The following is a 72,089-nucleotide window of genomic DNA, read 5'->3' on the forward strand; positions in this document are numbered from 1 at the left end:
CGTCTCCTTCTCCTTGTTTGCTGTGATAGATGGGTCTGGTTCTGATTAGGATTAATAGCATTCAGACAGTGCTGGAACGATTTTGAATTTTGGACTCAAATGCATCTCTTCCATCAGCCATGACTAAGAGTGGAGAATCCATATTACTGAACTGATATCAAAGACCTGCTAGTAGCAAAAAAAGAATGTTGCACATATCATCTGAGTTTTCAACAAGCACTTTTTGATAGCCAGTAATATTCAATTCTGCATATTACAGACTTCACCAAATGGTTATACTTTTTTCCTGTTTGCTCACAAAGAGCTACTATGCTGTTGGCAAGGGTGTGTTTTAACCACTGGTCTGGCTACCATTGGCAATGTGCTGGGCATTTGAAGGAGCTGGCAATCAAACCATTATTTTCAGGTGTTCGTTTGACAGAAATAATATTTTTTGCAGTGAGGGCAGAATGTGTGATTTGTGCAGACCGAAATAAAAATGAAATTAAATCCCTCCTCAAGCACCAAATCTAGGGGTAGCTAACCCCCCCCCGTCTCGCCTTTGATCTCAGTGGCTGCCTGTTGTTGTGTTTCAGGATTGAAAAGGTGGGTCAGACAGCAGAATCTCTTTCCCACAGTGCTTTCGCCACTGTTTTCTCACCTGCGGGAAGGAAAGCCGTCATGTGCATGCTTGGGGTGATCTCAGCAGCGTGGCGGAAAGATCACTGAACGTGAGTCAGCAGAATGCTGGGAAATGAGCGCATGCTGGATTTTGGAACGGCGTATTTTCGGTTTAAGAACCGACCTGGGTGCCCCAGGCCTGTGGGAGGCTGCTGCTCCTGAAAACGCTGCCGTTTGCTTCGTTCAGGACACTGAAACATCAGTGGTCATTATGCTGTGTGTTAATATTCAGCATGACATCCAGATTCTCTGTTTTTTAAGTGTGATGTAATATTAGAAAAAAACAATGCAATGTGGGTTTGTCTGATAAATGGTAAAACAAACATCATATTAATATTGATGAAACTTCCGCGATGTGCATGGTGCCATCCTTCTAACCATGTTACTGACACTTACAGCTAACACATACAGTAATTACAATACTGTAATCACATAATCACAGTGAAATAAATTATATCACACTTTCAAAACCCAAATAATACATTAATGCACCGGATGAAACTGAAAATTAAACATACTGGAATGTCCACCATTGTTATGCTGTTGCATTTAAAACTAAATTTGAAAAAAAATTGTTTTGAGCAAAAGGGAAGTAATGGCAAGGGAAGTGATTCATTCCCACAGTACTCTGTTTAAATCAGCCACATGGTATTGATTATCTGAGCCCCTTGGTTTTCATTTACTGTAAATCCTTAGACAAAACACAACAATAAAAACCACATCACTGTGTTACTCCGATATGAAAAGGACAACATTGAGAATATATTTGAGAGAATACGTTTTCAGCTCAATCAATGTATTTGAAATATGTAAATTATTTCTGCTTTTGTATGTTGCAATATATGGTATTTCTTCTTTGTATTAATATATTTTAAATATCTTGGACTGAAAACTATATTGCTCAGAATATTACAATATCTTTCATTTCTGTATGGGAAGGCCCATACCTCAAGTTTATGATACAGCATGTTGCCTTGGCTGGGCCTGGCAGGTCAGGCGCTCATGTGCATGACATCCTGTATACTTTGCATAATGATATACTGCATGGCTATTTTCAACACCTCACAAAGACCATCAAAGGCCCTGAGTGCATGCCTCCTGCCAGTCTGAGAGTGTTTCCTCCTGACTGTCACAAGCGTGCAAAAATACGACATTCAAACTTCCCTCTCACCGGGAGAAAGCTGTTCACACAAACAAGAAGCTCCACCTTTCAGCAGATAATATAGTGCTTCTGCTTTTCAATATGATAGCTAGCGCTCCTGTAACAATACTGTGCAGCTACAATTCAGGCGCGACAATCAAATGTACGGTGTAAATATAAAATACCTTCGCAGCTATGGAGACGATGCCTGGTACTCATTTTAGGTGCAAGTTAGGGCATAGAGGAGAAAGCTCCCTGCACACTGCCATTTATTCTCCCAACAGTAGACAGCTAAAGCGCATCACTCGTTTGTGTCAACATATCAGTTTGAGAAGGGGTCCCGGTTTTCCATATCTCTCAGACTTCCAGTGAAACATTTATTTTCCTTGTATGTTGAGTGGTAGAACAAATGGCTGAAGAGCTTAGTTGGTAGGGAAGGACCTGTTGTTGCCAGTGGCTGCAGCTGTATGTAAGTCATGGCCCTGCTGTGCAAATGAGCCCGATGCGAAAGGATATGTTTTCAACATGATAAATTCCTGCTGGCTGAAAAAAAAAATGTGTGTGTGTGTGTTTCACCCGACTGAAAAAAGAGATCTCCCTGTAAAAACGAGTGGTGTTTGTCCAGCCCGGGATGTTTCAACATTGGGCCAGGGGTTGTGTAGTCTTGCAGTGTTTGCCTGGGGTCAACACTGTCTTCTGCTCCCGTCAAATGGACATTCCCTCTGTCATTCATTGGATTTACTGCCCCTGCTATCCGGCTGGTTTACCTCAGGTCACTCCAGGCAGGTTAAAAGGGAAGAAAAACACTGTGTAGCATAGGACACCTCCATTATTATATGTATGATTTTTTTTTTTTTTTTTGGTGGCATTGTGGTGTTTGGGGTCAGAGAAATGGTCTTGTATTGAAAGTCGCTTATATCATTATACCCTAGAGCAGCGTTTCTCAAACCTCTCCTGGAGTAGCCCCTGCTCTGCAGGTTTTAGATCTCTCCCTGCTCCAACACAGCTGATTCAAACGATCAGTTTGTTATTAAGCAGCTTCAGGAGTTCATAACGAGTGGATCATTTGAATCAGCTGTGTTGGAGCAGGAAGAGATCTAAAACATGCAGGGCAGGGGGTCCTCCAGGAGAGGGTTGAGAAACACTGCCCTAGAGCAGTGTTTCTCAGTCCTCCTCCTGGAGCCCCTTTGTTCTGAATATCTTCTATCTAACATTGCTCCAAACATGCTCTTGATTAAATCAGGTGTGCTCAGCTAATCAAAAGTGCCACAGATGAGTTCAGGAGCAGGATTGAGAATCAGTGCCCTAGAGGATAGCATTTAACCTTAATTGCTACAGTAAAAACTCAGATATATAAATCGGCAAAATATAATATAAGTAAGTTGCCATAGATAAAGGTGACTGCTAAGTGATGTGAAATGTTTTGTATGTGGAGAATTCTCATTGGTTTATCTTCCTGCTGGAGAAAGAAAGCTTAAATCTTGCTTCAAAACCAGAAAGTTATGTCTTGTTGACCACAACGTCTTATCGCAGACAGGATGTCATTGTCATATTTGGAAACAAGATAATGCAGGTATTTACAGCAATGTGTTGTTTGACCTCAGTGTGACTCCTGGGTGAGGAAATGTATTCAAGAAAGAGACCTGTAGCCATCCTGAGAACAAATGCTGACATTGTACATCTGATTGCAGGGAGAAGAACATCCAGAGATTTCAATACCAGATAAGATACAGCCAACATTCCCATATTTCATCACTGAGCATTTATCATAGTCAGTGTCTTGGTCCTGGGAAATGTAATCAGCTTGTTAGGGAATTGTAAATATATGCTTCGTCCAACACACTGAGAGGGAAGCTGCAATTACCTCATCTAATTTTTTCCTCATCTCATCACTGATTCATGTTTATGGTAGTGATGTCATTGTTAGTGTCTGTAGAATACTAACCACTCAGACCAGCTTTGCTTGTAAAACCATCGAGGTTAATGTTTCATTGTCCCGCTAGAAAAGCATTATGGGTAAATGGTCAAAAACAATGCAGCTGGACTCTTGTGGGTTGAACTCTCGTTCCAAAACACTCCTTCTTATGGAAGTCAACCTGAATTCCCGCCAACAACTGCATAAACTGATGACAAGAAGTCATAAGGACCATCTGTCCTGTGTGTGTCTGTTAATAGGAAAGAAGCTGGCACAGGTACTGGATTATTTCTTATTCAAATATTTTTTTCCATTTTGTAATACTACTTTACACAGACCATACCTCAGCATAACAGGTCTTTAGGTAGAAGGTCATGCACACGGTTGACCTAAAAATACTTCATCATTATTTAACAATATTCTGAACTTTCGAGCATTACACCGTCTTCATTCTTTTCACTGTTTTTACAATACTTTCACCAAAATTCCTGCAACAGCCAAAATACATCAGTGTTCAGTACAGAAGTACATGCCCGCATTCACATGATGCCGTGTATGCATCAACAATACTGTTTATGCATCTGTTCTACATGACTTTAGTTCTGATGATCCCATTCACATTCATACCTCTGCAATAAATGGCATATAATTGCACTCATAAATATTTCTCATCATTCTTTCCTCTTGTTAACAATCGACATAAAATGAATCCCTGACAACAGACAGTTCAGCTAATGAATGCTGGCTGTTTTGGTACACTGAAAGGATTCTCTTTTGCTTGTGCTGGTAAATGCTCTTTCTGGCCTCAAGATATCCGCATTAAGCTTATCAGAAGCCGGTAAGCAGTTTCTCGTGTCCAAGATTTACAGTGTTCCGGTTACATGATCTTAATTCAGGGAAAGGGGGCATTAAAGGACCAAATCTTTGCTTGAGAAGGTCTGAAACTATTAGTCTCTGTAGTCCACTATACATTAACTGTGCATGATTGCTTCAAGAAAAACAAGGCCTCCAATTTGACCTGAACATGCTGAATGTTACTTAAGACATATCTGTGTAGGATTAGGATTAACACAAAGACAGATTGTTAATTAATCTGTTGGCTAACAAAAACAAACTTTACTTTGCTAAAGATTAATTTAGTGTAATACCTATGCCTGTTTCATGTTACATAATAGCGTAATCTGCGTCAGATCATTTGCGTCAGACCACATCATCAGATGCCCCGGTTGCACAGTATGTAAAAAATTTATAATTACATGGAATGACTGTGTTATTGGGAGCTCAATTAGTATGCTTTGTTCATAACATTGAGAATAGGTGTTGCAATTATATTTGGAGCTATGAGTGTTTCAGTGCGTCTTGCATTTAACATTTTCTATCATATAGACACACACCTGGGTTTTTTTAAACAGGGGTAACTGGGGCATAACTGAGGCACCTTGCTCAAGGCTGATTCTATGTCATGGTCACCATTGTAGCCTCTGAATTTATTTGAGTTTATATGCAAGAGCACAAAATGATATGTTATTTTCACAGCAAAGAAACATTTGCAAAATATCATTTGGACATCAGGGTAGGTGTATGCATACAATGTGCCACAAAGCCATTGTTTAGTGGTGCATAAATTTGTAAACTTGTCATTTGCAGTCAAAGACAGTAAAACTAAAAAAAAAAACCATAATTTCTGATTTGTATGTTTAAGCAATGCATAAAAGGACATTGTCACAGATTTGCCTTCAAAATGTACAATGCCGTCATGCCTGATCTTAAGCAGGTGGAGAACAAATAAAAAGACTGAATATAGTTGTATTATCTGACACCTGTTAATGTGACTTTTGCAGATTTTCAAGACAACTGGTCAATTGAAACTGCAGAAAAGCAAATATTACTGTATTTGTCACTTGTTGCTGTTGAACAGTATAGCATGGTATCCTCAGTGAGTGCTGCACTGTTATTATTAGCTGGGGTTTGTTAGTGACTGTTTGTCTGGCACAATATCTCAGAAGGTCAATGATGTACAGGTCCACTAATCTGTATGTTATCTGGATGTGCTGGTTCATATAATAGAAAGATCAGTGGTTTTTTTTCTAGATGCCTTGGATAATATACTCACCACCGGCCCATACATTACAGCAACATGTGTTTATGGGCAAAATTTTATGTGGATAGCTTGAATTAGAGTCATATTAAGCCTCCTCAATTATGCATACTGGAGAATAAACAGTTGAATGTCTTTTATTTATATTTCCCTCTCAGCCAGTACTCTCAAGGTCTGGCTTAAAGTAAGAGAACATTTTTCAATTTTATCTCATTAGCTTTTCTTCCCAAAAAACAAAAAATTTAGATACCTCCCCTCTAAGAATGTGTCAGCTGTTTTTCACGCTTAAACTGCTTTAGGCCAAACACGGCCAGGAGTTAAATTTTTGTCGATTCAATTTAATTTTACACACCACTCAGTGGTATATGACACTTGGGAATCTTGTTGCTATGCACCATTTCCTTGTTCTTGATGTAGATTAACCAGGGTCATGACCTTGTTGTCCTCAGAAGTAGTTACGGTCATAGTCTTCCCCACAGGTACAATGTGCACGGTCCATCGGTGACTCAAACCCACAGTGCACGGTTTCAGAGCCACAGTTTCAGCCCGCTTCCCTGGTCTGCCGCCCATTTTCCTCTGTGTTAGGGGCCGTCTAGGGGTGGCAGAGCAGCATAGTGTTAAGGCACAGGGCTCATAACCGAAAAGTTGCTGCGTTCAGCGCCCTGCTGGCTGCAGGTTTATTTCCCCACTGGAGCACTGTTGCTGCACCCTTGGGCAAGGAACTTAACCCAGAATTACTTCAGCAAATACCCAGCTGTTTAAATGGATAAAAAGTATAGATTATGATGATTATCACCAATGTAAGTTTTGCGCTAAGATAAGAGTGCCTGCTAAATGACAATAATGTAATGTGTTCAGACAGCAGGAACTTGTCTTCCTTCACAGAGACAAAACGAAACAATGACTATAGCCCGTTGTTTTGCACAGATCACAGATATTTCTGACCCATCACTCTGAATCTTTAAGCAAGAAAGTCACCGACAGAGAGCTCGAATACCTGAGGTTCTTGTGCAGAGACTATAGATCTATAAAGGCTGACCTTCTTTGAAACTTGAAAATAAACTTCTGATATTTGCACACTGGGTCATAGCTTTGAGTAAAGTTTTTTATTTTTTTTTTTCCATGATACGAGTGACCGGCTGGAGAGGAAGTTCACAAGCTACCAATATAGCTTAATTGGTATTTTAAATGAAACATCAACAGCTCAAAATTATTTTAAGAAGTTAATTAAGTTGCCTGCTTCTATTTATACTCACTAACGGTCTGCACACACGAACACATGGACATGGATGTATCACTCACATTTAAAAGAAAACATTATGTGCACGCAGACACACACACACACACACACACACACACACACACACACACACACACACATACATGCTCACATGTTCCGTCATGCACACACACATACACACATCCGGGCTATATTGCAGATTTTTAAAGAAAATAAACACCTTTTTCACTCTACAGAAAAACAGGCAAAAAAAATTCCTGAGGGGTCCAGCATACCGTGTGGCTGCCCAGTGATCACAAAGAGATCCTGTGTTATGATGAATGTGGAAAGCAGGTCTAGCCTGAATTCCAGCCAACATAAGAAGGCCTCTCTCCTCTCTGGGTCTCTGAGGGTGTTTTCGTAAGCTACTTTAGAATGTTTGTGCAATCGCTTTTGACCACTTTATTAAAAATATCTTTTGATGCTCGAGCTATATCCTGCAGAGGGTCAGCTTAAACAGGTTTGAAAAGACAAACAACATTTTGGGGAATAAACATACCTGCTCTAAATATTTTCTGGGGTGAGCTGAACTGTACGTATTGGAAGGGGATTGAACCTTTTTTTTTCCCTTTTCAATGGCTAAGGTATTACGTTGCCACGTTCAGAAGTAAATAGAATAGAAAGAGAGAGGATTCTTACTGGCTTCGCGTATACTTGTCTATGTCATTGATCGTTGTATTTCACCCCTGCTCTCTTACGGAAACAAAAAAAAAAAAAAGAAAAGAAAAAAAACGGAAGTGGGTGAATCCGGCGAAAGCCTGTTAGTAATACCTGCCGAAAGTAACAGCGCACTGTGAAGAGACCAAGGGGCACACAGCACCAGGGATGTTTTGCAGGTGTCATTTTGACAGCTGCAGCTGTGAGCTTTGCTGGAGGTGGGGCAGCATGTGTATGTGCAAGGAGAGGATGCACCAACTTTCTAGCTCCTTGGTGACTTGGAATTAGAAATCGTTTGATTTATTGGAAAATATGATGACTCTAGACAAAATTAAAAAAAAAAGTCCCCCCCCCCCAAACTGTGCAGCGCTGCTTTCAGAAGTAGGCCTGCTGCATTTCCTCAACCTCTCTGTAAACCCACTTCAGTAAATCTGTACACAAACAGATTCCTTGGTTTTCTGGCACCATTTTGCGACAATGAAATGTTTATACCTTTCGGCCCTATTTAAAAAGAGAACTGTTAAATTTCTTGTTAAGTGCCTCCACCACCCCCCTTGCTGAAATTCCTCTGGTTTGATGGAAATAACATAAAAGACCACCCTCATGTGGCTGTGCCTGTTCAAAAGTGGTTGCTCTGGAATCCTGATGAAAATGTAGCTTCCAATTATACAGCGATCTGTGTTTTCCCTCCTCACTGTACTGTGTAATTTCAACAACAAACAGTGTCTGTTGTCATGGTAGCAGGCACGGGCCATCCAGCGAACTTGTAACGGTTCCCTCACTTCTTCCTTTCTCTCTTTCTCTTTTTTTGGCAATATTCATTTTAGAAACACACGAGAGAGTAAACTACAGCAGCCTGTTTAGACCTCCACTTGATCCTGTTTTTGTTATTTTCTTTCCTCTGCCGTTGGCAGTGGCGTTTGTGTGGTCTAGACCACATCCAACCTTTATGGAGGCCGTCGGAATGTTCAGGACTTCTCGGGAGCACACCTTGTCCTGAGCAGATCATTTTTTAAATTCAAAAACGTCAACCTCTGGAAAAAAAATGAATATTAACTGCAACACAACTCTTCATTTTTTAAACATGAGGGAGCTCACGTAGCGAGGGCGAAATGTTTTGAAGATGATTTTGAAGATTTTTTTGGTCTTTGCACTGACAGTTCACAGCGTCTGCGTGGAAATTCTCATGAAGGGAAGTAAACGGCGTTGACCTTGTTGCACGTTTTGACAGGACGCTACGTTACCCGCAGTTTCCGCCCGGTCCCGTGCGTCACTAACGTTGGCGGATCAAATGTTTCGGATATTTTACAGGCCGCTGTGGAATGCGGGTGACCTTGCAGTTCCTTTTTATACGATTCTCGACATGGAAAAGGCCTCGGAAATGAACGGGTATTATCTGTGTCCTGCCGTGACAGAGAGGCAGAGAATACGCTGGACTATTTTAATCCGCTCATTGCAGGAATCTTGCTGTGGCATACTGGAAAGTTCAGGAGGTAGAGTTTTAAAAATAACTAATAAAATTAGGATGGGGTGAAGGCAAAGGAGGACATGGTGGGGACTCCATTCAAAGATGGTGTCTATGGCGGAGTTGCAAGTTTGAAAAAGCTGGTCAGTCTGGCCAATGCACAGATAGTGAATGGAAAATGCTCCACATGTATGTAGGGGTCATCAGTCAGTACTTTTATCAAAAGAAAGGTATGTTTCTTCAGAAAAAGGGGGTAAGAGAATAGTGATCAGTGATCAGTTCATTGCATGTATTTAGTTCAATGTCCACACATTATATTGACATGAATTTCATCAAGTTTTCATCATAAGAAAGATCCAAAATATATGCATGGGTCTGGGGGGGAACCCACAGCCACAACAACACCAAGAGCTCTTGGAGATGCATACATTTTCTGGTAATTACTTTTATAAGAAATCATTATGCCTGAAATACAATGCTTGCAGGAGGGATGACAACACAATAAGATCAAGCCCAGAATGTAACCAATGGGTAATCAACCCCATTCCCCTACGTGTGCTTGATTTAAATGCCTTTGCCTTGGATAACAGACCCCTTGTCTAATGCCAAAAACAAAAATATGGCATTTCAGTGCAGCCCATTTTATGACTCTGATGGCAGGTGAGAAGAGACAAATTAATCAGTCTGAAACCGAGCATCTGAATAAATGCGCCATCAAGGCTGAGAACAAACAAACAACTTCAAAAGACTGGAAGAAGCACTCCTATGCAAAAAAAGAAGAATATTTAAGCTTTAGGCACTAAGCCACACATTCCTCAGAGATGTTGAAAAACATCAATATTTATTCAAAGTCTTTCTATAAATGTGGTTTTCTGTTGAGGCTGCCAGTAACGCCGGGGAGGTGAGAGGGATCTCATCTTTATTTAATACTTTTTTTTTTTTTCAAATATTTCCCTTCGCAGTGGCCACCGCTGAACGTACTTTAGTGGCGAATATGGAATCCCTTCATGCAGAGATTTGGAACACCAGGCCATCTCCAAAGTAAAGTTTGCATTCCATGGAAGGTTTTGATGCATTTTCTGGAATATGTTGTGTATGCCTTGCTTTCGTTTGGGCCACGAATATGCAGAGCTGGAGCCATTTTATTGGGCAGAACTGGAATGTACTTTTCTCGCAAAACTGCACCTTTAGTCCAAGGCTATTTCCTCTGCCTCACGGATAGATAAATATTTAGAAATTCAAAGATTTATTTCCTGTGGGCCTGTGCAGATCCTAAAAATATTGTCACAAAAAAAAAAAAAAAACAAAAAACGCTATCATAAATACTGTTGAATTATGCTATATGGCAGAGTGTATAGCAGAGTCTTGATGAAAACCTGAGTTTGAATGAACTATCACAGTTTTTGTAACCTCACAAAAGACTATGCTAATGACCGTGATTTGTTTAAAGTTGTGTCAGTCCTGTCAAGTCAAAGCATAACAGATTGTATTCCCTCACTGTGCACATAGGGAGTCTCATGGCATTTGTAATATATGTAAGGCAGTGCTTGTTCTGATGCTTGTTCCAGTGCTTGTTGGCCATTACTGGCCAAACCTAAGGAAGCACTGTCCTTTTTGTTTTCAATGGTGAAAGTAATTTAACTTTGAGGGAAAAGATTCAAGTTTCGTAAGTATAAAATGTAGGTCACTGTTCTAATTTGGACATTCATTTTATTCAGAATGATGACCAGTTTCCAGTAAATGACAAAACCATACTCCCCAAGGCTCTACTCTCTGGTTTTCTTTTGAGTACAATTCATACAAAAGTACAAAAAAGGAAAATGACATACAGTCTGAGTTTTCAAGGTCATATATGGGTGTATGGGCACCTAAGATATGATACTTTTTTGTTTTCGTCAGACGAGTTATTGAGGCAGCTTTGTCATAAGAAAGATTTTTTTGTGTTTTTGCTCAAACATTAAGGATTTTTTAAAGTAAAGGTTCCCCATGTTTATTTGCACAGTTAACTGGATGGTTCTTTATTGTGTAGCATGAAGCTATGCAGTAAGCCTATAATCTAAGTCATACTGGTTTTCTCTTCATTGCCACAGGAAATGTCATTGGCCCTCAACCTCACAACATTGTAAGCAGTTTATACAAAAAATGTGTAAGAGGAACAGGCTCTTTCCAATTAGTACCTCTGGACATAGGTTGATATATATATTTGATATATAAGACTTCTCGCAAGTCTTAAGGCCAAATTCTACAGTTCACGACAACTCTTTTATTAATATGAGTTTATTCAATCACTTCTGCACCCATATGCTTCTGTAATTCAGCTCTCTTACCTCAACTAATCTGGCATCATGGCAAGCCACTTAACCAAACTGGCTTTCTGTCTTTCATTTCACTTGGCAATAATGGCCTCCCACTCCTCCAGTCCTGGACATTCTAGACCTTTCTATGGTGCAGAGTGGGCTATCATGTCCTCCTATTTACCCCAGTGGCTATGGGCACCTAGGCCGCTGGTCTCGTTCTGTCTCTGTTTGAGAACCTGCTGCATGTTCGGCTATGATACTTTCTGTTCCGTGTGCTCTGTTTTTCCTCTGACTTTATCAGATGCACTTTCCGGCCTTACTTTGTAAGCCCGGATAAGGGTGTCTGCTAAATGACTGAATGTAAATGTTCTTCTCTTTATGTCGCTGAATTTTTTTTTTTTTTTTTAGGTAGGATAGACGACTTGCTGCAATTACTATTAGAGCAGAGGGTTATCAATGTTTGTTATTCAAGGTCAACAACATGTATTTTTTTGTCTACAAAAGATAAACATTCAGTATTTATAGGAACCCCTAAAACGTGATAAAAAATTCTCTCACTTTCCACAACACAAGATTCAATGCTGCCTACTCTTATGTTCACCATTGAACCAAAACTTTACATACCACATGGCTGTTAACATAAAAACCAAAACCAAACCAAAACTTTACATACCACATGGCTGTTAACATATAAAAACCAAAACCAAACCAAAACTTTACATACCACATGGCTGTTAACATATGAAAACCAAAACCAAACCAAAACTTTACATACCACATGGCTGTTAACATATAAAAACCAAAACCAAACCAAAACTTTACATACCATATGGTTCATACCACATTATATGGTATGACCTTTTTTGTCATTTTCAGCCTGTGTCTGTGTACCACTTTTATTGATCTGTGTTACTGCAGTTTGCTTCACTCAGTGGAAGTTCAGTGGAGCTCCCATTCAAAGGTATCATGTATTCCAACATAAACCTCATTCTGCATCATACTAGGTAGCCCTTAAAAAAGCATGCTATGGCAGCTCTGCCCGCTATGGTAATGCAGCCGCATTTGAAATATGCCCTGCTGCCGTGATGTTCGCCGTCAAAACAAAACTTTACATAACAGACCTCGAAAAACCACCAGAAACATCCATCTCTCCCATGCCTCTATCCCCCGGGAAGGGAAAGTAGGCCTTCTGGATGAAACTCACACCCACCCTGTCTTATATAAGCAGACCCCCCCTCCCCCATCGACCCCCCCCAGGCCAGGAGAGCTGGAGCACGCCGTTCACTGGGAGTGCCAATTGTTGACCGTGAGTCTGCCGCTGTAAAAAGGGCGTGTGGAATGGGAAAAAGGTCATCCTTGGGTGGTTTGGCCAGACTGGTGTTTACTCTCTCCTCACTGCAGTCTGTCTGTGAGGCCTTGAGAAATGACAGTGAAGGTCTGGGTCCCACACCGACTTCCCCCCGCCGCTCAATTATCTCTCTGTTTCAGGAAGGAGATCACACCAGCTCCCAGACATGAAAAGCAACATCCTGGGGACAGATGACTCAGTACCCATTCTCTGCCCCAATGCCATCAAGAAATCTAATCAAAATGTCTCTTGTATGCAGGCACGGGGCCAAGAGTATTATTTGTCTAAGTTCAAGACATGTAGATAACATAAAAACATTTTTGGGTGTGTGTGTGTGTGGTAGTGGCGGGCTTCTGAGATAGACAACACCAGTTTTCACCAATCATGAAATAACATTTTAAAATGTTGTAGTGGGTGTACTAAAATGTAATAAATTTCTGAAATATTCAAATTTAGCCAACAAATACACTTTAGAGAGTGCATGATGCAACTGGACCTGATTCATATGATATGAAAAAACTGCAAATCACTGCAAACCGCTGTCGCAATTATCAATTGGGACTTTTGAAAATGAATTTTACCCTGCTCTGGTTTAGCTTTATCGACAGTGACCTCTGCTGGGGAAAGAGTGAACTGAACTCACAAAAAAAAGTTTTTTTGAATTAGTAACACATTGCAACACAAGGGATTTGTCAAATCAATTGAATATGAATTATGAATGAATTATGAATGACATAACACTCATTGATTGACATTCATACTTATGACATTTACATTTATACTATATTTAAAATGCTAAGAATTACATTTTTAATATTTGCATGTATTAAGCTAGTGATACTTATACTATTGATAATCTTTTTATTATATTATACTATTGATAATCTTTTTTATTACATTGCATAAAAGACCTGAGACCACCTAGAAATAAACCTATAAGTTCTATAGAAGGTAGAAAAGAACACTATGCTGAATTAGCATCTAAGTTCAGTTCAAAATCACCAATAACTGACAGACACAATTGCTGCTGTTGATTTGTAAGTTCTGCCGGAACACACCTGTGGTGTGAAGCTTCCTTTTCCCATAACCTGCAGGTATGTCCTGTTCTGTTCTGTCGCCCTCGGACAGGGCTGCGGGCCGAAACAAAAGGAGCTCACAGCTAGCTGCTCCACAGAGACCAGCTGACCTGTTTGTTTTCTCATTTGTTTGTAATATTCTCAGCAATCTGTGATGTACCGAAGAGAAAATTTAAACGACAGCTCTCAGCAAAGAACCAGAGAGACACAGGAAAAAGGAAAATGAACAAATGAATGGAGATCGCACAAGGAGTTCTTTAAGGAATGCTCTTAGAAAGTTTTTTTTTTAATGGACTGTGTATTTAAAGTCAGGTTTCTTCTAGGTGGTTTCTTGGTACCAGGCTGCATATGTCAAATAGATCATTGACTGAAGCAGATGATGGTGAAGTCCATCTCAATTGTCTATTCACAGATGTCAAGCCAGTTTCAACCTGGAGCTTCCCTATGAGGCTGACCAAAAACCATCTGATGAGCACTAAAACTGCTTTGGCCAACACTTGATACAAGGACCTGATCATGGACTTAATACAAGCACTTGATCATCAACACTTGAACATGATTATCTATGATCTATACATTTTGCATTAGGGTGTCACTGATTCACAGAACTAGTCATTCTCCTTTTAGAGTAACTCTTGCGTTATCTTCGAAAAAAAACTTTGGAGTTCATGTTCACAGGCTCCCAGCACACTCCCTGTCAGACTACACCACTGTGGTGTTGGCCTCCTCTGCTGCATGTATAATTATAAATTGAACATAAGCTGAAGAGGAAAAAAAAGGAATTAGTCAATTAAAAAAATATTTTTGAAAGTTGCCGGCATTTGTCTAATTTTATTGCAGAACTTAAAATGGAAGAACTCTGTTTTTTAATGTCAGGGACAAAAATCTAAAATAGTAAAATAAGTCTTGTTTTCCTATGTGCAATTTAGAAAAGAAAAAATTGATGAGTGGAACGACCCCATCTACAGACCCCATGTAACTAATTTTAGAAAAAAAAAACCAAACATATTTGTGATCTGTAAGTCTTTGTGCATTAACTAAAGAATAAGGCATGGCATGGTAATGATCTCTTCAGATAATAAGTCGTACTTTTATTCTGGCCACACATTAAGTTCAATGGCACTACACAAATTGCTGCTGTTTTACTTATTTGCACAAGCAGTGTACCTGGTTATAAAAACCAGGTATCGGTCAAGGTAAGCCAGCCAGTCAGCTAGCTGCTATGACAATTTAAATTCAAGCATGCTCCCTTGCTGCTAGAAATAGTAAAGGAATAGCTAGCTGAAACTATTGGCCCATTGTGAACACAATACACCCACCTTTCTATGTTCTATAGTTCAAAGGTGCCACTAGGAGGCACTGATACAGCAGTGAGCAGAGAAACCCTGGCTGATATATGCCAATCCTGCTCCACTAGGACAAAGCAAATTACCCTCCTTACTCCGGGTCATTGCCAACTAATGACTTACCCTAACATGAATTAAGTGATATCTGGGCTATAGGCCTCAGCCTGAATCAGTCTGGAGCTTTAAGGTAATGATCATGAATATGAACGTCAAAGCAGGCAGGTAAACCCACAGGTATGTGCTTGTAAACATTACTAAAGGTTATCTGAGATTCCGTCAGTTTTACTGTCATGATAAATTTCTATCACAAATACCCCACAGTCTTTCCTTGTGTAAGCAAGGCTGTGCCACCGGCCACGTCAACTGGGAATCGAACTATTCCTTAGACTGTTATGTTTTTTATTCTGTTCTAACACATTTCCGCTAAGCATCTGAATTCACATTTTCAAGAAGTTTTTAAGTATTTAAGCATAACAACGTTACCATTCAAATATATTTTACACGAACTCTACGGCACTATAAATTTGGTTTCTTTTTCAGGGAAAGGGCGGGAAGGGGGAGGGAGCAGATCGTCATTCTTCTTTATTACTAAAGACTCTGGCAACAAAGGCACAGGGGAAAAAAAAAACCACAGACACATTGCAGCACTGTCAGACACAGAAGGAACAACTGTAGCCTAAAGGAAACATATAAAGTTTTCCATTTATGACTTCCCCCCCCTCACAATTCATTTCACTCTTTATCCATCTGGTGGCAATCTCAGAGTCAGACAGAGGGCCGGGGCATTAACGCAAAACATCCCTGCACACAGTCGCTTATAGTGCCTGCCATTCCGTGTGGCGTATTTAAATGAATCCATAACTTCGAATAACAGTGCGAGTGTACTACGCTGAGACACATTCCATACACCGACGTCTTTGATTTGCAAATCAAACACAGGCTCATGTGCGTTTTATTCGACAAACCAAATTGTTTTCATTTTAACCACATCTCAACATTATAAGACAAATAGCAAAATTACTGACACACTTCAGGGCAATAGTCCTGAGAAATAGTCCTTGTTTTCATCCTGTGATCTTGCGTAACATAACAACGCACTAATATTTTCGTCAGGTGCCACCCACTCCTGTAGGACAGTTAACTTGAATCCAAAACATGCGTGAGAGGGGAAAACTTGTCTGAGCAACTTTCACACGATTGATTAATACTGTCATCTGTCATTATTGCAAGCTGCCTTTAACATGTTCAGATGCAGAAGTGCAGGATCAAACAAATGCTTTTGAAGATGAAGGCACCTGTACCGCAAAAGTGTTCATAATAATTTTTCTGGTCACAAAAGGCCCTGATCTTACAATTATGAGCATTCTGTCTTTAATCATGGAAAGGATCTTAATCTAGGCAAGCTACACTGCTTTTCTCAGGGGCATGACAACAATATCCCAGTTGTAATTCATATTCATGATTAGCTCTGAGTTCTGTGATCAAAGCACCTGTCTGCACTCTAGGCCAGTATCAGACATTAATATCATCAGATCAGTTTCAGTGTCACTACTGGGAAGTAAAATCTGACAAAAAGAAAGACACTCACCTCCGTTTCTTAAAGATGTGTGACATCAGCCTCTGTTCTGTGAGAACATCAAGCACATATGAAGACAAAAACATATCTGAGGTAAAAAAAAAAAAAAGCAAGAGGTCTATTTTTCCCCCGGTCGCAAGCTCACTGGCACATTTCTGTTCTCAGTCGGGGTAATCACGGTAAGTCCTAATAAATGGTCCGGCGGCCTTGCGGCCTTAAGCAGAGATGTTCCTTGCGGTACCAGGGAGCCCAAGGCGGTAACAGCAGAATTACATAAAACCGGCATGAGCCTCCAGGATAATTGGGATTTTTTAAGCATCAATTTAAACTTATCCTCCTCTGATCTCAGTAACCTTTTAAAAGCTTGAATATGTTAATTTGCAGAAATTTTAGAATGACGAATTCTATAGGTTACCATGATTGGTATATTGGTTGTTTTTTCTTGTTATTTCACGAGTTCCTATATAGACCTGCATAATGGCTGTATTCTACAACTGTAACCCAGTTTGATAAATTACTTTCCTGAAGTTTTGGAAATGTGCAGCCAGGAAGAAAGGACCTAAATACAGGCCTGGGAGTTAAATTTGTGGCTAAAAATGAGTAAGTCCCTACTAGGTACCAACTGTATTACCTGGAGAATTCCTTATGATCAGACACATCAGACAAGTCACACAAGGCATAAATTTCAAGGGCACTGCCCAATCAAATATTTGAGCGATGGATGTGTTTCCTACCAATTATGGCAGTGATTGGTTGAAAGAGTATTCCATGATAGCAGTGCCCTTAATTCCAATGCTGTATGGGTGGTTCCACAAAGTGACTGACACCACGGTGAAGGGCCTGACTGAACTCGAGTGTTTCTAAAAGGATAATGAAAAAAAAAAAAATGGTTTTAATTCATGTCATCTCTGGAGTGGGATTAAAGTTAAGTTCTTAAAGGGCATGTCATTTGATATTGATTTCAACTTCGTGTTTTGCTTTTTTAGTAGTCCTGGCATGTTTCAAATTAATACTCATCTTGGATGTGGATGACTCCCAACACATTCCTTGTGTTAGTTACCATATGCTATGGCAACTCCTAGGGACGAGCAGCAACGCAGCTATTTCTGTTTTTTTTTTTTTTTTTGCGAGCGATGTTATTCTTTGAGTGACTTTCTGAAACACTTCTCATCAAATGCTGGACCAAGCAAAATACATTACTAATGATTTTTTTTTTTTTCAATCCTCTCATTTGATGTGGCACTTTGCTGTAGCTCACTTGCCAAGAGGATGGAAGCAAATATGAGGAGAGCAGTGCAAAACACAACTGCAAACGCTGGCCTACAGATCTGCCCAATCCAACATGTTTAGTCGATTATCACTAATAATGGCTGTGCTGCTCCAGCTAATTTAGGACATTTGTAGTCTAGCATGACCTGTAACACAGACACCAACAGTGGCCTGCCACTGCTCAAAGCAAACAAATTAATGTCAAACAAATTAACATCAAACAACTACAATAATAATAGTTAATAACACAACTGTCATATCATCAAGAAATAAAAACCTTTATTTACCTGTTAAGCATATAAAATACAGAAAAAATATATTGTTTCAGCATGTGATGCCACCATTCAGACAATGTGAAAAAAAAAAAACCCTGTGGAAATCTAGAATGTAAAAGATCTTCATACAACATTGTTTGGTTTTTCAATTTTACGTTTTCATTCAATGTTGAAGTGCATCTGTGAATCTCCCAATGCAAACAGCTTTATATGTGTTTATCTGTTCACCCTGACAGGTTAAATGTGTATTTTAGACATGCAATTAGTGTTTGACCTGATACATTAGTGTTCCATCCAGTATTACATCTTGTTTGAATACACAGATGAAAGAGGTCCCTGACATTCTAGAATTACAGAGCTATCTGTCAGTTATGGAACCACATGTACAGAATTACAGCTGAATGCAAACACAGATTCCATTATTTTCTGCCATATATACTGACTGGAATGCTTAACGGGCATAAGGAGTCTAGTAACTCAATCTAGAAATGGCTGTCTTTTTGTTTCTGCTCAGTGAGCACTTTTGGCAAGTGGACTATTGGGGGGGGGGGGGGGGGGGGGGTCTAGCAATTGAATTCTGATCCCTTATGCATCTGCTGTGTTCATATACCATAAAATGTTAACTTGAAGCAAGCGTTCATGAAAGGACAGAGTTGTTCGCCTCTTGCCGGAAGCTGCCTGCTTCGATATCTGCGTTGATGGCTAGCTTACTTGATGTGTCCCTGTATATACAAAGCTGTGTGCTGCACAGAGGAACAACGCCAGGGCAGGTGTCAGCAGGAGATAACGAGCCACTACCTCACACTTTACAATATCAGGCGTTTTTTAAAGTCTTACAGATCCAACATACCGTTACAGCTGAGGACCCTGATAGCCTTTCCACTATTTTAAGGTACCTCAGGAGAACTGCTGAACACTTTATTGGTTTCCTTGCTATCAAACTTGTTATTATTATTTATTTTTTTTTCAGATTGGCTGAAGGCTTGGCTGGTGGCCTCAGGATTCTGCAGAGCCTGTGGGAAATGTGGAGGGGCTAGAGGGAGAGGGGGATCCAGATCCTGACTAAGCACACGGAACAGAGGACGAGGAGGAGAATCCCTCTTCTGTGGGCTTCTGAGGCTTTGCTGCAAGGGGTAAGAGGAGGTCTAGCTTCTGATTTAATCTCTGGCGGAGACACAATCACGCCTTGGATCTGTGGAAGGGGGAAAAAGAAAAGAGAGTGAAGACTGAGGTAAAATAACTAGAATACTGGGTGGCAGTGTGGCATAGTGCATTGTGTAAGGAGCTTGGGCTTGTAACTGAAAGGTTGCAGGTTTGATTCCCCGCTGGAGCACTGTTGCTGAACCCCCTGGCAAGGTACACAGACCAGAATTGCCTCAGTAAATATCCAGCTGTAAAAATGGATAACATGTAGATCGTAACCTATGTAAGTTGCTCTGGATAAGAACGTCTGCTAAATGATAATCACACAAACATTACATTTAGTGCTGAAATCATTACAAAAAGAGAAACATAAAGTTTCCGGCAATTTAAAAAGATGATTTTTAGATCTGTGTCCAGAGTTCCTGCCTTCATGGTTGTGTAGACGTACAGGGAAATACAATTTCTTTGTATGGGAAGGATGCTCTTGTCATTTTGGTGCAAACACCAGGAAATGCTTTGCATTACACACTCAAACATCCCGTATGTTGACTGCTTCTTGTGAGCAACACAGGCCTTGGGGTGGCCTAGAGAATTTGGTTCTGTTGGGGTAATGCGTCACCAGCAGGTGGGTTACGCCACTCACCGACCACTCATCCTGACCCCGTTTGGAGCAGCGGACATTCATCGGCAGCTGCAGCACCATCTCATTGAAAGCCTTCCCCCTTTTCTTCGACCACTTGAACTTGTCCATGGCCTCTGTGAAGGTCAGATTGGTGTACTTCTTGGGGCTTTTGATTATAAATGGCCAGGTCCTTTAACAGAGAAGAAAGTCATACAAAACCCTCTAATTCTTATCAACAGATCGTGCCCAACAGACATCTGCTACTGCAAGAAAAATATCTGTAACATTTTTTTTTTCCAGAGTAGAATCTCACAGACAGTGAGTCAAAAATAAACCTGATTCTGTTAATAAAGTAATCTGAAAGTTTTAAAGAACTTTTTAAAGTACTGGTCATGGGAAACATATTCCACAATGGTGTTAATTTGCTGAGAAAATCTGCACTGGCCTGATTAGAGGTGGTACCGAGGCCTGGTGTTTTTCCTCAGCTTTTTTCTCTTGCTTTCTTTCTTTCTTTCTTTCTTTTTTTTTTTTGCAAGCACATGTTTGTGGGGGGAAAAAAGAGCTTTGTTACTTAATCTGTTTAGAGCGGCTCAGCTTGACCTGTACAAATCCCCTCATTCCTTCACATGAGCACAGGAGTTCAGCTCCGCCCGCGGGGAGAATAAACACTCTCTATTAACCCAAACCCTCAGATGTTTCTCATTTCCAGCCTCCCATTATTCTGTGCGTCTAAGCTCCCTTCTCACTGCCTTGTTCCTCTGGGGCATCCTGCTGCAAGCACTCCAATGGCAGGAATGCCACCTATGTCCTGCGACTGCTTTTATTTTGACGTCAGTTTTTGGGGTACATTTACATTTACATTTATTTATTTAGCAGACGCTTTTATCCAAAGCGACTTACAAAAGTGCATACAGTAAGTACAGCGACAGTACGGGGACAGGATGTGTACAGTTCCACAATGAGACAGTTCTCAGCTGAGAGTAAGGTCTGTTTGAGGACGCAGTACTATCAGAGGTAAGAGGTGCTAGCAAGATAAAATGAAATCTACCTCCTTTGATACCTTCGGGGATACTTTTTTAAAAATCTGTGCAATATGACGTTGGTGTGGCAGTTGTCTTTCCTGAAAACTTCCTGCCACTGTGATATTGTATATGGTAGACTTAAAGTAGAGTTTCTGCTGAAGTATAATGACAAAGACGTCCCATTTCCTCTCTTTCAAGAATAAAAGCTTGTTTGTGCTTGTAATGTTTTCTTTGAAATGAGTAGAGAAATAAGAATGGAAAATGAATTAAGTGGAATTTCCAAGGAGTACTGCAAAATAATGTGCAAATTTGCATTTCTCCAGAAAAAAAAAGGAATCAAATTCTCTGAAAGCAAGGGTGACCTCCTTGAACCTGTTCTTTATAATTGAGACAGAGCGGCCTGTTTCACTTTCTTGAAGTGAATGCAACCTCTAAGTTTCAATAGCTGACACCTTTTTCTTCTGCTAGCCAGCTCTCTCAGTCGTCTATTTACTAGCGCGAGGCAGAAAAGGAATTTAATGATGCCAAACCCAGAGGGCTATGCAATTCTTCTAAAAAGAAAAAAAAACATGTTTTTTTAATAGAATGACTTAATATATATCCTGTTGTGCAAAACCCCCTCTTTGAATGAGCGCAAGACCAGAACATAAATGGCCATAACATTAGAGCTGGTTACAAACATTCTGTTCTTTTGGACTGTTGTGGTGGTGCATCGCCAGAGAATATAAACTGAGATAAGAGTCCATTTACTGCAGCTTCCTTTACATCGAGTTAGAGACCTTGTTTGCGTAAACTTCAGGCTTATTACAAACAGAATACAAACTGGAACCGTCAATCAAGCTAAAGAGGAAAAAGGGAGAAGGGGGAGTGACGGTTATTTCTTGACTGTGAAAAAAATCCATATACATATACTTTGCACGCTGTGCCAGCACCATTAGCCACAGTTACACAATATTACATTATACAGGAGTACATTTCAGCGTATAAGACAGACTTTATCATACAGCAAAGCCTGTTAAGGACTATGAGAACTGTATATGAGTGATACCAGAAAATATGAACACTGAATAATAATGAATAGCTGCAATAATAGTGAATACTGGTAAAATGAGCTGTATTTATGAACTTTTCCGCATTACTGAAATACCTGTTAAGTTTAAAGTCAATAGTTTACCTTCACTGAGACAACTGGCAACAACGCAAATAAAAGCATAGCCACATTTAAGTAGCTAGAATGATTGGTTATGCTGAGAAATGTAGATGGCTGCACAAACAACCTTTCTAGCTAGACAATGGTAAACTACTCTATCAACCTACTTTATGCTCATATTTGCCTATGGTATCACCCAAAAGAGAAAAAAAATCAGGTTTATTACTGTGACCCGCACAGCCTTTTTTTGGCCTGGTCACATCTGAATTCCCTTATCCTGCTCAAGATCAAACCTTGACTTCCATGCCTCTCTTCACCTGACTGACTTGTTAACCTATAGCTCCCTATGACTGTTCCAGTTCCATCCCTATATCTGATCCAATATGTTAGCATGGGATCATTAGCATGGGATCATTAGCATGGCATGGTGCCAGCTAAACAGGCCTGTGGGTAGGAAACTGGCACACTCACGTGACGGGAACCTGGATTTCTTTCACTCCGATGAACTTGAGCTGCCCATTTATTTCTGGGAGGCTCTCACAGCGGGCCAGGTTAATGCGAGGATAATAGAGCAAATAGGACAGACACATCTCATCCCGAGTGCTCAAACCACCCTGTAAAGAGACAATATAACTCTTTCAGAGAAAAAAAAATGACTGAGGTAAATAAACAATCATAATTAACCAAAACAAGAGAGACACACCAAAACATACTACAAATCAATTTCTTCAAGCTATGACTGTGAGAGTTTCGGGGATAACGTGAGAACTTTTATTTATGTGTGTGAATTTGGCTGGAGAACTAATTCGCTTTAAATAATTTCAGCAACTAAACTGACAAAGACATATTTTGTGGTTTACATTTGATGTCTTTGGGCTAAACAGCTGAATATGTTAAAAAGTTTCATTTGACGGCCCCTCTTGAGAAATTGTAATACCCCCGAAGCAAAGAGGAAGTAACAAGCAATTTCACATGCTGGACAGGATGTACACAGCATGGAGCTGTTACAGCAATAAACAGCAGTATGTGGGAATCAAAATAATAACTTCATAAATCATTGTAAATCAGTAAGAGGATGGCTTTATGTCACAAGGAAAAGGCTACATATCTCATATTCTTGTTGCTGCTAATTTGTTAGTTGCTGATGTTTTGTGTTCAAGGCTGTGCTAATAACCGAAAACAGGCATACGACAAGAATCAGTTTGTGGTCCAGGGGATGTGTTTGCTGAAATACTGTTCAGCCAAGAACAGACTGCCCTCCACACATGTTTGAAAGCACCAACCAACAGATTCAGGGGAAGCACACAGATTATCCCTGCATAACTCAATCAAATACGTTTCCTATGATATGTTAATGAAAGAATATAGTCTTGCCTCATTTGCATCTTTCTCCTAGCCTATGTGTATGACAGGTATTCACACGCACTATTAATTAAAATCCTCAGAGAAACCCATGCCTGGAAATTTACATGTCATCTATTTACTTAGCTGCAGGAGTAAATTAAAAGCATATTAGCCTTTCATAAAGCTCAGTGTTTTCACACGACAGTTGTGAAATATGATTTTGAAATGACAAACATCATCATATGTTAGGATTAACAAAGTGTCAATGTTTACATTTGCAATGAAAGAGTAAAAAAAAGTAAGATCACAGAAGCTTTAACCCCCCAAAGGAATACAATGAAATACATACATATGAAAAAACGACATTCACTGTAAACCCACAAAAAAGACTTTTGCAAGAAGCCACATAACAGTTTCAAATGAAGTCTGACAGCTCAGTTCCAAAACATAATGAGACAGACACTGGAGAATGCCAATGCAAAAAAACAGAAGACATTAAAAGACATTAGAGAGGTTTTACTTGAATACTAGTGAAACAGAACGCCTGTTAAATGAGGACATAAAGAAAGAGAAAGAAAGTGACCAGAGTTATGTCATTCCAAAGGAAATCTGGATCCCTGGCACAGAGGTACAACTTTACCCCAGACAATACATTACTGCATCATCCACCATCTACTTTGGGTTAAGAAACAGTACATAGGGGAACTTTAGCCTGACTGAAAATGCACTAGAAAATAGAAAAGGCATAGAGGGCTTTCCATATCATAAAATGCAATTCGGTCAAATCAAAATACCAATAAAAATCTAACAATAAATAAGAAAGAAAAAAGAAAGTTTTTATATTATTATATATATAGTATTTATATTCATTGTAATATAATAACTTTGTTTAAAATACAGGACATATTTGGCACACACAGTATACCACTGACGATATATATACTTAAAAATTTGATATAAAAGATAATATATTAGAGGGAAACTTCACATATGATGGTAATTCACATCATGTTCCCCCAAAATTTTACATAATAAGTGCCACAAAGCATTTATCATGCTATATCCTCCTTGCATGGTCAAGGCAGGAGGTGCTCGTTCTGCCAGACATCGGCGTTTCACCTACATCGCTCCCCAGTGGAACGATGGAACGAAAGGTGGAACGAACTCCCTGTCCCGCTACGGACAGCTCCTTCACCCCATTCCTTCAGACGGGGCCTGAAGACGCACCTCTTCAGACTCTACCTGGACTGACCCAGCACACAATTGCTGCCCCCCCCCCATCAGTGCTGTCGTCAATTGCTGTGCTTTTTAAATTGTGCTTTTTAAATTGTTTCTTGTTGCCGCCTTTACCCTGACGCTCATTGCACAGTCTGAAGTTGTTGAAGTTTGCTGTTTGAAGGTGTATCGTATTAGTTGCCCTATAGGCTGTAATTGTACAAATGTAAATATCATTTGTTCAACATGTAGTCTAAATGAATATTACAAGATAATCTAATATGTGAATTAAGCTTTAAATAGCATTAGCATTTAATCCATTGGTGGCATAACAGTAGCCCACAGCACAGACTAAGCACACAAACTAGCATTCTGTCCATTACAGTTTATACTGATAAAAAGAGTGCATTCTACACTTTCAGAACCAGAGGACTGATTGCCGTGACTTCCGAGAGCCAGAAGATGTCACTGTGGCATGGAAGGTTCAAGATTCTCGAAACAGTGTGAATCCATTATGAAAAAATTGGTTCAAATAGTTCATTTCTGTGAAAATGTTAGTTTTCCCCATTCTTACTGTAGGGCCCGACAGGGAGATCTTTAGTTGGCAGAAAGCCTAAAAAATTAAAAACTCAAAAATAGAGTACAGACTGAAACTGAAAAGGGAACGCACTAGTTCCTCATAGAAACCATAATGGGGTTTCTACTGATAGAAACACAAGAAATCAGGCCATTCAGCCCAGCTAGGCTTGGCCAATCAGATTGGTTAGGCTCAAATTACACCCAGATAGGACTGGCCAATCAGATCATCTAGGCCCAAATTATACACAGATGGGCTTGGCCATTCAGATCAGATGGTCTCAAATTACACTCAGCTACGCCTGGCCATTCAGATCAGCTGGGCCCAAACTGCATCTAGCCAGGGTTGGCCATTCAGATCAGATGGGCTCAAATTCAGCCCATTACACCCAGCTAGGCCTGGCCACTCAAATGAGCAAGGCTCAAATTACACCCAGCTAGGTTTAGCCATTCAATAATCTGGGCTCAATTTATACCCGACTAGGCTTGGCCACTCAGATCAGATAGGCTCAAATTCAGCCCAGCTTGGCTCAACCATTCATTTTAGCTGGGCTACAATTCAGCCCAGCTAGGCTTGGCCATTCATTCTGGCTAGGCTTGACTGAAGAGAGACAGAGAAAAAGGGGAAAGAAAACCACTCCAGACAGTTGTGGTAGTACACTGCTCTCTGCTTTTTCTCTGCTGTTACGATGGTGGCGGAAGAAATAGTTCAGAAGCACAGTCAGGATGAAACACTGCTGTGAGTTCTTACCCAGGTCATATTACTTCTGCCTTTTGTATTATACTTGCACTCTGTGATCAGATTATCCCCCTGGAAATAGAGGAAGAGAAAGTCAGAAATTCCCACAAGGGGGTCTGCATAATAACTGACTGTGCAAAGTTGCTTCATTAAAAATAGCAGGGAGATTAAGGAAACTGAAATCAGCTAAATGACATCTGACTGCAAGCACCTCAGTGGGCACAGACATGAAACATAAACTCCAGTAGTCTTTTGGCAACAGTGAACTACAGCGGCTTCAAAGGAGGTGAAACAAGGTGTATTTGCTTCAGGTTCTTACTCAAATGGCTGAGCAAATCCAATCCTATCACAACGCATTGCACACTTCCGTTAGAAGAGTCACTATAATACTTTGCAATATTTTTAAAGTGCATCAACGAGGGCTGGTCCCCTGCTTTGACTTGCATCTGAAACAAGAGTTTTGACTTTTTCCTGACATAATGGCTTCATAAAGATTAAGAGTATTCTGTCTTATATCTTCATGGCCTCTGACCTTGAACAGCGGTGACATGATTTGATAAAATTTAAGTGGATCAGCAAAACAAAGTCAGGAGAAATATTAAGTGTGTAAGAGATTAACTATAGTTTGTTTTTCAAAAAATGAACAGTGACATAAAGCTCTTTTTTGCTCCTTCTGCAAATAATAACTGTATGATATAGGAGTGGACACAAGCAGAGTACCGACAGGTAACACCAGCCTCTCTTCTTTGAGGTACTGGAACTCCTGGAAGTTAAAGTCGAAATGGTCATCACGGGCCAGGGGCTGCAGCTCGTCCTGGTTCCGGAAGTGTCTGGTTCTTATGGCCCGGCCCGCCAAGTGAGAGTGCATCAGAACCGCAAACACTCGGACCCCACTTGGCATCTCGTGGTCCAGGGACTGTGGAGAGGACAACGCAAAGCCATCAGCGTGGCAGAGGCAGAAGAGGCTGCAGTGGCATGTAAGGTCCTCACATGTCAACTGGTTTGAATCATCACTGTGCTAGCAACACTGACCCATTACTGTCACTTGCAGCATGTCACATGATAATACACAGCCAATTACATTACATTACATACATTTAACAGACGCTCTTAACCAGAGCGACTTCCAGCTCAACAGAACATAACTGTATCCATTCAGGTTAAATGAGCAACAGTGTCGGAGAAGGCTAACAACACTCCCAGACCAGTGAGCATGAGCATGACATTATTTATGCCCTAACCTAAGTTAACTTGTGCAATCTGACTAGGCAACAGAAGCCAAGTATACATCAGTGATACATCAGTCAATAGAGCACAATACCTGAATCCAATACCTGACAGCATGGCGATGAGTTTTAAAGGGAAATTACAGGCCTTGTACCTTACCTCCCGCAGACACTCCTGGGTGCAGTGCCCCTCGGAGATGTACTCCTGAAGTCCCGGAGGGAGCATGTGGTACAGGCTGACCCACACGCCAATTTCGATCACGCCAGCGTCGTACCGCCTCAGCAGAGGGGTGTGGAAGAGCCTGAGGCCTGAGCTGTCTATCACTCCTGGAATGGGCAGCGAAATCCAGCATGTGAGCAGTACTCACTATACAAGTACCAGAGATGATTTACAATGTATAGTGGGGGTCCGGGTTTGTGCCAGGAATCCATATATGGCCTAAGGGGAGCTCATAACACCAATGTACGCGTCAGATGTAAAGGTGTCAAGCGGCACTGCCAGACGTACAAAGACAAAATGAGCCGCTGTTAATCATAAGAGTTAGTCCTGTGAAGTTGCTTATGGAATGTTGGTAACTGTTTTCTGCTCTTAGGAATGACTTATTGACTTCAGCTTTTACTACAAATTCACTTAGAACGACACATTAACACTTTTAAAATAAGATGAGGAAATACTAACCTCTAGAGTACATTTGTCTAATGTGTAAATTCTCCTCATAATCTACCTTCTTGAAGGTCTGGGTTGTCATAATGGACTTCCATCAGAACGTAGACAGGGTCTATTGGGGTACCAATGGAGAGGCCAACATGCTGCGGGTAGGTCAATCCCTACAAAATAAGACAACACATAACTACTGAACTCGCAACCCCAGAGTAAAAGTGTGGTGTAAAGGCACCAGCATCCAGTGTAGCAAGAATCAGATTTTTCAAGAGTGTATCAACAAAAGTATAATTTTAGAAGAGTTTGAGCTGACCTCCCCTCCGATTGCCCAGGCAAAGACCACAGTTTCGCAGGTCAGGAAGGAGTCTGGCATGTTGGGGTGGTAGCATTCATGTCCCAAGTCAAGCTCACTCTCATTCAGATTACTGTCACACTGATACAACAGAATGTGGTGAACCAAGTTTTCATGGCCTCTCTGAATCAAAGGCTCGATCTAAAAGAGAAAAAAAAACACAGGAAATGAATGAATGAGATGAGAACTTATCACATTTTATAGTCACTGTAGACCTTCAAATATCATAAACAGTTTATTTAGATAATTTCTGAGAAACACGGGAGGCTGGGGAATAAAATTATCCTGGTGCAGATGGTTTGGACTGGAAATTGAGAAGTGAAAAACTTCTTTGATGTATCCCTCTGGTTTGAATTGAATTTGAACTAAAACAGTTTGTTGCCTACTGGGTGAATGGTGACATCATACTGTGAGGCCTCTTTTAAGATCAGCAGGAAGCAAGACCAAAGCATGGCCTATGACCATCAGATAAATATTTAAACATTCTTCCTTTTCAGTTTTTCTGCAGATTTATTTACATAGGCCATTTTCCATGGTCACCACACAAATGAAAATGGCAATGAGTTGTGCATCACTGATGCCTGTGGACAGGAACTTTGCTGAAAGGCAAATTTTAACACACAGAAAACAAAAGCGCAGCCAATGGTACTTCTGAATTGATTATTTTTCACATTGAACATGAAAATGAACTTTTTGTACAAATGAGATTCTGTAATTACCGGTAGCCATCAGGCACTAGCTGCTGTAAATAAAGATTAATAATAATAAAAATAATATTATGTTGCTAACTAGATAAATACAAACGCTAGCCAGAAAATACAGCAGGTACTTTCGCACTTACCATCACAAGTAAGATAAGATAAGATAAGATAAGACAAGATAATCCTTTACTTGTCCCACAGCGGGGAAATTTGCAGTGTTAACAGCAGCATAGGGGATAGTGCAACAGTAAAAAAAGAACAAGAAATAATAACAATAAATAATCAAACAGGAATAAATGGTAAATAGTAAATAAATAAAACAGACAGTACACAAGTAGAAGTACACAGGTAGTAGTTAACCATTTAGCTCTCTAGGGGGATTCCTTTGAGAGTGAAAACTAAGTATCCTATATATCTGCCTGCTGTTCGGTCTAGAGCTGCAGACCTCTCATCTCATGAATGGAGAATGGAACAATCACAAAAGGGAAAAGATAAGGGTTAAAGGTAAGGTTTAAAGTCTTAATTATAGTGTGTGCTTTACGCGCTTGATTGCTAGTTTTGAAGAGAAAGCACACAAAGTACTGCTGCACTCACACGTCAAATTCATCCAAGGCTAGATTACAATAATCACATCGCTGTAATTTACAGCGTGCCTTCAGTGTGTCTGTGAACTGTTCTCTTTTGGTATTTAAGCATATGCTGAAAGCCATACGAAGAACAATGTTCGGTCCCATAACCATCTATAAATCTCACATGTGGGTTTAACATGTCTATGTTTAAATATCCATTTTTGGATTTACAGTTGAATTTGATGAACAGCTGCTCATATAGTGATTTTTTTTGTTTTGTGTTACACACAACAATGTCCCACCCACACTCACATAAGATCTGATAAGATCAGAAAATATACATGCATTTCATGACTTCAGTGTCACATGTATTCTGGCAAATATACTTTTGAAATCTAGCCACCGCATTAGTTTTTTTCTTAACACCATTTTCACAACATGAAAAGCACCATGCCATGGGATACTACAATCTAAAACCACTGTGTTGCAGTCAGCGTATAATCCAGTGAACCATTAAAGGCATTACCAATCAGGACTAACAATATATCGATGTGCAGATTTTGCATTTAAAAAAAAACACTAAATTCAAAAGCAAATTTTCCTGTATTATGAAGTGGGTGCACCTGGCATAGCTGTTCGGCCACACACAAAATAAGCAAAATTATGCAGGAGTGTGTCTGTCAGCTAAAAATAGGGAGTTTGTGTCCTACTGGTGTTATCTAATTAGCATCATCTGACATTAGAGCAGCTCCATAGAACTCCCCTTACGATGCGGAGGCTTGGTGGGCCCCAGTGGAAGATGCAGTGGAATTACACTGATATCTTCCCTGGCTCTGGTTCAGTGAATATTCTGAACTGGAAAGCCTTTGTTTCGAGCACATGCTCTGGCCATCCGTGCCAGTGCCAAACTAAGGAGTAGCCATGGCAACCTGAAATCTTTCGGTTTTGCTCTTCTAATTTGGGAGACAGAAATGTGTTTGAAAAAAAAGAATAAAGAATAAAAAAAAAAAACAATGACACACATTCTGCACTCAATCACTATATTGTTATATTATATATTATTTTTATTAACAGCAATACTACTAATAATAATGATTACAATAATAACAATTTATCAAAGCATAACATTTGTTCACTTTTCTTGGTGAACACATAAATAAAATTAATAACACTGTTATTTAACTACCACAAGTATAATAAAGGGACATCTGAAATGATTTATGGGCTGTGATGTTGTTTGATCCTAAACACCAATGTTGTCATCCCTTCAGCTTCATCTTGTTTGGTGACTGACCAAGTTGAACCGGCTCCCTCTAATTAAGTGTTTTTAAAGCACTTAATTTAAGGTTGTCATTAAGACCGAACGGGATACATATAATTTGAATTATACGCCAGTGTTTATAAACAGACATTTTCAAAATGTAACAAAGGCAGGTGGGTGTGCTTTTGAACATGAAGAAGACCAGCAGGGAGGAGGCCAAAACATCAGACATTTCTGTAATGACAGAGGGAGCAGGACTGGCAAATAAAAGTTCATAGACGAATGCTTGTATCTGGGATGACACTTTGTGCACAGAAAGAGAGGTGAAGGAGATGAATGAGTGTATGGCATTAAAGAATCTACTTGTACACCTGGAATAGCTTTTACACTGGTTTACATATTAGACTACATATACACATAATGCATTTCTTTTGTATCCTGTATCTTGCAAGGGTGTGTACTCAAGATTTAATTTTATATTCTATTTTATATTTATTAAAATATTTATTAAAATACATACTCTGCACTTGGGTACTCTAGCAGCAAGGTTTCTCAGTGATAGATTAAAATATTCCAATTAACACTGACACCATTAATGAGTGGCATGTGGTTTTGAAAGAGAGAAATTTAGAATGAAAGACAGAAAAAAAACGTGACATCAAAAGGGATGTGATATTAGGAAAGGTGATATTGTCAGTCTAAAACTATGGCTAAATTACTTTCAGTTGGATTGCAGTGACCCTACATTCAAGCCTATGTAGTTGCCCTCTGACAATCCATGAAAGATAATGGTCTGTTTCTCATTTTTACTAGTCACATACACATTTGGTGGACATCATACACATTTTGAGATATCAGGGTACTTACTCTAGTAATGTGATGTTTCTTTGGTACTTGTGGAATTTTAAACAACTGACACCAGTAGGTAGTGTCCTTGGAGGGCACTGGCACCTGTCTTGAAAGAAACAGACAAATAGATTGAAATATACCCCCCTCGAGGGAACATCAGAATTGAAAAATGCCCCATTCACATATCTCAGATTTCATATGCAATATACACTCTGGGTTGACTTGAGGGAAAAGCAAAAATCCTCCAGGATGAAATAAAATCCACCTCCGGAGGTAAGACTGTAATGACAGATTAACTGACAGGTGGGAATAATGCCAGCATACTGACTGCCAACTTACGTTTAAGTTCTGCAAGGTGAAAAAGGCGGTGTCTGAGGAGATGTTAGCAGCGATCGTGGGGTTGAGCAACCGAAGGCTCTTCCGGCCCCTGTTTACCCCATGGTACCTTGGCCCAGAGCGCCCAACATCGTCACTGTGGTAGGCCCATATCACCCTCACTGTGTCCTCCTGGGTATGAGTGAAACACAAGCAGCAAATAACACATCCTTTGCAACAGCTGGACAGCTACATTGAATATCTTATTCTCATCCACTTATCCCATATACTGTGACAGTAATGCTTCTTCAGATATAGTGAGTCCAAAAAACATCACAGCATGCAAGCAAGTGCAAAAACTGATTATTGTATCACAAATCAAAACCAAAAGGTGATTTCTCTTTTTTTGATAAGCCCAAACACATGCAAAAACAAAAATTTGGCACTCAAGATCACTCTTATATCCTACCCCACACACAGACACAAACACACACACACGGATACAAACACAAATACAGCACCGTACCGTAATGTCTTTGTCATTTCTGTCACAAGTATAAAGGTCTCTGCTGAAAACCAGGACAGTGTGAGTTTTGTTTTCCATTCCGTATTCCAGCCTGTAGTTCTGCTGTGCATCTCTGTGAACTTTCCTGTTGGGATCTGCAAAATAATCCTGTTGAAAGCAGGGCAGATAATGGCAGTCTTGTATGAGGCAGAGGAACATGGGCAAATTCTCATTCCAGACATGACATGATGAGGACAGACTTCGAATACTTGCACAAAAAATACTCTGTGCTTTCTTGACCACTTGGTCTCAAAGCTTTCTCTAACAGGATATGACAAGAAGGTCTGTCAATGCTGTTACTGAATAACAAAAACCTCAATTCAATCTAACCGCAATCGTCTTTCTCCTTCACATGTAGTAGTGAATTTCAGCAAGTCACTTGTGAATGAGAGTAACTGATACAACTTTTACGTTGGCTTCAAGCAATCTAGCATTCAGGGTGCAAAGAGAGAAAACAGACACACAAAATAGCAGAAACCTTTAGTCTCAGTATGATCTAATCTGTAAATGCTCCTCTAAAAAGGACAGTCCACTGAATCAGATTCAAAATGAGGAACAGTAATTGAATTGTCATGAGATGTAAGAGGGAGAAGTCAACACAGAAATAAACCAGCTAATATATTAAACTCCATGAAAGCAGCCACTGTTTCTGCTGTTGTCATTCTTCCAGACCTCTCTGCTTCTTTCTGATCACAGAATCCTCCCTTCCTCGTTGATGGGAGTAGGAATATCAGCCATTACCCTGAGGAGTATCTGCACTCTGACCAACAGACCTGGAGAAGGTCCTCTGCACCTTCTCACACTCAAAAGGAGCTCCCCAGAGATCAGACCCTTGATCTATCCTGCTTAGACTTTTGCATCTCTGTTGGCTGTTTTCACTACCCAGGCAACCAGACTGCTTCAGTCTGCTCCAGTGGAGTGGCAGTGTAGCATAGTGGTAAGGAGCAGGACTCATACCCAAAAGGTTGCCGGTTTGATTCCCCACCAGGGCACTGCTGCTGTACCCTTGGGCAAGGTACTTACCCTAGAGTAAATATCCAGCTGTATAAATGGATAGCATGTAAAAAAAATGTATCCTACGTAAGTCGCTCTGGATAAGAGTATCTACTAAATGAGATTCATGTAATGTAATAATTCTTCAACTTAGAATGTTGCTGCCCAGCCTGTTTTCACCCTCCTAAAGTATTTCTACCGTGTGTCTCACCTCTCCTTGTCTCTCGTCTCTGGCCTCAGATCACATTTCACATTGAATTTAAGGTCTTGTTACTAGCCTATTGGACAAGGGCATGACTGTTTACCTTCAGCCTTTTTTCTGACCTTACAGCTCTACACAACTTCTCTGCCTGCCAACCTCAGAGCCTTTGGCAATTACTCCATGTGGGGCTGCCAACGTCACCTTTTTTCCCCCTCACAGGTCCCCAAGTGGTGAAAGGAGGTACCTGCAACTGTTAGAACTGCAGAATCACGTAGCACATTCTCACACCAACAAAAACACACCTGTAAATTCTTCACTGTAATTTTCTGTGCCTGTATTCATGAAGAATTCCCAGTGCTGAGAATAGCTCTTAGGCGGTTGAAAATCTGAACATAATCATGAGTTTCTAAAATTCATAAAGGCTTTTTGCCCTTGAGTGTCCTCTTAAAACAACAAAATATCTGAAGGGCTATTGAGGACTACTAACCACCTAAGGATTTTCTAATACTCAGAAAAAACGGATGCTGATGGTCCTACATGGGCTTGTCAAACTGAAATAATAGTTGGGAAAGAAAGAGAAAAGAGAAAAGAGATATGGAGGACAAATGTACTTCTACCACTGTCCTCTCAAAGCTGCTCGGTCAGCACTGATAGGGAACAGCTAAAGCACATACTGCATATACTCTATTTTTCTATGAATACCGCAAACTCACTATGCATCTATACTTCTGTGTACATTATCTGGAGTTATTTTGGAGGTACATTTGAAAGGTAGTTATATTAATGGTATTGCTAATTCAAAATGACATAATCAGTTATTCCTTTTCAGTGCTCAGTCTATACATACACACAGCTATACATCCTCTATGCTGGGAAACAGAGTTGATTTTCAATAAACAACCTTCCCTACAATCCAATGTCATGTTGCTGTCTAACAGGAGCCCTTTATATACACCTTTTGGTATACACAGCAAGAAGGTGAGGGTCAGATTTGCCAGAGAAGAGCAGAAGCTCTGACCTTGCACTGACCTTGTTTATCGGCCTTGCCTTCTGATATTGTGTTACTCATTACAAGTATCATCATGCCATTGCTTCACATAGACTAACATCTATACAAACATGTAGACAGATGTACAGTATTTGAAGTGGAGCAAGTTTTCATGTCTGTGCATAGCTATCATAAATTCATTCATTAGGAGGGGAAGCCAGATGTTTTCTCTGTGTTGCCTTCACCACAACACCATTGATTTGCAAACAAGTGGGAGAAGAATGGATAAAATATCGAATCGCTTTGTGGCTGACCAACCATCTTGCCAAATGGTTATGCCCATACCTGTCAATGTCAGGAACACTGATTCACAGAATGAATTTCTGAGCCTTGTATAGCTTTCCCGGCAATTACACAACACATGATCTCTCGTAGTGAGATCTGTAAATTTAACCACACCATGGAGGTGTGCAACTTTTATCAGGCAGAGTGCGCAGTTATAAAAGGAGAGCTACCATAATGACATAAAAGCTAGCTCTTCTGAAGCTTGCCCAGGCATGTACAGTGAGTGATTTAAGATATGATTTTGTTTTCCATATGTGCACCCTCTAACATTCATATTACTTTGGATTCTTCTTCAAAGAATGAGAAAGTACTCTGCAATTGTACTAAATGCAGAATGACTCCTTCATCTGAGAGAAGTGAGCTACTTGAGAACTGTATAAAATCTTAATACACCTTGCGGGTGCCTGTATTGATTCAGATCCATTGTGTTCATTTGGTACTCACATTTCAAAGTCATTATCAGTCCTTTCAGTCTGAAGTGATCCTTCCCCTTCACTGTCTTTAAAATATTAATGTCTATTAACTACCAGAAAGACATTTCTTTGTAGATCTGTTTCACATACGTGGTCACAACTAGTTAGCTTCTATGAGAGTTTAGAGTATAGGTAAATAAAGAAGCCACAGGGCCAATATTTAAAAGGGAGCACAAGCAAAAATAGAGAAACTGAGAATGAGGCAACAAATGTTGTCACATATGATAGAAGTTCCACTCACATTCCATCTTACATCAAAGCATCACATGTTCCATTCAGAGAATAACGTACATTGATGTGAACATCTAAAGATTTACCAACTGGAAGTAGAATAATGCATGAATAATACATGTTACTACATTTTTACTATTACCAATGATTACTTTATGGTTTTAGAAGTCAAAACCCATGTCAGTATTAATTGAAAGGTTAAGCAGTTGACTGAACACATCCCTAACAATCCCTGATTTAGTCAGATGTATTTCACTACATAGATGGATAGCTCGTTAAGATGGTTATGGAAAATGGGCTTTAAACACAACCAGATAGTTTTTTAAAAACATCATTTCTTGATTCAGTTTTCCTGCATAAAAATCAGAATCATTCCCATGCCCACTTGAGATCTTAATAAGACCCTGTATATTTCAATAATAGCAAGCTTCCTCTAACTGATTGCTTTACGTATTGTAGCTCTTGGCTTTCTCCATACCGAGGCTGGTGTTTTGAGTATGTGATTAAAGAATCATTGATACTACATGAAAACCCCATATTCTATACCACTTTGGGGAGGTGGAATATTTTTACACCAAGGCCAAGACGCTTCTGCATTCATAGTGGGGCTGGGAGCTAATGCAGTGTGGTTAGAACCTGTATCTGGCTGCCTGTGAGAATTGGTAGACAGAAGCTATGGCAAAGATTTAGAAAATACCTGCTGAATATCGGCTTACTGAAGAACTCTTGGAAGGCTTAACACATCAATAAAAACTGTGACCACTGTATTCGAGAAATCAGTTGCTTATTCCATCATCCAAAACACTGACCCTCATGAAATCCACAATGTAAAGCAATCCGCACAGTAATGGAAAGAAAAGAAACGAAAAGAAAAGAAAAGAAAAAAAAAAACTTGTGTAACCACAGCTGTGGAAAAACACTGCCACTAAAATGCACTGAGTATCAACAAACCGCAATTCAATTTGACATGGGAACAAACTGAGGTGAACCCTCACCAAGACAGCACGAACTTGTTTGCAAAAACCAGGAGAGATTTTTAATTAGTATTAATGGGTGTGGCAGTGATGCCTTTAAGGATGACTTTGATGTGGATGGGACTTCACATGAATAAAAGAGATTCTCACTCCCATCACACCAGTTCCTACACTGGTGGCTTAGACGGGATGACAAATAAAATACTTATTAGTGCTGTCTATCTTTACACGTGGGAGGAAGGGTGCATACAAAATAATAATTTTAGTAATAATAATAATGAATCAGTTCTAAAGTAATGGTGTGAATATTACTTAAGAATACTATGTCAGCTGGATAAGCATGTGTTGGAACACAGGCATAATTACAACAAATAACTGAATGAAAAAAATGTGAGGGTGCGGCAAAGGGCAGATCCAAGAACCTCTAGCTGATGGGATATGACACCATTTGACGTGATTTGCTCAATATGAGCGCTACTCTAATTTTTAATCAGCCGGCGGTGGAATGCGCAGGTCAGTTCCCGGGAATTTCCGAAACTGCGCACAAAAGATTTGCAAGAGTCAAAAGAATCACAGCACGCGGAGATGTTACAATGATACGGTACATTAAACGACGTAACTGAAAGAGGCACGACTGTAAATGTACTAATTAAAATATACAGTTTATGAGGTATATTTGCTCATTTATTTGTTATCATTGTGTCTACATGATAACCACGTATTTTTAGCAGTCACTCCACAAGTACAGCTTCAGTGCAAATGATAAAATCATAGAAATTCGATTTCGATTAACGCATTCGATTAACGTTCTTTTATGTTAACGTTCTTTTATGTTAACTGCTAATAAACGTATGGAGTTTACCAAAGCAGACCTAAAAACGATCCATACCTGTAGGTAGGGTTTCCCTTTTTCGACTCCCCCAATTACAATATCCGATAACGCCATCGCTCCGTTGGTAGACAAACCAAATCCTATGTATCCGTTTGTTTCCACCTCAGTTTGAAAAGTTATCGTTGTTTCATCGTATGTCCATCTCAATTTATATTTTCCATGCGCATCTAAGATGGTTGAATGTCTGAACCCGGTCTTCGAGGAAAACGTCGCACAAAGTCTTAAAGTTGCAAAGAAAACCAAGGCACAGACGCGCTCTCGTGTACTGGACATATTAGACGTTTTCAACCATGTAGTCTCATCGGGTGAGTGTAAGTTTTGTTCTCAACCCCGTTTCTCGCTGGATGAAAACGTAAGTAGCAGCTCCTGACTGAAACGGTGTTTGTTTACCAATCTACAATGAAAGCAAATATTCCAACCGAGCATACAGCCTCTGAACTACACTCTTATTATCCTCTCATTGAAACTGTCGAAACTTGTGTTAGTTCTCTTAGATCTGCAGAGACACGTCCCACTCGCTTTTCCTATGCTCAATTTTTTTCTGGTGTGTTCTTGTGGCTGATTATTGCGCTACGGTACATGCTTTGGCTCATAAATTTCGGGAGCGCATCGTTAGATTAGGTGGGATAGCTGAAATGCGTGACTAGCACATCAGTCAAGTCGTTATTATCTATGACCGCGAATTTCAACAGATGATGTCTTACTATTGATGTCGAGGGCTTTGATGTCTGAGGTGAATGATTATAAATGCCCCTTAAATGTTTTGCCAGTGCTTTCTCTCCTGGTTCTTTGTATTTTCACTCCTTAGAACATAAGTTTTTGGTTTCAAACCATGGACAAGGTTTTGAAAGGAACATTTACAAACAGTAAAACAACTAAATTTGTTTAATTTTGTGTTTAGTAGTTCTGAATGGCACCCGGATGGAGATGTGGAAGACAGGTTTTGGCCAGCAGGGCATCCACATTGGAGTCGAGTCATTTAATAATAGAAAATCACATGGAAGAAAAAAACGACAACAATAATTTATGATAGAGGTTTCTGAAGTACTGAAGTGGTACAACCAGTTGTCACCACATCAGCGGCTACAAGTAGTGTGCGCCGGTCTATGTGATTCTAACTCAATGAGCATGTGAATACGATGGCTTAGAGAGTGGAGTAGGGCTTGATCGCATCCCATAATGCCTCAGAGTTGCTGCTGAGCAAGTTTCCGCACAGCGGCAGCTCCCATGACCCTGTCTTGCTGATCCGGACATCTGGAGAGGTGTGACCGAGTGACTTCTTGTTATGGCAGACCTCCTACGCTTCACAGACTGCTCTCTCTCTAGAACCCGTAAGGTTTTATCCTTCAGCTCAGTCACGCATCTGTGCGGAAAGCTTGGGGCTTACACACAGGGACGAGCCGGTTCCTCAGCACCTGCAGGATGAACACGGAGCTCCTGTTGCATCATGGGAAGGTGGCAGACACCCAGAGCAGACAAGCTCCCCTGCTGAGCTACACAGCTGACCGAGAGGAGAGGAAGTGTGACTTCCTCATGTGCCCTCTAGCGTAAGGAGTACAGTTTCTTAGCTGTGTCGACTGGACGGAGACCACACTGGAATATGTGTGCGGAGTTGTTACTTTTGTAGTACAGAGCGTGCGGCGTTTCCTGTCTGTTGTCTTAATTCTCTTAACGCATCACTCTCTGCACAGCTATGATGTCTCCTCAAAATTATATATCCTACACAATGCGTACATCCAAGGCATAATAGTAGGAGAAGCCAATCCATCGACAATACATGTTTTTGTCAGGACTACTGCAGTTTTCATCCAGAATCAAAATCTGGGGGAAGAAACAGAAACCTGTAATATGTAAATGAAATGTGGAGGTCGCTCAAAAAGAGTATAAGAATCTGGACAATGAATAATACATTAATACTCATATACAGTACCATCCATATGTATTGTATTCAGACCCATGATTAAGTAGGGAAAAACAACATAATACAACAAAAAAACAAGATACACATTGTATATTTTCTGTTTTAAAAAGTTACAAATGTTATGGTTACATCTTGATAGTATTTTCCAAAACAAAGGCATATTAATAACAAATAATCAGTTGGTTTCCAGAACACACAAGGGTCACATCTATTCACACCTCTGAAGTTTGGCATTTTGTAAATGCACAAGCATGCGTTCCGCTAACAAGATGCGTCATGTGGTGTTTTACGAGGCCCTGGCACTTCTATGGGAGGATTTATCTTGCTGTTCTTTGAGGCAGAATTACTGTGGGCCCTTCAGATCTTCTGATTTTCACTTGTGAATTATGTCTTGAGTTCTAATCAAAAATGTTAAATTGAACTGAGTTCTGGAGATAGCCATTTTAAAAAACACTCTTTTTTTTTGCTAAGTTAACCATTTCTTTGGGTAACTGCATTCTCATGTTGGAACATCCATTCTCTGAACTTCACTTGAACTTCTTGAACAGGTTTTTGGACAACATCATCCTGGGACGTGTTGGAGTTTATGCCTCTATCTGCGCAACCCTAAAGGCAGGACAACCCCAAAACACACAGTAATAGACTCCCTGCAGTGTCACAGTGAGTATTGGTTTTTCTCTATCTAAGCTTTACCTTTTTGTACCACATATAATGCTGATGAGCACATCTCTAAAGCTCAATTTTAAGCTTCTCCCGGCTGTGTTTTGGTGATGTGACCAAGGCAATGATTAGATTCACTCAGGACCCAAAATATGAGGAAACCCTTCAAAATCTAGAAAAAAATGGATATGTTCATTATATATTCCATTACATTTTATCCATCCTTAACATTCCTGTGACAAGTGTCTGTTCTGTAAGTTAACGTTACATACACTGCCACCACTTACAACTGGAGGAAGGCATTTTGTAAAGCACTGCTGACGCATTCAAGAGACCCAGATTCTTTTCCCCCTTTTTCTCCTAATTTGGTATGCCCCGATTTACCATTAGAATGCCACTCATTGCTGAAACTTCCAAGGGGCTCTCAATCTGGGAGAGTGTAGACAAACAAGTGCTCTCCTCCGAAACACGTGATGCCAAGCACTGTTTCGGATTAATACTGCAGTCCACAAATTGAGCTAGCACAGACATGAGTCAGAGAAGGGCACTTCACATGCATCTTTATAGAACATTACCCTGATTGACCAGTGGGGGGTGCTAATGTGCACTGAAATGAACAAACCCTGGATGAACTACCCACTCCTATCCCTGGTGGAGAGAGGCCAGTTTGCTCTGCTGCTGTGAGCTCCTGTTCATTGTTAGCTGATGATTATTCAGTACTGCTGCTTATAGCTTCTTTTTAGTGACATCATTCTCTGCTATGGCCAAGACAACAGTGTAAACACCTGGGCTATTCTGACATGCCTGTGAACCTGAAGAAGGCCACCTTTAAAAAGGTGTTGGAGGGAGCGGTTTTGGGTAAAATGCTTGCAATGCTCCAAAATGCTGAGGCTACAGAATGTATCAGTTTTGCTTTTATTCCTGCCCACCATCCCCATCTCCCTACCAAGACTATTGTCACTGGTTTTTTAAGTTACCAATAAACATAAACATAAGACAGCATGCACTCACAAAATTAATCCTCATAGCACTGCAAAACCAGAGGCTGCCTCATAATCAGAAAATTAATCAAAAAACAGGGGAAACTGGTTACATGTCGCAAAGAGGGCCTGGAGTTTCGCTTCACCTTGTGACCTGTGGGACTTTCAAACTGCAATCCTGTAGGCAGTCTAATGTCTGCATGGGTACTCGAAAAATTTAATATATTATTAAACACATTTGTAAGCAAGCATTTAATAAACAGTGGAGCAATCTGATCTGATCTGATTTGATGGCATTATGAAACTTAAATGCATTTCAAGATGATTTTAAACGGGTAACTCCTTTTTTGACAGAGAAAATGATGTTCAAGGCTTACAACAACATCATTCTGGGTTTGCTGCAGAATGATTCTAGAATCTATGAATCCTACAGTAAATTTGAGGAGCTAAAAAAAATAATATTGAGGTATTCACATATTTTTACATTTTTTAAATGAATGAATTCAAAATTGAATTCACATTCACATTTATCATGATGCTTTTATGGAAAGCAAATCACAAGTGAGGCAGAGTAAAACACAAGCAAAATTTATACAAGGATTCACAATATTAGCTGCATGACCAAGTTACAAATTTTGCAGTACACTACACCAAAGCAGCAGTGTGATTCTATCAACATAGAAAAATAGAATGGCATCACAGTCAGTCCTACTAGAAGGTCAGCCACAGCCAGAGAGAGGAGGAGGAGGTTGGTTGGTGTGTGGAGCTGCTTGAAGTGACAGATGGAGATGATCACCAGCAGGTTTCCACACACCGTCAGTAACACAACCGCAGCTGCAGACATGTAGAGGAGCACATATGCAGGTGATGCTCTTCTTAGACAAGATGAATTTGATGACTGGAGGCAAAACTCCCCTTGGTGAAATTTTGGTGAAATTCATAAGTTAAAACACCAATTCCACTTTCATTGATTTAGAAAAACAAACTGTGGTTACGTACTTATATTACTTAGCTAAGCATTATCATCACATGAAATGATTGAAAAGATGCTATGTGTCTAGGCTCAGAGATTTGCTTATCTCTTAGTGCTCTGGACTCATATTTATATCATTTAGTATTATTTTTTGTTAGCTGTTGAACTGGGGGTTATTTGTGGAGCCAGAGGGCACAATTAGCAAAGATCAGTGATGCAATCCGATAACAAAATATTTTCAAGAGGAATGTACGCAGAGCTCATTTGTAAATGAGCAAAAAAATAACAGCACTTTTCCTCCTGCTTAACTATTCCACTAATCATACTTGAACAATTGAACTATTTTCAAAGAGAAGCTTTAGATGAATATCATACGCTTAACACACTGAGTTGTGGTCTCATTTATTATCTCCTCAAGAATGCTTCCAAAGATGACAAGTTACTCACATTAAAACTACTGATATCAAAATAAAGCTAAATGACACTAAATAATTATGGCAACATTTGGGCAAGAACCTTTTTGTCCTGGTTTTCATCTTGCTGTCTTAAGACCATGAGGTCTTTCAGTCTTTGCTTCACATTCAAATATAAATTTAATAGCAATAATAACAGAAGTGGTACAATTATGATGTATTCAGATCAGTGCTCTCATGTAGTGGGAAGTACAGTAGGGAAAAGAAGGCAAAAGGCAAACATATCTGTTCTGGAGGGTCATTTTTGCTACTTTGGTAAATGACATGAAGAGGAAAGCTGTACTATTCTGTCACAGTTTTGCATGTGATACATGTGAGTGAGAGTTTCAGGTATAGAGTGTAGAAAGGGGGATAGATATCTATAGGTAATGCTACAATACTGGGGGACAGCACAGACTTATGATGTGTGTAAACCCCTCTTAAGTGTTTCCACGGAGAGCTGTATTTTAGTTGTGTGGCTTTCTAAATTCCAGGGGTTATGCAGACATGAGCCACTTTCATTTCTGAGGCAAATAAATTGGTGGTAAGATCTCAGGTTTTCTCTGAAGAGAAGAACTAGCTAACTGTGAAATACAAAAAAAAAATTGTATTGTAACAAACTGTATTTTAGTTGTGTGGCTCTCTTAATTGCAAGTGCATCCAGACATGGGCTGCTTAAGCTCCTGTGTGTTAAACGCATGTTTGGAGTGGTCGCCCAAAATGAAGACGTTTGGCTCAAATGAGTGTGCGACTCGTTATTTTCCAATTTATGTATATTCTAAATTGTGTGTTTTCTCTCCACACCCTTCTGCACAGGAAAGGGGAGAATAAGTTGTGTGCTGCAGTGGCCATTGTGTGTAACAACAACATTGTTGGTGTCTAAACAGGCAAAGTTTCTATTTTACATAGATTAAATTTTACATTATTTTACATTAGAATCAATTCATCTCATTTGATAATCCTGCATAAGTAGTCTGTCAATTAAAAGTTGAATGCTTACGTTCTTTAAATATAATATAATGTTCTCTGTCATCTGAAACTTGGAGGCGTAGGTTGCAAAACACATTAATGAACGTTCAACTCAATCTGTGTAAAAAAAACCCACATCAATCTGATGTGCTTATTGTTCATGCATGTAGCCATGCATGTACATACATACCTACTAATAATGTCTCCTCTCATATAGTGTTCTGTGAGAACGAATCATTGTATGTCACATAATACACATGCTTACATTTATGAGGCAAGTGTATTGGTGGTGAGATCTCAGGTTTTCTCTGAAAAGAAGAACTAGCTAACTATCAAATACAAAAGAAAGTAATTGTATGGGAACACACTGTATTTTAACACTGTCATTTGACAGGAGTGAACAGAGGGATGCAGTTGTTTATTTGACAACAGCATTCTCTATGATTTAAATGGTAGCTAGCTCCAGACAGAGCACAGGTGAAATAGTTGGCACAATCAGAAAGTATCTCCAACCACTTTGCCAGTTACCTACCTATCTTGTGGTTCAGAGAGGAAAATATTATAATGTACTGTCTCTGGCAATGGTCAGAAGTGGCAGAGACAATCAAGAGAGCTCACACTGTATAAGGGCCCACTACAGGTCCTCGCCCCCTCTGCAATGAGCCATCGGCTCTGCCCTTGCCTCCTATCTATCAGTGTTTATATGAATTAACCAACTCCTATGTGGGATGCTACTGCCCATAATTGCCTTCATAAAATTCAGTTTACATTTATTCACAGCTTATAGCTTTTCACCACCCGTTTCAAGAGAAATGTGCAAGTGATGTGTGCAGAAAAATAATCAGCGCCTTTAACTTTGAATCAACCCCTAAGCGCATGACTTAAACACATGGTAATGTGAAGCAACAAGCAAGCAACTTATAAAGAAACACAGATGTATCATATCTGGAGTGTAGATTGACTTATAAAAAAAGTACTGAGCATGTGTGGGTAACTCTGTATGTGGAAAGCATTTTTGTGGATATACAATTTACTTTGGTACTATATTATAGGTTAGGATAACTATACATTTTAATTTCGGTAGTTTAACTGAGGTGATAGCATTGTTTGTCAATGAGGGTGTTTATTCACTTGATAGTGTGTAAATGTTGAATCTTTGCATATTGTGGCAGGGATGCAGTTCATTCTCACTTTATTATCAAACTAGCTTGCAAATTAGAAAATGATTTATTTAGTTGACTGAACACAAAATTACCTGCAAGGGGAAAATTAAAGTTAATTCATTGCCAGTCCTATTTGCTAGCTAGCTGGTTAGCTATTTCAAGTCAACATTGAACCTTATTAGGAAGCTAGCATCCTCAGAGTTATTGTTGTCACTGTCTACATTGTTGGAGGACTAGCTCTATTTAATAAATGCATAAACTGGCAAAATGACATTTATTCCTGAAAACAATAACATAGTTTATTAGACTATTTGACACGACTCGTGGTATAAACATAAGTTGGAAACTGAATACCGTATCCTTACACTAGGCCTTTCTACATCTGTGTTCATGCAGTATGCCTCCACAGCTCTATACACAATACAACAATCTAGATAGTCAAATGTCAAAAAGATATAATCTAACTAGCAAAATAGGTTTAATGTATTATTTGATAATAAACATTTTAATAATTACTTTGTAGATGTAGTTTTTATGCTCTTTGGTGTGGAATTGGAACATGAAAGCATTCCAGCAACATTCCAACATCAGGATTCCATTTTGGAGTTAATGCCAAAAATTCTGTAATTGCCCATCTGCATACACTAAAACTAATAGAAAAAAACAAGGAATACAACACAAACCAAATCTGTGATAAAAGGGAGAGCTTGTAGAGGAAACATTAAACTACATGAAAGGTTAAAAACAGGTATCCAAACATTTAAAAAAAAAAAAAATTCTGTGCTAATAATTACCTCACTTTGAGCCTTTGAGTTCTTTACGGTGCTAATGTTGTTTATTTAACGGTTAATTGCCCCGTGAGAGCACGTCTGTCAGTGAGGAGTTTGCGCTACGTATCTGGAGTGTGACAATGAGTTTAACACACTTCTGAAACCATGTATAAAACAGAGCATAAATAAGAGGATTCAAGGATGAATTCATATTCACGAGAATCAATGTAGCTGTAATCGCGACATATGCAGATGCTTTCCTAATATATAGCGAAAGGAAAACAGTGATGTAGTAAGGTACCAAACAGAGAAAGAACACTAAAATTAGAATCGCCGCTCTCTTTGCTGCTTTTCTCTCGGATGCCGTGGAATGATTGCTTTTTTGTGTGCACTCTGCCTGCTGCTGTTTTCTGGTGCATCTAATGGCGTTTGCGTGATACTTAGCAATAGCAAAAATTTTCAGGTACAACATTAACATTATCAAGCATGGCAGTATAAATACTGTTACAAAATCAACAGTAGCCCATACTTCATCGATTGTTGCAGAACACTGTCCAGCACATGCGACATTTTCTTTGACGTCAATGATGTTCCCGTTGAAATAAAGAAGAGCAAAGTTGTAGAATAACGAATACAGCCAGAATATTGATGTTATCATCAGAGTTACCCTGACAGTGATTTTGGTGGCGTAGAGAAAAGGATTGGACAGAGCAAAATAGCGGTCCATAGCAATGAAAGTAACATTATAAACTGACACACACGACAGGTGAAAGGAGGCTAAATTCCATATTAAGCAAAACACCGCACCAAAGCACCAGTACGATTGTATCAATGTAGAAAAATGGAAAGGCATCACGAGCACTCCGACTAGAAGGTCAGCCACAGCCAGAGAGAGGAGGAGGAGGTTGGTTGGTGTGTGGAGCTGCCTGAAGTGGCAGATGGAGATGATCACCAGCAGGTTTCCACACACTGTCAGTAACACAACTGCAGCTGCAGCCGAATACATCAGCACATCCACTGCTGTTAGTGACGCTGTTTCAAAACAGGAGAAGTTGGAGGGCTGGGTGCAGGACTCCTCTTCTTCAACTGCTGTGAGATTCATAAAATGAGACACCAGTTTCACTTTCATCGATTGAGAAGATGAACTGCAGTTACACTCTGTATTACTCAGATAACTGTGTAACGTGTTATGTGTCGAGTCTGAGTTTTTCTTATCTCTTAGTGCTCTGGAGTCATATTTATATGATGGGTTTACTGTTATTTTTTCTGTTAGCTGTGACTGCGTCTCATTACTTTTAATGACATCTGTTGAATTGGGGGTTCTTTGTGGAGCCAGAGGGCCCAATTAGCAAAGATCAGTAATGCAGGGGGGTTGTAGTGTGGCATAGTGATTAAGGAGCAAGATTTGTAACCAAAAGATTGCTGGTTTGATACCTGGTGGTGGTTTGGTACTGCTGCTGGACCCTTGGGCAAGTTACCTAACCTAGAATTGCCTCAGTAAATATCCAGCTGTATGAATGGATAATATGCAAATTTGTAATCTGTGTAAGTCACTCTGGATAAGAGCATCTGCTAAATGATGTAATGTAATGCAATGATAACACAGTTTGATAGGGGATTAATACAGGAAAGGGGTATCTCAGTGCATGAGATGATTCCTGAGTTAGAAGGATAACAAAGTATTTTGAAGAGGAGTGTACACAAAGCTCTTCTGTAAATAAAACAATAATAAACAGCACATTTCCACCCACTTATAAATAAGTCACCTTATTATAATTGAATATTTCCCTATTTTCAAAGTGAACCTTTATATTAATATCATACTCTGACACAGTGGATTGGGATGCCTTTTACTGTCTCTGCAAAAATGTTTCCAAACACATCAATCTGCTATCAAAAAACAATAAACAATTATGACAATATTTCTGTTGGCCTGTTTTGTCATCTTACTATCTGAAGACAATGAGGTCTTTTAATCTGTGCATCACACATTCAAGTGTACATTTCAAATGATAATAAGACGTGTGGTACTGATGTACTGACATCAGTACTGCCATGTAATGATATGTGCAGCAGGGAAAATAAGGTCAAATATATGTTCATTTTTGAAAAGGGGCAGGTGTATCTGTACATATTGCTACAGTACACATGCAGGTCATCAGCTGTATCTCAAAATCTCAGTTACAGCTAAAAAATGTGGTAAAGCTACTGGCAACTTATAGGAAGACAGGCATAGCACATCTTTTCAGCAGCAGTACTGTATTAATTGCACTCTGACACTTCTCGCCATTTGTCATTTGGATGTGGCACATAAAGACCATGTTCTCTTTCCGCTCTAAGTCACACGTACCCTCCCTATACCTCTTATACCTTCCTATACCTGGCTGCACTCCTTTAGTACACCAGCATGCTGTGTATTTACGTCAGCAGCACAGGTGGAGTAAATTGGGAATAAACTGAGAGCCAGCGGCTGTGTTTTCATCAGCGAAGCATGACAGATGAGGGAAAAGTGTCTGTTCGGTAACAGCATCACGAAGGAGTCGTGCTCCCATTCATCGCCATTTACAATCCGCCGTCTAACAGTGCTTCTGCTGTCAGTAACTACCTGTTAGCTGGTCTGGTGTATGTATGGAGAATGACAGTCAGTATTACCTTTTAACCAAGCAATGTTTAAAGCAGTGATTATACAGTTGACCCCCCCCCCCCCACATCGCGGCTTCGATTTTTCGCGGCAATAAACAATTAAATGGGATTTTTTTTGGAAGCTTTGATGCCTTGTGCGGGAAACCGCGTAGCACTGCAGACGATGCGCGTAGGAGACGAAGAGTAAAGAAAATGTAAAAAGTTTAGCAACTCATAAATGCATAAAATATATGTATAATATTATTGGGGGATATATATATTTTAATAAAGCTGTACGATACATTGCCAAAGCATACTCAGTACATTACTTTACATTTATGATGATAAAATCCAATGAATAAAAATACAGCTGATATCTACAAGAAAAGCAAGGGATTGTACGTGGTACATTTCTTGGTTCTAAAAGCATTAAAATACAGGCACAGTTCAAAATAAAGAGATACAAATTTGAAAGAGTGACACCTATTTGAGCAGTGCAGCTAAAAATTCCAAAGCTTTACTTTCTTTTAAGTTCAAGTCTTCTTTTCATGCTATGTTTGTTTAGGTCCTTTTTTCATGCACATTTATTAGTGAAGACTCTGGGTCACATATTCTCAGAGTGACTATGAGTTTAACACATTTCTGAAACCATGGGTAAAAGAGAGCATAAATTATAGGATTCATTGACGAATTCATATAGATTGGAATCAAAAGGTTTGTAACTGCAAGATATTTAGATTGTAACTTAAAATTTAAGTCAATGAAAACACCTAAGTAGTAAGGTATTAAACACATTAAGAAAACAGTCACTTGAATTCCTAGTGTTTTTGCTGCTTTTTTTTCAGAGGCCACTGAATTATTTTTGCTAGTGTCCTTTACATGATGTTTTCTAACACACCTAATGGTATTTGCATGCTTTTTAGCTATAACAAAAATTTTCACGTATAGGATTATCATTGTTGCGGTTGGCAAAACAAATACTGCTACAAAATCAACTGTAGCCCATACTTCATCGATTGTTACAGAACATGCAACGCATGTAGTATTTGTTTTCACTTCAGTGATGTTCCCATTGAAATAAACAAGAGCAAAGTTGTAGAAAAACGAATACAGCCAGAATATTGATATTACCTTCAAAGCTACCCTGACTGTAACTTTGGAGGCGTAGAAAAAAGGATTGGACAGAGCAAAATAGCGGTCCATAGCAATGAAAGAAACATTATAAATTGACACACACGGCAGGTAAAAGCCAGCCACATTGCAAATTGTGCAGTACACCGCACCAAAGCACCACTGCGATTGTATTAATGTAGAAAAGTGGAAGGGCATAACGAGCACTCCGACTAGAAGGTCAGAAACAGCCAGAGAGAGGAGGAGGAGGTTGGTTGGTGTGTGGAGCTGCTTGAAGTGGCAGATGGAGATGATCACCAGCAGGTTCCCACACACCGTCAGTAACACGACTGCAGCTGTGGCCGAATACATCAGCACTTCGACTGCTGTTAGTGACACTCTTCCAGAGCAGGATGAGTTGGAGGACTGGCTGCAGAGCCTCTCTTGATGAACTTCTGTGAGATTCATGTATCAAAAAAACAGCTCCTCTTTTGCTGGACCTGTGTTTAAAGCATTTCATATGTTAAATATTAATCAGGCAAGCAAAGCAATGTCTTCGTGTGTGAAGGTCAATAAGATGTCTTGTGTTCAGTCTCGCAGAGTCTTCCTAGTCATTTAGTGACAACTGTAGTCATATTTATATGGTGGTGTGAGTATTATTTTCTCTCTTGCTGGTTGTTAATATATCCCCATCAGATTTAATGACATCTATTGAACTTTGGGTGACGCAATGCATTAAACAAATGTCAGACAGAATGTCAAGAGACAGTGTCCTTCCCATATCCAGAGGGCAATAAAATCATTTTCACAAAGAATGGATACAGAACTCTTCACACTGGTAAACAAATAACTTCTATGCTTGAACATTTCTGTACAGTCCTAAAGAACCTGTAGGTGAATATCACACTCTAAGACACCAAGTCCCTGTCCATGGTGTCTTTTTTATTCTTATGATATTGTACATTATGGGACATTAACATACATGTCACCTAAAAGTCACGGTTCTCATTCCCTTTTGCCAGAAAGCCATTGAAATGTTTCAGATGGGACAGAAAATGCAGTTTTTGAATAAAACTATTCTTGTGACAAGCTGAGAAATTTATGAAGGTGTTTATCCCTTTTTACCTGGGTGGCAGTGTAGGTACTTAACTCGTACTTGCCTCAGTAAATATCCAGCTGTATAAATGGATAACATTGTAAAGAACTGTAACCTATGTAAGTCGCTTTGGATAAAAGCGTCTGCCAAATGAATAAATGTAAATATAAATGTACCTAAAAAGATAATAGATATCACAATGAAGAATAACACCCATGTTCAAAGACATGTACGCAGGTGCAACACATGAGCACCCTGCCCACAGTCACCAGGGCAGCTCCATGCTGTTCCATGCTTTTATTCTGTTAATGAAGTTATACTCCAAAACATACACACACACACACACACACACACACACACGAGTGCAGAAAGAATCAGAGGCCGGCAAAGTGTCTGTAGGCAGCAGGAAGGACTGTTTAAACCAACAAAACTGAAAAAAGAGCATAAAACTGGGTGTCCCCCCCCCAACAAAAATAAAAATAAATAAAGAAATAATAATAAAGCAGAGGAGGGTACAAGGCCATCAGTCCTCACAGGGCCTCACAGTCACTAAAACAGAGCAGCTCTTAGGGGCGTCACCTATCATGTTAGTGCCATCTTCTGGCACATTGCTATGACTGCTCTGTGTGAGGATTTCTGTGGAAGCTCAGCACCTGAATATCGTTGCAATGTGCACAGCACAAATTGTCATCAGCACGAATGACTCTGCCTTTTTCGTAAACTTGAAACATACCACTGAATGATTCAGTTGCTGGTGCACTCTGCAACAGGATGAACAGTGACCTTTTCGCCCACACAGAGGCAGCAGTGGGTGACAGGAGTTTGGCTGGCTACGCTGCAGAGCTAACAGAATTAAGAATGAGGTCTGGTGGAGCTAGAGAGGCCACACATGAACAGTGGCCAAGGCACTTCCAGGAAACCATTTAAAAAATCAGATTCATTTTTTCTGTCTTTTTTTGACACCTTGCCATGTAGAGGGTCAGTTTATAATGCGAACATGTTGCAGTTAAATGGGTTTTGGTGCACATCAATCAGTCCTTTTGAAAATAAAGATTTGTTATTCTTTCAGCTGTTGTCCCTTGCCTGATATATTAGCTGCTGCTGTGGTTCCCAGCTTGTCCTGTTTAACAAAAGTTAGTATATTCCTAAGTCCTGGTGCTCAACCATCCAACAGGTGGCGTAGCTGACTTTTAATTGGCTGTGGCTGTGGTGACGTAATTATGTAAGTGTTTATTTACAGATTTTATTCAGAAAGGTTTTTCCCTCCATATGAAAGGGCTTTCTCGGCACATTCTCTGCACAAATCGCCAAGACATCGGTCAACACAATTACTTTTTTTCAGACAGAGCAGAATTGATTTTTTTAAACCAATTTTCATTGATTTATGTATTTGTAGAAGTGTCAGAGAGTATGATTATGATTGACAAACCACACAGAGCAGAACGGAGGAGCAGGCGTTATTGGAGGTTAGGTGCCGCTGCTGCCGACATCATCAGAGGAGCAAGGGCGGTTTGTTCTGTCATTTTCGGCCGGTGACAGGGCCAAGGTTGAACCCGGGTCGTAGCACTCAGTTACACTCAAGGCAGGTGCCTTAACCACTGAGGCACTTGGTTGTGTTTTAACAGTCAGATTAAACATTCTTCAGTGCGCTGAAGTTTGGCTGTCCCATTATTAGCAGTTGTACAATTCAGGTCAAAATATGAATAAGTAAAGCACTTACACTTGGAAGGTGTGGGCGTATAAGCCAAGCAGTGTCTCCATGGCAGAATATGAGTTGTAACGATTGTAAAATTGGTTGTTTTGGTTCTGTTAGCATAAACAGGCTGCTTTTTTTTTTGCTTCACAGCAGCTTGTGTATGTCAGATTTGAATGCTTTTTTTCCAGTTTACGCAGCTGTGTTTTGGAATTTACCAACGCGCTTCTCTCACCGCAACAACCTCTGCGTGTTCACAGGACGCTGATGTGAGTTGAATTCAATCCTCTGGCACACTCATATGCAGCCATTGGAGGTCTAACTGCAAGCCACTCAGCACACTACGGTGGAGTGGGCCCTCATTGGAGGGCAGGCACTACTCTTGCTGACATCATCCCAGCAACTCCCAGGGGCCTGACGAATCACAGGGTGTCTGAGAACAGTGAGAGAAGGCAACCCTGAAAAACCCACCCAGCACTCTCCCCAGCAGACGAAAGCCAATGTGTTGGCTAATGTTACAGCTGGGGTGAACCCTGGACTGTATAGCCCAGCTTGTGCTCAAGATAGTGCCTTAACGACAATACTCCTCAAGAGCCATATTTGTAAAATTTTGATGGCGTCAAGAGCTTTTTGCTTTCTTACAACCTCTGCTTTATTTTTACATTTAAAAAGGCAGTGAGGAAGAAAATCTTGTGTTTAATTTAATTTAATTTAATGGCCTGATAATGGAAAAAATATTAATAAAGCAGAACTCTACATTGCCAAAGCATGCTCAATAAATCCAGTAAGTTACATTACATTCACGGTGATAAAATCCAATCAATAAAAAGATAGCTGATATCTATAAGAAAAGGGTGGGATTGTACGTGGTACATTTCTTGGTTCTGAAAACATTAAAATACAGGAACAGTTCAAAATAAAGAGATACAAATTTGAAACAGTGACACCAATATATTTGAACAGTGAAGTTAATCATTCCAAAGCTTTACTTTGTTTTAATGCACAGTATTGTAAGCTGTAAGTTGAAGTCTTCTTTTCATGCTATGTTTGTTTAGGTCCTTTTTTCATGCACATGTATTAGTGAAGACTCTGGGTCACATATTCTCAGTGTGACTATGAGTTTAACACATTTCTGAAACCATGGGTAAAAGAGAGCATAAATTATAGGATTGATTGAAGAATTCATATAGATTGGAATCAAAAGGTTTGTAACTGCAAGATATTTAGATTGTAACTTAAAATTTAAGTCAATGAAAACACCTAAGTAGTAAGGTATTAAACACATTAAGAAAACAGCCACTTGAATTCCTAGTGTTTTTGCTGCTTTTTTTTCTGAGGCTACTGAATTATTTTTGCTAGTGTCCTTTACATGATGTTTTCTAACACACCTAATGGTATTCGCATGCTTTTTAGCTATAACAAAAATTTTCATGTATAGGATTATCATTGTTGTGGTTGGCAAAACAAATACTGCTACAAAATCAACAGTAGCCCATACTTCATCGATTGTTACAGAACATGCAACGCATGTAGTATTTGTTTTCACTTCAGTGATGTTCCCATTGAAATAAACAAGAGCAAAGTTGTAGAAAAATGAAAAGAGCCAGAATATTGATATAACCTTCAAAGCTACCCTGACTGTAACTTTGGAGGCGTAGAAAAAAGGATTGGACAGAGCAAAATAGCGGTCCATAGCAATGAAAGAAACATTATAAATTGACACACACGACAGGTAAAAGCCAGCCACATTGCAAATTGTGCAGTACACCGCACCAAAGCACCACTGCGATTGTATCAATGTAGAAAAGTTGAAGGGCATAACGAGCACTCCGACTAGAAGGTCAGAAACAGCCAGAGAGAGGAGGAGGAGATTGGTTGGTGTGTGGAGCTGCTTGAAGTGACAGATGGAGATGATCACCAACAGGTTCCCACACACCGTCAGTAACACGACTGCAGCTGCGGCCGAAAACATCAGTACTTCGACTGCTGTAGCTGACACTCTTCCGGAGCAGGAGGAGTTGGAGGACTGATTGCAGAGCCTCTCTTGATGAACTTCTGTGAGATTCATGTATCAAAAAAACAGCTCCTCTCTCGCTGGACCTGCGTTTAAAGCATTTCATATGTTAAATATTAATCAGGCGGGCAAAGAAATGTCTTCGTGCGTGAAGGTCAACAAGATGTTGTGTGTTCAGGCTCGCAGAGTCTTCCTAGTCATTTAGTGACAACTGTAGTCATATTTATATGGTGGTGTGAGTATTATTTTCTCTCTTGCTGGTTGTTAATATATCCCCATCAGATTTAATGACATCTATTGAACTTTGGGTGACGCAATGCATTAAACAAATGTCAGACAGAATGTCAAGAGACAGTGTCCTTCCCATATCCAGAGGGCAATAAAATCATTTTCACAAAGAATGGATACAGAACTCTTCACATTGGTAAACAAATAACTTCTATACTTCAATGTGTCTGTACCGTCCTAAAGAACCTGTAGGTGAATATCACACTCTAAGACACCAAGTCCCTGTCCATGGTGTCTTTTTTATTCTTATGATATTGTACATTATGGGACATTAACATACATGTCACCTAAAAGTCACGGTTCTCATTCCCTTTTGCCAGAAAGCCATTGAAATGTTTCAGATGGGACAGAAAATGCAGTTTTTGAATAAAACTATTCTTGTGACAAGTTGAGAAATTTATGAAGGTCTTTACCTCTTTTACCAAAAAAATATTAGATATTTCAATGAAGAATAACACCCAAGTTTAAAGACATGTACGCAGGTGCAACACATGAGCACCCTGCCCACAGTCAACAGGGCAGCTCCATGCTGTTCCAAGCTTTTTTTTTAATGAAGTTATACTTTAAAACACACACACAAGAGTGCAGAAAGAATCAGAGGCCGGCAAAGTGTCTGTAGGCAGCAGGAAGGACTGTTCCACCAACAAAACTGAAAAAAGAGCATAAAACTAGGAGCCCCCCCCCCCCACAAAAATAAATAAAGAAAATAATAATAAAGCAGAGGAGGGTACAAAGTGGTCAGTCCTCACAGGGCCTCACAGTCACTAAAACAGAGCAGCTCTTAGGGGCGTCACCTATCACGTTAGTGCCATCTTCTGGCACATTGCTATGACTGCTCTGTGTGAGGATTTCTGTGGACGCTCAGCACCTGAATATCATTGCAATGTGCACAGCACAAATTGTCATCAGCACAAATGACTCTGCCTTTTTCGTAAACTTGAAACATACCACTGAATGTGATTCAGTTGCTGGTGCACTCTGCAACAGGATGAACAGTGACCTTTTCGCCCACACAGAGGCAGCAGTGGGTGACAGGAGTTTGGCTGGCTACGCTGCAGAGCTAACAGAATTAAGAATGAGGTCTGGTGGAGCTAGAGAGGCCACACATGAACAGTGGCCAAGGCACTTCCAGGAAACCATTTAAAAAATCATACCCCTCAGATTCATTTAACAGTCTTGTTACATGCAGATTATTGTGGTGTCAACCAGGGAGGAGGGCAGAAAGCAAAGGCTGGTGGCATAGCTCATCACTTTGCAAGGGTGTGCCACAAACAAGAGGGAAAGCCTGTTTGCACTGAAAATGTGAACTGCCTTCTGTGATGTCCTGATAAGGGGACAAGGATTATGTTTGTGGTTTGTTAATTTTGCCTTTGTTCGTTTAGTATTTTCTTATTGCCAGTCTTGTGAGGGCGAGCAGAAGAAGCGTTTTGTTGTGTTTGTCTCTCACCTCTCAGCTGCAGCTCAGTAAACTGTGGTCTGCAGGCTGAAAAACTTAAGGTTCAAATCCCTCATCTGATCACTCCCAAACCAGAACCTGCCTATGTGCGAATTTGATAGTGAATACTGGGAGTGATTGCTGACTGACAGCCATGGAGCCATTCCCCTTAGTCAGCTGATATGTGAGGTGTGTATCTGTAAGATGCAAACTGTAAGAAAACAAAGGGCGTGATCTCCATTTGCAAGGTGGAATAAGAAAAAAAATTATTTGGTGCAATCAGGCAGGGGCAAAGAGAGATTAGTACGGTTAGCAGCAGAGCTTCACACAAAACAATCTTTTTAGGTCTTGGGAGTAGTTGAATAATGAGTGCAAGTTGTCGAAATGTTTATTCAACAGACAGAAACCCTTGATATTTTTTCCCACTGGCCACTGAGGTCCTGAGAGTCGTTCTTCAACCTAGGTGTGCTGTCTAAGGAGTCTCCATCTCCACCTGCCTGGATAATTGAGGAATGGACTTTGTTGGGTCCCTGATAGCTCACAGTGTCAAATTATGATATAGAACAAAATGCAAAGAATATATACTATATGCAACATATTTTATAAATTACATGCAATAGAAAAACTTTACATAGTAGGGTGGAGTTTTGAAGGAGAATAAACAATGGCCATTCACATGTACAGATAACAAAAAAGACAGTTGTTATATGCCTGGGCATAATGTTTTTGAACATGAGCTAGAAATGGAAATCTTCTTTTAATTGTATTTTATACTTTGCCATTTTTGCACTGTCCTTGTTCAGCATCTGTGACTAAAATACTGTTAAAATAAAAACAGGGCTTATTTAATGCATGGTGGTGCCAAACAGTGGCTCCCAAGTGCCTCTCATGCACTTGTTCCAAGCACAGGCTGAGCCCTACAGTCAGGCCCAAAATCAGCTGTGTCATTAGCCGACAGGGAGCCCACATCAGTGGAACAAGCTGACTTCGCTCTGCCAGGGATAGAGGTGGGCATGTCGGCCAGGTTCCCCCCGTTACTTTGTCCTCAGCGCCCTGGTACTACCGCGTGCTACCCAGATCACATCAGGAGGAAGCATCTATCCTGAAATGACATTTACCTCCCAGGGCACTGGGTAATTTGTTGTGTGGAAAAATAGTCACGGTTAACTGTGCGTGGAGGGCTGCATGCACCTTGCCCCGTGCTCCTGAGTGGGTTAAGAGGTTGTGATTGCAGTGATGAGCTGAAAACGCGAAACTGGCAACTATAAAATGAACCGATGAAAACAAAGAAAAATGCAGAAATATGAACAGCAAGAGGAAAAAAAAAACTGTCAATTTAAACCCTAATGATAAAAATAATGAATAAAGACTAATTGGAAGGGGGCGGGGGGGGGGGGCTTCCTGGAAACTATACTTCGATAAACTATGAACTTTCCATAAACCATAGTCACCAATGTAGCAGATGCTGTCAATCATCTGTTCTACAGTACAGAATAACATCAAACCTGTCACATGTGTATCTTCCCTCTTTTTAATGGATAGTAGATACCAGATTGTTTAAGTGTCCTTTGAAAGTACATTTATCAGTGAGGATTCTGAGCTACATATCTTAAGCGTTAAAATGAGTTTAACACATTTCTGAAACCAGGAATAAAACAGAGCATAAATGATTGGATTGATGGAAGAATTTAGATATAGCAAACTCAACATATTCAAAATTGCAAGATACACAGATGGTTTCCTTATGTAGACATCCAGGAAAACACTTATGTAGTAAGGTACTAAACACAGTAAGAATGCAAACACTAAAATTCCTAGTGTTTTTGCTGCTTTTCTTTCAGATGCCACAGAATAATTCATTTTCCTTGTGTTCTTTGAATGATGCTGTTCTCTGGCACACCGAATAGTATTTGCATGCCTTTTAGCAATGGCAAAAATGTTCAAATACATAATTATTATTGTCAAGCATGGAGCAATAAACACCAGAATAAAATCAACAACAGCCCATATGTCATTCACTGCAAGAGAACACTCTCCCGCACAAATAGTATTTTCAATATCAATGATATTTCCGTTGAAATAAAGAAGAATCAAATTATACACCATTGAATACAACCACAGTAAAGATATTATCTTCAAAGTTGCATTCACTGTGACTTCAGTGGAGTAGAGAAAAGGATTGCACAGAGCAAAATATCGGTCCACAGCAATGCAAGCAACATTATAAATTGATACACAAGTCAGGTAAAAGGAGGCTGCATTGTAAATGATGCAAACCACTGCATCAAAGCACCAGTGTGATTCTATCAGCATAACAAAGTGGAAAGGCATCACGGTTATTCCAACTAGAAAGTCAGCCACAGCCAGAGAGAGGAGGAGGAGGTTGGTTGGTGTGTGGAGCTGCTTGAAGTGGCAGATGGAGATGATCACCAGCAGGTTTCCACACACTGTCAGAAACACAACTGCAGCTGCAGCCGAATACATCAGCACGTCCACTGCTGTTAGTGACGCTGTTTCAAAACAGGAGAAGTTGGAGGACTGGGCACAGAAATCCCCTTCATTAGCTTCTGTGAGATTCATAAATGAAGAAAGCAGCTCCACTTTCATTGACTGAGAAAATGACCAGCAGTTATGATGTGTAAAATAAGACATGAGTCATCCTAATCATTTAGTAGGAACTGCAAAGTCATATTTATATCATGGTTTTACTATTTTTTTTCTATGTTGGTGGTTGTTAATGAATACCCATCAGAATTGCTGTTAAACTGGGATTATGTCATGAGACACAGTAGTATAGCAACATCATCATAATTACAAAATCAGAAAACATTTCAAGAGAGGAAAAGGTTAGATTCAGTGCACTCCTTGACCTAAACCCAACAAATTATTTTCATGAAGAATAGATCCAAACGGTCTTTATAAATAGAGTCAAAAAAGAACAGCTTCATATTCTCTGAAAAACTCAATACAACAGCTTTAAATTGTGCAGACATGTAAAGGCATAGAAGAAAATCTGATCTTGAAAATAAGAATGTAATTGATAAGGCTCATGATGTGGCAGCCATATTGAATTTCTAGGTTACCAGCTTCCCCCCCTTAGCGCCCTGGTACCCATTTGGGTGCCTGTGTGATACCTGGATCATGTCAGGAGGATGCATCCGTCCCATGAGGGCGTTTACCTGCCAGCGCACAGTGCGTAAAATAATCACAGTTATTTTTTGATAATAATTAGTTATTATATTCAAGCTGCACACACCTTGCCCCATGCTAAGAGTGGGTTAAGAAGTTGTCATCGCAGTGGCGATGAGCATAAAATGCATAATTGGCAACTACAAAATGAACTGATGAAAATGGAGAAAAATAACAAAATATAAGCAGCAAGAGGAAAAAACAGCCAATTTAAACAGTAATCACAGAATAATTATGAATAAATACAAAGTGGAGGGGGGACCTTCCTGGAAACACTTGTACTATAAACTGTAAGCTTTCTATAAACTATGGTCACCAAAATAGTAGGTGATCTTCAGTAGAGGGTTTGCATACATGGAAAGAAGACAAGAACCAAGGCACTCAAATAAGATGAAAAAAGCATTAATGTGTCTTTGTTACATTGCAGGTTTTACATAAACATGTTAAAAAAATGCAACATGTCATAGTTTTTAAACATGTTTATCTAGGACTTACCATGTAATACAGGCATTTTATCTCTTAACCTTAGTTGAGTGCTGGGATTCTTGTCTTCTTTTCATTGCTAAAAAAATCATGCTGTTATAACATGCTGTCCTCATCTGTTCTACAGTAAAAAATAGTAACAGACCTGTCACATGTGTATCTTCCCTCATTTTAAATGGATAGTAGATACCAGATTGTTTAAGTTTCCTTTGAAAGTACATTTATAAGTGAGGAATCTGAGCTACATATCTTAAGTGTTACAATGAGTTTAACACACTTCTGAAACCAAGAATAAAACAGAGCGTAAATGATTGGATTGATGGAAGAATTTAGATATAGCAAACTCAACATATTCAAAACTGCAAGATACACAGATGGTTTCCTTATGTAGACATCAAGGAAAACACTTATATAGTAAGGTACTAAACACAGTAAGAATGCAGAGACTAAAATTCCTAGTGTTTTTGCTGCTTTTCTTTCAGATGCCGTAGAATCATTCATTTTCTTTGTCTCCTTTGAGTGGTGCTGTTCTCTGGCACACCTAATTGTATTTGCATGCCTTTTAGCAATGGAAAAAACTTTCAGATACATTATTGTTATTGTCAAGCATGGCACAATAAAAACTAAAATAAAATCAACAACAGCCCATACGTCATTGATATAAACAGAACACTCTCCTGCACAAATAGTATTTTCAAAATCAGTGATATTTCCGTTGAAATAAAGAAGAATCACATTGTACATCATTGAATACAACCACAGTAAAGATATTATCTTCAAAGTTAAATTCACTGTCATTTTGGTGGAGTAGAGAAAAGGGTTGCACAGAGCAAAATATCGGTCCACAGCAATGCAAGCAACATTATAAATTGACACACAAGTCAGGTAAAAGGAGGCTGCATTGTAAATGGTGCAAACCACTGCATCAAAGCACCAGTGTGATTCTATCAGCATAACAAAGTGGAAAGGCATCACAGTTACTCCAACTAGAAAGTCAGCCACAGCCAGAGAGAGGAGGAGGAGGTTGGTTGGTGTGTGGAGCTGCTTGAAGTGACAGATGGAGATGATCACCAGCAGGTTTCCACACACTGTCAGGAACACAACTGCAGCTGCAGCCGAATACATCAGCACGTCCACTGCTGTTAGTGACGCTGTTTCAAAACAGGAGAAGTTGGAGGGCTGGGCGCATAAATCCTCTTCATTAGCTTCTGTGAGATTCATGAATGAAGAAAGCAGCTCCACTTTCATTGACTGAGAAAATGACCAGCAACTACAATGTGTAATATAAGACATCATCTAATCATTTAGTAGGAACTGCAGTCATATTTATATCATGGTTTTACTATTTTTTTCTATGTTGGTGGTTGTTAATGAATACCCATCAGAATTACTGTCTTCTGTTGAACTGGGGTTATGTGATACAGTAGTATAGCAACAACAAAATAACATCATAATTAACAAAATCAGAAAATGTGTCAAGAAAGGAAAAGGTTAGATTCAGTGCACTCCTTGACCTAAATCCAATAAATTATTTTCATGAAGGATGGATCCAAACCGTCCTTTGAATACAGTCAAAAAAGAACAGCTTTTTCTATAAAACTCCATACAACAGCTTTAAACTGTGTAGACAAGTAAAGGTATAGAAGATAATCAAGTCTGGAAAATAAGAATGTAATTGATAAGGCTCATGATGTGGCAGCTATATTTAATTTCTCTTCAATTTACATATATATACAGTAGATCTGAAATGTCTACACACCCTTTCAAAATTTCTTGCTTTTGGTGTCTTAAAGGCTGAAATCAAGACAAGTGAAGTCAAACCTTATTAAGCTTTATTCACACATTGTAACCAAAATGAATGAAAAACTTGTGAATGTATTGGTTGAATAGTTCTGCACACCCCTAAATGAATACTTCGTGGAAAGCACCTTTTGATAACGTGATAACGGCAGTGAGTCTGTTTGGATAGGTCTCTACCGACTTCTCACATCTAGATTTTGCAGTTTATCTCCCATTCTTCTTTGCAGTACAGTTTGAGTTAAGTTACATTGCGAGGGGACCACTTATGATTGGCTCTGTTAAGGTCAGGTCAAAGATTTTCAATTCTCCTGAGGCGTGTTTCTGCTGGTCCAGCAGTGGTAGCTGACACATGCCTATGGCCAGCAGGTACATGCAGCAGTCATGGGGTAGAAGTGTCGAGGGGGTGAAACATTGCCCCTCTCTGGCTTGGGGAGGTGTTGTAAGACATCTTCCTTCTCTCCATTGAATGAAAATACTTTTCTGAATCTCCGATGAGTCAGCAAGGAAACTTTGAAGAGCCTCAATGTCCATGCTATGCTTTTGGATCTGTGTCTCTACTCTTGTGTAGTCAGGGCACAAAGGGTCTGCTCCAGCAATCAGCCGGGCAGTCAAGTCAGGGTCTGACACCACTGTGTACTTTGCAAGAAACGGCAACAGTAAATATTAAACTCACAATACACCGACAAGTAGGTGTCAGGGGTTCAGAGACTGCTTCCGAAACCAGCCAGCAGGTGTCCTCGTGACAGCCTCTCTGTCCCTTTTTGCTTGCTGCTTCTCGGAGCTTCCACCAGAGGGTTCTGTCTCCCTGTTTGTGCCTTGCCCAATCTAGTTAATCAGTTCCACCTGTGTGTTGCGAGTCTGATCATGTCTTTTCACGGTCTGTATAAGCCCTGCCTGTTCCTTTGTTGGCTGCTCGGTCTTGAGCTGTCCTGCCTTGTATATGTTCCTGTACACAAAGCTTTGTGTTCTTGAGTCCTCAGTAAAATTACTTGATTTCTTTACATTTACATTTACATTTATTCATTTAGCAGACGCTTTTATCCAAAGCGACTTACATAGGTTACAGTTCTTTACAATGTTATCCATTTATACAGATGGATATTTACTTACTTTACCATCTGTCTGTATCACTGTGTGGTCTCTGCTATTGGATCCTACCTGCTCACTTGCTACAGTAGCCTTAGATTAAAGAAGTGAAGGAATCATTACATGACAGTATTTCTCAAAGGCATGCAAGTTGACTTGCCCACCAACTCAATTACATGCAAATAGCATTAACTCGTATTCAAATCATCGTACCTATATCAATTACAGTCATTAATCAAACACTGTACACTACCACTCAAACTTTTGGGCATACCTGATTAAGATAATGGGAAACATGCATTCAAACATATTTTGATCTACAGACTTATGCTTAAAAGGTTGAAATTTGTTTCTTAACATATTGTAGTGTGTTGGGGGGGTAGGTGGGCGGAGCTTCCCAGCATGCCTTGGGGCCCCACTGTGAATGTAACTGCCTTCGTGAACCATGTACTGCCCTCCTACCGTGTCAGTGTTATATGTGTGTTCCTTCCTGGTTTGCTCTGTTGAAAAATAAAAGACTTGCTGCCAAAAGAGCAGTAGCAGTAGCAGTAGCAGCAGCAGCAGCAGCAGCAGCAGCATTATTGTTCTGGAGAAGACCCAGCTCACCACAATATAAATAATGAAGCTGATGCCTATGTATGAATTTAGTTACAAAAATTAGAAAAACCCTTCAATAAGTAAATGTGTCCAACCTTGTGACTCGTACTGTATGTAACACAAAATCAGTCACTATGTAGTTTGAGTTGAGGGGGTTGAAGAATAACAATAAAGACACATGGAAACCTCAATATTCATAAAGTAGGGAGAGAGTGATTTTTCATTCAAGTTGCGTGTAACTGTTGGAACTTTCTCAGTTTTTGCAGCACAGTACGTTTTAACACTGTGAGTGTATCTGTCTGTGTGAAACGGATGTAAAGTGCGTCTGCGAACTGCTGTTCTTGGCTTGGCTAAACTCTAATGGCCTGTGTCGCTAGAGCCAGTTGAGCTAATGGCAATTTGCCCCTAGCGCTATCGGCAACAATGCTAGCTAATCAAGTTTCAGGGAGTGACGTTACCACTGAAACCTTTCTGATACCTGTTACCCTTCTAGCTTTATGCCCAACTCGCATAAGTGTAGCAGAGCTGAAATAGCTTATATGAGCCCTGCATAAAGCGGGGTAGCAGGTAGCAGAGCAGTTTCAGCGGTTACGTCACTCCCTGAGACTTAATTACCTAGCGTTGTTTCCGAAAGAGCTAGGGGAAATTTGTCTTTAGCTCAACTGGTAACTACGCTGGCCGTAAGGGTTTAGCCGAGAAAACGAGAATATCGGTTTGAAACTCGCTAACCAGATAGCATCCATTGAAAACACACACAACGCACTCTACCCCCGTTCCACAAGCTGCTAATTTCAGCTCTGCTGCGTGGGCAACACTACGCGTGGATGTGTAGCTGCGGTTACCAATCTTTTGCAAAATGCTGATCTTGAGCAGACTAAGCACATTCACGCGGAGAAGCCCCCTGAGCGCGCCGAATCCTTCTGTGTGCACTAACCTCTAGCATGCACTGGGTACGGTACGGTAACTCCAAGTCCCGCTAGCCTATCCAGCTAGCTGTGCAACCCACTGGCCGTCGTATGGAACGAGAAATAAACGTTGTCCGATCCGAAGGAAATATTTGCATTAAAAAAAAAAAAAAACTTAGCAATTTGCTCGATTGGGCACAACCGTATTGCAACGAGACATTAATCGAGAAAATGCAAAACGCCGTACAAGCACATTAATAAAACTGAGTTAGCTAGGAGCACCGATTTTAACCTTGTAACACATAGCTTGGCTATGTAAACAAAAAATACACTATATGGACAAAAGTATTTGGCCACACCTATTTTTCAGGGTTTGGGCTAGGCCCCTTATCTCCAGTGAAGGGCAATCTTAATGCTTCAGCATACCAAGACTTTTTGGACAATGCTATGCTTTCAACTTTGTGGCAACAGTTTGGGGAAGGCCCTTTTCTATTCCTACATGACTGTGCCCCAGTGCACAAAGCAAGGACTATAAAGACATGGTTTGATGAGTTCGGTGTGGAAGAACTTGACTGGCCCGCACAGAGCCCTGACCTCAACCCCATCGAGTGCCTTTGGGATGAACTGGAACGGAGATTGCGAGCCAGGCCTTCTCGTCCAACATCAGTGCCTGACCTCATAAATGCTCTACAGAATGAATGGGCACAAATTCCCACAGAAACACTCCAAAATCTTGTGGAAAGCTGTTACAGCTGCAAAAGGGGGACCAACTCCCTACTAACGTATATGTATTTGAATACAATATAATGGTCAGGCGTCCGAATACTTTTGTCCATATAGTGTATGTTACTGTGTAAATAGGAACTTAGCTGTCCATTCGGAGTCTATTGTCCAAGGAAATGATTGTTCAAGTGCAATTTGTGACAGCCTTTGTTAGCCAGGAGGCCCTTGCTCCCACTACGGTAATGGCAGTGAGGTGAGGTGGAGTGGGAAAACATGAGTCCACTAGCTTGTAAGTGGACATTAAAACAATTAACAAAATGATGAGATCTCTGTGTTTAATAAAGAAATTGGTGTGATTACAAACAGCGGGCCACTTTGTGGTTCGTCACTGTTTTTTTTTTTTTTTTGTACATGTGAGGTTAAAACACCAAGCAACATCCCCCCCCAAAATGAAATAGAATTTTTCCAGCAATCCACACAGTTTCCATCACACTCTGAAGAAATGTACAGCAACATTTATAAGAACTCTTAAAGAGGTAGGACAGACTGACACAAGGTGTCCACTTTCTTCCCGAAATGGTGGCCTTAACTTTCTCATCCCTGACCAGGAGACTCTTTTTCCTCCTTTTTATTTTTTAAAACTAAACTGCAACAATGTATTGTAACTTGTAATGTCATAAAGAGTCTTGGAAAAGGAAAATTCCTCCAGGGGCCTCCAAGTCTTTTCTTTGCTTGAAAAGGACTGTATTTACAGTACATCCAGTATTTCCCAGTCTATCTCTATTGTACCTGACATTAAACTGTAACATGTACAATCGACAAAATAAAACAACGGATAAATGATTCATTATTTTATTTTCCCTACTGTGAATGTCATGATTTAATAGTTTAACCATGCCAACACAGAAAAGAAAAATTTATCTAGAAGATCTGAATGGTCTTTCTCTGTGAAATCTCTGAGAAGTTCACCAAGGCTGTGAGAATCCTCATTCACTACAACTCCTGTGGGAGAAGTCCTCTCCTGAAGTCCTGTACTAATATTGGACCTGTCACATGTGTAGATTTCTTCATTTTAATTTACAGCAGATACCAGATTAAGCATCCTTTGACAGCACATTTATCAGTGATGATTCTGAGCGACAAATCCTAAGAGTTAGAATGAGTTTAACACACTTCTGAAACCATGAATAAAACAGAGCATAAATGATTGGATTGATGGTAGAATTTAGATAAACCAAACAGGACAGATTCAAAACTGCAAGGATGATAGAAGATTTCTGCAGATAAACATCAAGTAAAACATCAAGTAAAACACATGTATAGTAAGGTAAGGTGGCCGGTCTATTGCACAATCCAAACAGCAATCGCTGGAATTCAAATACCCCAAGCAGGGCGGTGACTGCTGTGTACTCTTGCCAGTAAGCAGTTGTGAGATCCAAGGTTGAGTACTGTTCATTACATACTGTTAAAAAGGGCCACACCCCTTTGTCCCTCCCTTTGGTTGCCTCAGTTTATGCACACCACCCCCACCTCTCACAAACCCTTTGTTTACAAATCAGTTGAAACTTGCCCAAACTGGTCCTACTGCTCCCCTCATCAGTAGCACCCCCACAAGTAACCCGAGGCACAGGAGCACCCCCAAGGACAGCCCCAGATCACCATTCTGCTCTCTTGGCCTGCCTACCTGCATGCACAATTAAGCCTCTGCAGTTGTGAAAGAATGCCGCTGAAGTTCTGATTTTCAACCAACCAAAGAGGGCTCACGTTACACCTCTCTTGGTCTTGCTCCACTGGCTCCCTGTAACTGTCCGCATCATGTTCAAGGCCTTGATGCTTGCGCACAGGAAGACCAACAAAACTGCACCTACCTACCTGAACTCACTACTGCAAGTCTGTGTTCCTTCCTGACCGCTATGCTCTGCTACCGAATGGCGTCTGGTGGTCCCGTCATATCGGAATAACCTTCTCGACCCTTTTCAGTCTGGCTTCAGGGCTGGTCATTCTACAGAGACTGCCCTATTCTGCATTACTGTGGCTCTTCAATCAGCCAGAGCTTGCTCAAACTTCCTCCCTGTAATGCTTGATAGGCAACTATCCTTCTCCTCTCAGGTGGCAGCAGTAAGTAAAGCATGCAGATTCTTCTTGTACAACATCTGAAGGATATACCCCTATCTCACTACGTACTCTGCACAGCTCCTAGTTCAGGCCCTGGTCCTCGCACACCTGGACTACTGTAACTCGGTCCTTGCTTGCCTTCCTGCCTGTGCAGTCAAACCTGTACAACTAATCCAGAATGCAGCTGTATGACTTGTGTACAATCTCCCTAAACGTAGTCATTCCTCCTCTGCTCACCATACTTCACTGGCTTACTGCCATCGCTCGCGTCAAGTTCAAAACCTTGGTGCTGGCATACAGGACATCGAATGGGACAGCCCCCTCATACCTACAACCGCTCTTCAAACTCTATGTTCCCTCGAGATCGCTGCGCTCTGCATCTACAGGGCAACAGACTGTCCTGACCTGACAGGGTCGCTCTTTCAGACACAATTTCTGTCTGTATTGGTCTCTCAGTGGTGGAATGAACTCCCTACAGAGGTTAGGACAGCAGAATCACTGGCCACCTTCCGACTTAGACTGAAGACCCACCTTTTCAGACTGCATCTTGGTCCCACTGTCAGTGCTCCCGCCCCCTAGCTATGCTGTTTTTGTTTTCCTTGTGTTCTTGCCCTGCCCCGCTCCCCGCCCGGTCTCCTCCTGTCCACACACCTGCTTCCCATCCCCTCGTCAGCCCTGCCCTATATCTTCCCTGCGTGTCCCGGTCCTGTTGCTAGTTAGTAGCAGTGTGAATTTCGCCTGTTTCGTCCCCGCCATTTCTCTTCTGTGTGCTGTTTTCCGTGTTTGACTTGCCTGTTATTGACCTGATTCCTGCCTGCCGCTCTGCCCTGTTCACCGATACTTCTGCCTGCCTGGTGTTTGACCCTGCCTGTTTCGGTTACCTGTACCTGGATTTGGCTTCGGACTGCCTTTCTGGTTTAGACCCTGCTTGTTCTTCGATTATGTTCTTGCCTGTGTTATAATAAATTCGCCGGAAACCCAACGCTCCTGTGGTCTGCGTCTGAGTCCTTGCTCTAGCCCTAACACCCACATCAATCCCCACCCCATAACACCTGCTACCTCTAGTATTTAATGTTTAATTTGTATAATATTGTAATGTATTTTGATTCAGTGTTCTAGGACCTGTTGTATCATAGTATACTTGGCTTCTGTTAGATTGCACAAGTTAACTTGTGGTAGGGCTTGAATAGTGTTATGCTCACACTCACTGGTCTGGGAGTGTTTTTAGCCTGGTTTGACACTGTTGCTCCTTTAAATTGAATGGATACACTTATATTCTATCGTGATGGAAGTCGCTCTGGAGAAGAGCGTCTACTAATTGAATGTAATGTGATGTAATGCACTACTGTAATAAGGTGACTCTGACTACGGCTTTAGTGAACCACTTCAGCTCTTTCATTGGGTGCAACCCATGCTGTGGCTTTGGGTCAGTGTAATACAGAAGGTTATGAATAACATATCGAGATGAGGATTTTTTCACCATCCAACCAATCAGCATTCTTCTCTAGCTCTTGAATGAGCCTTCCTGTGACGGGATCATCCCATTGCAGTCATCGAAAATGAGAGCGATTCTCAATGCAAAGAGGGGGTTGCACATGGAGTCTTGTCATTTCAAGACTGGACTACTGCAATGCTTTCTTGGCTGGCCTACCTGCCAGCATTAAGCTTCTACAGTTGACCCAGAATGCGGCTGTGCGTCTGGTTTTCAATGAAACGAAGAGGGCCCACAGTACACCCCTCTCTGTCTTGCTCCATTGGCTTCCTGTAGCTGCCCGCATCAAGTTCAAGGCCTTGATGCTTGCATTCAGAGCACCCAACTGCACCTACCTACCTGAACCTCAATACCTCAATACTAAAAGCCTATGTTCCCTCCCGAGCACTATGCTCGGCTACCAAACGTCACATCGTGACACAAAATCACTATCTAGAACTTTTTGTGGAATTGTCCCCTGATGATTGAATGAACTTCCAGAATTCCTCTGTTCTGCTGAGTCCCTCCCTATTATCAAGAAACATCTGAAGACACGGTTCTTCCACACTCACTTGATCACCTGAAACAGTACCCCCAAAGCAATTTCTTACATGTTAAACATTGTTTTCCTATAATAATAATAATAATAATACATTTTAATGTATAGTTTAATGCCATCATATCTCTAGCAGCTAGCTTGCACCTTGTCTAGTCATGCAGTGCTTCTAATGTTGTTGACTCCTTATATAGCTTTTTGATTGTGTTGTACCCTGCCTCCCTTGTAAGGCCCTTTGGATAAAAGTGTCTGCCAAATGAATAAATGTAAATGTCAATGCTATCACGATTGCTTTCTACAGATGAGTCAACAGTCTCAGAGGGAAGTGGTGTGGTGTTATGATGTCCATTTTCCCTTTGCATAGCACGTGACTGAAGAAAATACAAAGGTGTAACGACCAGGTGCAACGTTGTTGCAAGGGAATATTAATCACAAACAACGCAAAACACTATAAAAATACATTAAAAAATCAGTCAACTGCAAACAACGGATATAGCTGAATAAGTAATAAGCTAACACCTAGATTCAGAATCTTTAGTCCAAGGAAATGATTGTTCTGACACCATTTGTGACAGGGAGAGCTCGTTACCTCCACAGTTACGGTGGTGAGGTGTGGAGGAGTAGGAAACTCTGCTAGCTTGTAAGCTTGTAAGTGAGCGTTGGCACAAAAAAATGATGAGACCTCTGTGGAGTGGCAGTGCACCTCAGTGTTTAATAAGGAATTTCGAAGAATTACAAATAACGGCCCACTTTGTGGTTCTGCCACATTTTTTTTGTACATGCAAAGATAAAGCATCAAGCAACATCTCAAAAGAAAAGGCCAATTTCACCAGCATTCCACGCAGTTTTGAGTCACCTTCTGAACAACCGTACAGCAAAGTTTATAAGAACTCTTGAAGAGGCAGGACAAAATAAAAGGCAGACCGTTGCAAGGTGTCCTCTTTCTTCCTGAAATGGTGATCCTGATTTTCTCATTCCTGACTGGGAGACTCTTTTTCCTCCTTTTTATTTTTTAAAACTAAACTGCAGAACTTTTGCTACTTGTAAAGTCTTTTTTGTTTGCTTGAAAATGATTGTGCATATAGATTATATCCAGCATTGCCCAGTTTACATCCATTGTACATGTCATTAAATTGTGACATGTACAATTGAGAAAATAAAATAATGGATTAATAATCAGCTGTACATATCATTTAATAGATAAACCATGTCACCACAGAAAGGAAGAATCCATCTAGAAGATCTGAATGGTCTTTCTCTGTGAAATGTCTGAGAAGGTCACGTAGGTCATCAGAATCCTCATTCAGTACAACTCCTGTGGTAGGAGTCCTCCCCTGTACTGCAGTACAAAATCATAGGGGACCTGTCACATGTGTAGCTTACCTTATTTTAATTTACAGTAGATACCAGATTAAGTGTCCGTTGAAAGCACATTTATCTGTGATGATTCTGAGCTACATATCTTAAGTGTTACAATTAGTTTAACACACTTTTGAAACCATGAATAAAACAGAGCGTAAATGATTGGATTGATGGTAGAATTTAGATATATCAAACAGGACGTACTCATAACTGCAAGATATATAGAATGCTTCTTTATATATAGTCCAAGAAGAACACTTGTGTAGTAAGGTATTAAAGAGAGTAAGAACACAGAGACTAGAATTCCAATTGTTTTTGCTGCTTTTCTTTCAGATGCCACAGAATGCATTCTCTTCATGTCCTTTGACTGGTACTGTTCTCTTACACACCTAATATTATTTGCATGCTTTTTTGCAATGGCAAAAACTTTCAGGTACATAATTATTATTGTCATGCATGGTGCAAAAAATACTACGATAAAATCAACAACAGACCATATGTAATTGACAGTAACAGAACACTCTCCAGCAAAAATAATACCTTCTGTAATGTCAGTGATATTTCCATTGAAATAAAGAAGCAACAAGTTGTAGATTACTGAAAACACCCAGAGAAAGGATATTATTTTCAAAGTTACATTCACTGTGAATCTAGTAGAATAGAGGAAAGGGTTGCTCAGAGCAAAATATCGATCCACAGCAATGCAAGCAACATTATAAATGGACACACATGACAGAACAAAAGGCAACCACAGAAAAAATAGTGCAATATACTGCACCAAAGCACCAGTGAGATTCAATCAACTGAATAAAGTGGAAAGGCATCGCAGTTATTCCAACTAGAAAGTCAGCCATCAGCCAGAGGAGAGGAGGAGGAGGTTGGTTGGTGTGTGGAGCTGCTTGAAGTGACAGATGGAGATGATCACCAGCAGGTTTCCACACACTGTCAGTAATACAGCTGCAGCTGCAGCCGAATACATCAGCACACCTACTGCAGTAACTGACAACCTTTCAAAACAGGATGAATTGGAGCACTCGGCACAGAATCCTCTTCATTAACTTCTGTGAGATTCATGAATCCAGAAGCAGTTCCACTTTCAATGACTGAGAAAATGACCAGCAGTTATAATGTGTAAGATATGAGATCAGACAGACACTATTTTCATGTGAAAAAGTAGCAAGATGTAATATGGCTGGTCTTGTAGAGTCATCCTGATCTGTAGAATCCTGAATTGTTGAACCGTATTTATACCATGGTATTTCTATTTTTATGGTGATGGCTGTTAATGAATACCCATCAGAATCAACTGAACTGGGGCGATGGGCCACAGTTCTATAGTAATGCAAAACAACATGGTAATTACAAAGTCAGAAAAAGTATCAAGAGAGGAAAGGGAATCAGTGCACGTATTGATGCAGGCCCAACAAATTACTGATATGAAGAACAGACATGAATAAATAGTCAAGAACAGAAAAGCTTTTTATTATTTATAACTCAATTGCTTAAAATTATGCAGACATGTAAGGGCATAGAAGAATTCTTGAAAATAAAAATGAGGTTTACACACACACACACACAAACACACACACACACATACACACACACACACACATACGTATACCACACACATGCCTTATATGCCCTTCTTTTGCATTTCATAAAGGTTCCGCTATCTGGTATGAGGCTGGCAGGAAATTAAAGTGTTGTTAATATTCATGCTGATGTTGTCTTAGCGTGCTTTACTACTGTGCATGCATACGTCTCTCCTCCAGAGGGTGCTGTTGAGGCCCTGTCTGACAGCACAACAACTTTAACAGGTGTCCTCTTTCTTCCTGAAATGGTGATC

At 40.1% G+C, this 72,089-nt stretch overlaps 7 protein-coding genes across 7 annotated transcripts in view; all 7 read right to left on the reverse strand.

The window, feature by feature from the left end:
* Positions 1-18,959: 18,959 nt before the first annotated feature.
* Positions 18,960-38,283, reverse strand: moxd1 (monooxygenase, DBH-like 1). Its single transcript, XM_036550125.1, has 12 exons — positions 37,808-38,283; positions 32,674-32,820; positions 32,172-32,339; positions 31,851-31,934; positions 28,414-28,593; positions 28,165-28,267; positions 27,600-27,766; positions 26,938-27,129; positions 26,226-26,285; positions 22,811-22,953; positions 20,189-20,357; positions 18,960-19,594 (listed from the first exon to the last, which is right to left on the reverse strand). The coding sequence occupies exons 1-12, from the start codon at positions 38,081-38,083 to the stop codon at positions 19,436-19,438; spliced, it is 1,848 nt and encodes a 615-aa protein (XP_036406018.1). The 5' UTR covers positions 38,084-38,283; the 3' UTR covers positions 18,960-19,435.
* A 7,491-nt stretch (positions 38,284-45,774) lies between these two features.
* Positions 45,775-46,800, reverse strand: LOC118792732 (trace amine-associated receptor 13c-like). The gene has a single exon (XM_036550641.1). The coding sequence runs from the start codon at positions 46,798-46,800 to the stop codon at positions 45,775-45,777; it is 1,026 nt and encodes a 341-aa protein (XP_036406534.1).
* Positions 46,801-48,881: 2,081 nt separating this feature from the next.
* On the reverse strand, positions 48,882-49,898 carry LOC118792344 (trace amine-associated receptor 13c-like). The gene has a single exon (XM_036550174.1). The coding sequence runs from the start codon at positions 49,896-49,898 to the stop codon at positions 48,882-48,884; it is 1,017 nt and encodes a 338-aa protein (XP_036406067.1).
* A 3,372-nt stretch (positions 49,899-53,270) lies between these two features.
* LOC118792347 (trace amine-associated receptor 13c-like) lies at positions 53,271-54,287 on the reverse strand. Its single transcript, XM_036550179.1, has one exon. The coding sequence runs from the start codon at positions 54,285-54,287 to the stop codon at positions 53,271-53,273; it is 1,017 nt and encodes a 338-aa protein (XP_036406072.1).
* Positions 54,288-57,513: 3,226 nt separating this feature from the next.
* On the reverse strand, positions 57,514-58,536 carry LOC118792352 (trace amine-associated receptor 13c-like). Its single transcript, XM_036550183.1, has one exon. The coding sequence runs from the start codon at positions 58,534-58,536 to the stop codon at positions 57,514-57,516; it is 1,023 nt and encodes a 340-aa protein (XP_036406076.1).
* Positions 58,537-59,826: 1,290 nt separating this feature from the next.
* LOC118792311 (trace amine-associated receptor 13c-like) lies at positions 59,827-60,849 on the reverse strand. The gene has a single exon (XM_036550136.1). It carries the CDS (start codon positions 60,847-60,849, stop codon positions 59,827-59,829), a length of 1,023 nt encoding a protein of 340 aa, XP_036406029.1.
* A 9,443-nt stretch (positions 60,850-70,292) lies between these two features.
* Positions 70,293-72,089, reverse strand: part of LOC118792348 (trace amine-associated receptor 13c-like) — a 2,562-nt gene continuing 765 nt past the window's right edge. The window contains exons 2-3 of the mRNA XM_036550180.1: positions 71,263-71,290; positions 70,293-70,988 (exon numbers count right to left, since the gene is read on the reverse strand). Of these exons, the coding sequence (XP_036406073.1) occupies positions 70,293-70,988; positions 71,263-71,290 (724 nt within the window). The remainder of the gene's footprint in view (positions 70,989-71,262; positions 71,291-72,089) is intronic.

This window comes from Megalops cyprinoides, chromosome 17, assembly GCF_013368585.1.
Source record: "Megalops cyprinoides isolate fMegCyp1 chromosome 17, fMegCyp1.pri, whole genome shotgun sequence".
Classification (NCBI taxonomy): domain Eukaryota; kingdom Metazoa; phylum Chordata; class Actinopteri; order Elopiformes; family Megalopidae; genus Megalops; species Megalops cyprinoides.

What these genes read in the sequence shown, in the direction of transcription:
- LOC118792311 (XM_036550136.1), bottom strand. Translation starts at nt 60,849, where the DNA reads ATGAATCTCACAGAAGCTAATGAAGAGGATTTATGCGCCCAGCCCTCC.
- LOC118792344 (XM_036550174.1), bottom strand. Translation starts at nt 49,898, where the DNA reads ATGAATCTCACAGAAGTTCATCAAGAGAGGCTCTGCAGCCAGTCCTCC.
- LOC118792732 (XM_036550641.1), bottom strand. Translation starts at nt 46,800, where the DNA reads ATGAATCTCACAGCAGTTGAAGAAGAGGAGTCCTGCACCCAGCCCTCC.
- moxd1 (XM_036550125.1), bottom strand. Translation starts at nt 38,083, where the DNA reads ATGTCCAGTACACGAGAGCGCGTCTGTGCCTTGGTTTTCTTTGCAACT. An exon ending in AAGAGAGGCTGGTGTTACCT is followed by an intron (nt 26,286 to 26,937) that starts GTCGGTACTCTG and finishes CTCTATTTCCAG; the next exon opens with GGGGATAATCTGATCACAGA. An exon ending in GGGGTCAGGATGAGTGGTCG is followed by an intron (nt 19,595 to 20,188) that starts GTGAGTGGCGTA and finishes CCCCTTCCACAG; the next exon opens with ATCCAAGGCGTGATTGTGTC.
- LOC118792352 (XM_036550183.1), bottom strand. Translation starts at nt 58,536, where the DNA reads ATGAATCTCACAGAAGCTAATGAAGGGGATTTCTGTGCCCAGTCCTCC.
- LOC118792347 (XM_036550179.1), bottom strand. Translation starts at nt 54,287, where the DNA reads ATGAATCTCACAGAAGTTCATCAAGAGAGGCTCTGCAATCAGTCCTCC.